We start from the raw sequence: 72,089 nt of genomic DNA, 5'->3' as shown, positions 1-72,089 counted from the left end.
CATCTTCAAAAACAAACCCTCCTTTGATAAATTTGGTCTTGGATATTTCTCTCACAATGATGCTGCCTTTGAAAAGCCATATTTTGATGAAAATGCTTCTTCATCAAGAATCGAACTTGGTACAAAAAATTTTGGTCCAGGCTACTTCACAAACAATGAGGTTGTTTTCAAAAAACCACACTTTGACAAAAGAGCCTCATATTCAAGAAGCCTGTTTGCTTCAAAAAAATTCTAGTTTAAGATATGTTGCAAAAGGAGGTGCTAATGCTAGAAATGGATTTGCCAAAAGAAATACACCCTTTCCAAAAACCAGAAAATTTCAATCTTTTAATCACCATCAGCATCATAACTTCAATCATTTTCAACAACATGCACACAGAAAACTCTGCTTTAATTACAATAAACATGGTCACTCTTCTTCCCAATGCTTTATTGACAAAAGAAGAGTAGGAAACAAAACATATAAGGTTGTTTGTGATTTCAATGCACTTGGACAACCAACATAGATTAACTTCAAAGGATCCAAAATAGTTTGGATACTGATGAGCGGTTAATTTATACGCTTTTTGGCATTATTTTTAGGTAGTTTTTAGTATGATTTAGTTAGTTTTTAATATATAATAATTAGTTTTATGCAAAAATCATATTTCTGGACTTTACTATGAGTTTTTGTATTTTTCTATGATTTCAGGTATTTTCTGGCTAAAATTGAGGGACCTGAGCAAAAATCTGATTCAAAGGCTGAAAAAGGACTACAGATGCTGTTGGATTCTAACCTCCCTGCACTCGAAATAGATTTTCTGAAGCTGCAGAAGCCTAATTGGCGCGCTCTTAATTGCGTTGGAAAGTAGACATCTTGGGCTTTCCAGCAATATATAATAGTTCATACTTTGCCCGAGTTTTGATAACACAAACTGGCGTTTTAACGCCAACTTTCTACCCTTTTCTGGCGTTTGGCATAAAAGCTAGAGTTAAATGCCCAAACTGGCACCAGAGCTGGCGTTTAACTCCAAGAAAAGCCTATGCACATGAAAGCTTCAATGCTCAGCCCAAGCACATACCAAGTGGGCCCCGGAAGTGGATTTCTGCATCATTTACTTATCTTTGTAAACCCTAGGTTACTAGTCATTTTAAATAGGACCTTTTACTATTGTATTTTCATATTGGGAGATCTTTAGATCATTTTTGAGACTATCTTTGTATCACTGATGATCTCTTGATCACGCTTAGGGGGCTGGCCATTCGGCCATGCCTGGACCTTCATCACTTATGTATTTTCAACGGTGGAGTTTCTACACCTCATAGATTAAGGTGTGGAGCTCTGCTTTTCCTCATGAATTAATGCAATTACTGCTATTTTTTATTCAATTCAAGCTTATTCTTGTTCTAAGATATTCATTCGCACTTCAACATGAGGAATGTGATGATCAAGTGACACTCATCACCATTTTCACTTATGAACGCGTATCTGACAACCACTTTCGTTCTACCTGAAAACAAGATTGAATGTATATCTCTTGGCCTCCTGGTCCACAACGCATGGTTGCCTCTCCTCACAACAGAGCCTTCCATTCCATGAGATCAGATTCTCTGTGGTATAAGCTAGAATCAAATGGCAGCATTCTTGAGATTCGGAAAGTCTAAACCTTGTTGTGGTATTCTGAGTAGGATCTGGGATGGGATGACCGTGACGAGCTTCAAACTCGCGAGTGTTGTGCGCAGTGACAGTGCGCAAAAGGATCATTGGATCTTATTCCAACACAAGTGAGAACCGACAGATGATTAGCCCTACGTAACTCATAGCTGGACCATTTTCACTAAGAGGACGGACGGTAGCCATTGATAATGGTGATCCCCCAACATACAGCTTGCCATGGAAAGGAGTACGCATGACTGGATGAAAGCAGTAGGAAAGCAGGGATTCAAAAGGAACAAAACATCTCCATACGTTTATCTGAAATTCCTACCAATGAATTACATAAGTATCTCTATCCTATTTTATGTTTTATCTGTCTTTTAATTATCAAAATCCCATAACAATTTGAATCTGCCTGACTGAGATTTACAAGATGACCATAGCTTGCTTCAAGCCGACAATCTCTGTGAGATCGACCTTTACTCATGTAAGGTATTACTTGGACGACCTAGTGCACTTGCTGGTCAGCTACGCGGAGTTGTGAAGAAAGTGTGTGAGATCACGATTTTGTGTACCAAGTTTTTTGGTGCCATTACCGGGGATTGTTCGAGTTTGGACAACTAACGGTTCATCTTGTTGCTCAAATTAGGTAATTTTCTTCTTGTTTCAACCTTTATTTTATTTTCAAAAAGTTTTCAAAAATCTTTCAAAAAAATTTTTCTCTTCTTTTTCGTTTCTCCATAAAAAAAATAATTTGTGTTTCTTGTTTGAGTCTAGTGTCAATTTTTAAGTTTGGTGTCAATTGCATGTCTTTATTTTTCTTGTATTTTTCGAAAGTGTGCTCTTGTGTTCTTCGTTAATCTTCAAGTTGTTCTTGATGATTTTCTTTGTCTGATCTTTAAATTCTCTTGTTTTGTGTCTTTTGTTATTTCTCATGTGCATTCTCAAATTGTTAGTGTCTCTAGTATGAAAATTTCTAAGTTTGGTGTCTTGCATGTCTTTCTTTTCTTAAAAATTTTCAAAAATATGTTTTTGATGTTCATCATGTTCTTCAAAGTGTTCTTGGTGTTCATCTTGACATTCAAAGTGTTCTTGCATGCATTCCTTGTTTTGATCTTAGTTTTTCATGTTTAATTTTATTTTGTTGTTATTCTCTCTCATCATTAAAAATTCAAAAAATTTCAAAGTTATGTCTTTTCAAGTCAATAATACAGAGAATTGAAGATTCAGAACATACAGCAGAGGAATTACAGAGAAATAGCTAGGCGTTCAAAACGCCCAGTAAGGAAGGATTTCTGGCGTTTAAACGCCAGTCAGGGTACCTGGCTGGGCGTTTAACGCCCAAGAAGGTAGCCAAGAGGGCGTTAAACGCCAGAATGGATACCATTCTGGGCGTTTAACGCCAGGATAGCACCAAGGAGGTAATTTTGTTTTCAATTCAAATTTTTTTCAATTTTTCATGTTTTAAAACTAATTTTTCAAAATCTTATCTTTTTCATGTCCTCTCTTATCAATCACATCTTTTTCAAAATCAAATCTTTTCCATTTTTCTTTTAATATTTTCAAAAATCCTTGCTAACAATTAATGTTGTGATTCAAAAATTTCAAGTTTGTTACTTTCTTGTTAAGAAAGGTTCAATGTTTGAATTTTAGAATCATATTTTTTAATTTCTTGTTAGTCAAGTCATCAATTTTAAAAATAAAATCTTTTTCAATCATATCTTTTCAAACACATCTTTTCTAATCATATCTTTTTAAATCAAATCTTTTTCAAATCATATCTTTTTCAAATTTTAATTTCAAAATCTTTTTCTAACTTCTTATCTTTTCAAAACCTACTATTTCTTACCTTTTTCAAAACCACCTAACTATTTTTTTTTTACTTCTCAATTTTCGAAAACCACTAACAATTTTTTTCAAAAATCTTTTTAATTAACTAATTGTTTTAAACTATAATTTTATTTTATTCCTTTTATAATTTTCGAACACTAACTAATTTTTAAAATAAAAACAAAAATATTTTTCCTTTTTCTTTTATTCGAATTTCTTCTCTCTCCCATCTCTTTCTATTTAATCACTAACACTTATTCTCCTTTGATAATTCGGACCCCATCCCTCTCTATAAGTTCGAATTCCTCTCTTTACATCAACCTTCTATTCTTCTTTTCCTCTGACACATCAAGGAATCTCTATACTGTGACATAGAGGATTCCATACTTTCTTTGTTTTCTTCTCTTTTATATGAGTAGGAACAAAGATAAAGGCATTCTTGTTGAAGCTGATCCTGAACCTGAAAGGACTCTGAAGAGGAAGTTAAGAGAAGCTAAAGCACAACTCTCTAGAGAGGACCTGACAGAAATTTTTGAAAAAGAAGAAGACATGGCAGCCGAAAATAACAATAATGCCAACAATGCAAGGAAGGTACTTGGTGACTTTAATGCACCAACTCTCGACTTCTATGGGAGAAGCATCTCTATTCCTGCTATTGGAGCAAAAAACTTTGAGCTTAAGCCTCAATTATTTTCTCTGATGCAACAGAATTGCAAGTTTCATGGACATCCATTGGAAGATCCTCATCAGTTCTTGGCTAAATTTTTGCAAATCTGTGACACTGTTAAGACCAATGGAGTTGATCTCGAGGTCTACAGACTTATGCTTTTCCCTTTTACTGTAAGAGACAGAGCTAGTATATGGTTGAACTCACAACCTAGAGATAGCCTGAACTCTTGGGTGATGACAAGTCATCTTATGCTAGCTTTTCAAGCATTTTTCACTTGTTTCATTAGGTTTTATGCACTTTCTTGCATTGTAAGTAAGTGGTTTGGAGTGGAATTGCATGGTTTTGTTGAATCAATCAACTATCCTTTATTTGACACTAAATCATAAGGTTTAAACTAAAATTAATTGGGTTTTGAATGATTTACAAACCTTGTGAATTTGGTGATACTTTGATTGGTTGTTTTGATTACTTGTAGGTGAAGAAGAGAAAGAAACAAGGAAAGCATGGCCTAAGGAATAAGAAAAGCGTGCCTATGGAAAAAGGAAAGCGTGGCACATCAAAGGAGAAGCTATCTCTCAAAGAGCTCAGCACTCTCTATGAGAGCCCTTCTCAAGACCAAGGAAGCAAAGCAAGGAATGTTGTGCTCTCCTTATTAACCGAGCATCAAAGAAGCAAGGCAAAAATCACAATGCTCGGTTAACACAATTAACTTTATCGGGCTCCATCCAAATTAAATTCAAGGTGCAATGTTTACTAGTGAAGGCCACAAGGTTCGAACCCATGAGCCAAGGGACCAAGAGAAGCGCTCCTTACAAGGAAAATAAGCAAAAATTGGCTTAAATGCATTCACAGGGGTTCGAACCAAGAAGCTAAGGAGCGCTACCTTGGGTTATTCTCCAAAATTAGACCTGAAGTGCTCCCAGCAAGCCTCAAAGGGAGGCTCCCATCTCAAGCAAAGAGCGCTCAGCTCTCCCCAATCACCGAGTGCTGTTGACACAGACAAGGGGCTGGGAACGCAATAAACTCAGCAATTTGACACGGCCAAAGGAGCTTGGTGCGCAAGACTTGGCAAGGCTTGGATGCTGCGCTCTTGCCATTAACCGAGCACTACCCTGATGCATGTCCAAGGAGCTTGTCACATAGAATTTGAAGGCCAAGGCAAAGGGGATGCTGCGCTCACTCCACCAACCGAGCATTGCCCTAGGAGTGTTACCCATGGTGCAAATTCAACTAAAAATTCAATCTAATTCAATTCTTCACCAAATTAAAAAGCCCACTCCAAATTCTAAAATCCAAAAATAGGAAGTGTATAAATAGAAGTTAGTTTGATTTAGAGAGGATCTTCTTTACCTTTTCTTACCTTTTAGGATTTTTAGACACTTTTCATTTTCATTGGAGAGCTGAATTTGAGATTTGAGCTTTGGGTTTGGGAATTGGAAGAGAGAATTGAGTTCTCTCCTTCTTTGTTTTTACTTCTACACTCTTCATTCTTTGTTTTGAATCTTGGATTGAGAATTGAAGGAATTCTGTTTCATTCTTGATCTGAGATCTCTCTTTGTTTACTTTCTGCATAATTTCAAAGAATTGTGATTTGGATCTAAGTTTCCTTTACTATTTTCATCTCTACTTCTTCTGCAATTGTTCTCTGTTGGATCAAGGAAGGAATTAAGATCTAGACTTGTTCTCTAGTCTCATTCAACCCCTGAGATCTTCAACTTCTCTTTTAGTTATTGCAATTGAACTGAATTTGCCTTCTATTTTACTTCTTCAAGCAATTCTTCTTTTCTGTTTAGATCTGCTGCATTCTAATTCACCCTTCACTTCTCTGTTGATTGTCATTTATTTTCTCTTGTTTAATTTCTGAAATCCCAGCTCCCAAATCCCTTTATGATTCAAGAAATTTACATTTCTTGCACTCTAAGCTTCAGCTATTTACATTTCTTGCAATCTAAGATTCTGTCATTTATATTACTTGCACTTTAAGATTCAGCTTCTTTACTTCCTTTGCCCTTTAATTTACAGTCAATTATCCCTCTCCCTTTAAATTTTATGCAATTTAGCTTCTGTTGGATACAAATCACTCAAATTAACACTTGTTTGCTTGACTAAATCAACCGGCTAACTAAAATTGCTCAATCCTTCAATCTCTGTTGGATCGACCTCACTCATGTGAGTAATTACTACTTGATGTGACCTGGTACACTTGCCGGTGAGTTTTATGTTGGATCGCTTTCCACACATCAAGTTTTTGGCGCCGTTGCCAGGGATTGATTAGATTGACAATGATTAAGTAAAGTGGTGGTCTAGATTAAGCATTTTTTTTACTTCATTTTTTTACTAACACACTAACTATTTGAATATTTGCTGAAGCTAACCATAACCTCACTCTAGCAATAGAGTGCATTGTTACTGGTATTTTGGTTTTGTGTGTTTTTTGTGTTTTGTTTGTATGACAGAGGCAAAAAGAGAGGTTCCCAACTTTGGTGATCCTGACAAAAGAACTTTGAGAAGAATAAGAAGAGAAGCCAGAGGGAAGGGAGTCATTGGTGAAGAAGTTCCTGAGGAAGAATATCAAGAAATGGAAAGGAATTATTCTCATTCTAACCCACCAGAAGGAGTGGCCAATAACAATCCATTTCAGAGAAGTGTTTTGGCTTCCTACACGTTTGCAAATCCAAGACATTATGGGAGTAGCATCCTTACTCCCAATGTTAATGCAAATAACTTTGAATTGAAGCCACAGCTAATCACTTTGGTACAAAACAACTGCTCCTATGGAGGAGGCCCACTTGAAGATCCAAACCAACACTTATCTACTTTTCTAAGGATTTGTGACACTATCAAAACCAATGGTGTTCATCCTGATATTTACAAGCTGTTACTATTCCTATTTTCCCTCAGAGACAAAGCTACTCAATGGTTGGAGTCATTTTCAAGAGATAGCATCAACACTTGGGAAGATCTACTGAACAAGTTCTTAGCCAAATTCTCTCCTCCCCAAAGAATCATCAGGCTCAAAACAGGGGTCCAAACATTCACTCAGATGGATGGAGAGTCATTCTATGAGGCTTGGGAGAGATACAAGACCTTGATCAGAAAGTGCCCTCCTGAAATGTTTAATGAATGGGACATACTTCAGAATTTTTATGAAGGACTAACTCTGAAGGCTCAAGAAGCACTAGATCACTCAGCATGAGGCTCCTTACAATTGATGAAGACTGCAGAGGAGGCCCAAAATATCATTGATATGGTGGCTAACAACCAATATTTCTTTGCTCATCAAAGGCAGCGCCAACCATCACAAAGGAAAGGAGTGCTAGAGTTGGAAGGAGTGGACACAATCCTAGCTCAACACAAAGTGATGTAGCAGCAAATTCAGCAAGAATTTGAGCAAATGGCCAAGAGAATTGATATCCTCCAAGTTGCAGCAGTTAATACAAGCCAACCATCAACCACATGGGAGCAAAGTGAAGAAGCTTGTGAAGATCAACAGAAAGAACAAGTGAACTATATGCACAACCAAAGTTCTGGATCAAATAAAGTTTATGGTGACACTTATAACCCATCCTGGAAGAACCACTCAAACCTTAGATGGGGAGATAGCCACAACCAGAACCAACAACCATGGCAAAGAAATTCAAAGCAAAACAACTCAAGAAACAACCAGAACTACAATCAGCAGAACAATAACCAAAATTCATATAGAAAACCTCAAAACAACTACCCCAATTCCAACCATTATCCATCCAACAACCAAACTACCAACCAAAACAACTATCATCCACCCTCAACAGCTCACAACCAACCACAAATCCCATAAGACCCTCAGAGAATCTCCAACTTGGAGATATTAATGGAAAAAATGATGAAACAGCGAGAACTCACAAACGAGAACAATGAAGCTTCCATAAGAAACATAGAAAGGCAGATTAGACACCTTTCCAAGCAAGCTGTGATTGAAAGGCCATCAAGCTCACTCCCAAGTGACACCATTCCAAATCCTAAAGAAGAATATAAAGCTATACAGCTAAGGAGTGGGAGAACCTTGGTGAATGACAAAGAGGCAACTAAGAAGCCTATAGAAAGCAACAAAAAGTCAACAGAGAAAGAGAAAGCCAGCAACAAAGAAGTGATAACAAGCAAGCAAACCTCAGAGAAGCTCAAAGAGAAGGATAACCAAGAGAAGCCTAAAGAGGGAGAGAAGCAGCCACAAAACTTAAGACAAGAGAAGGAAGCAATAGAAGAACCAACCAAGGAGCAAAGGTAGGGAGTGAAGACTTTCACACCTCCCTCGCCATATCCTCAAAGGTTCAACAAGGAAACCAAGGATCAACACTTCTCCAAATTCCTTGAAGTCTTCAAGAAATTGGAGATTAATAACCCTCTGGCTGAAGCATTAGAGCAGATGCCTCTATATGCCAAGTTTTTGAAGGAGCTCATTAACAAAAAGAGGAGTTGGCATGAGAAGGAAACTATATTGCTTACTGAAGAATGCAGTGCATTAATCCAGAAAGGGCTTCCCCCAAAGCTTGATGACCCTGGAAGCTTTTTCTTACCTTGTACTACTGGCAACATAAGCATCAATAAAGCAATGTGTGACTTATGAGCTAGCATCAATCTAATGCCCTCTTCCCTGATGAAAAGGCTATGCATAGAGAAGGTAAAGCCCATACAGATGTCATTAGAGCTAGTGGACAAGTCTGTGGTGTTTTCCAAAGGTGTGATTGAAAACCTTTTGGTCAAAGTGGATAAGTTTATATTCCCTGCAGACTTTGTGATTCTGGACCTAGATGAGGAAGGAAGCAATTCCATCATACTAGGAAGACCATTCTTGGCTACAACAAGGGCTATTATAGATGTGGAACAAGGAGAATTGACCTTGAGAGTGCATGATGAAAGCATAACTCTAAATGTCTTTCCAGAAACACAACACTCTAATGAAAAGAAAGAATGTATGGGGATCAATGAAGAAGACTTGCAATGGAAGGAAGAAATTAACAAGACACTCATTAATTCCCTTCTAAAGCAAGAATTAAGCAACAAGGCAGAATAGAAGGAGAATGAAACTGTACAGAGTGATGGGGGAAAGCAAGAAGAAAATGAAATGCAGCCCACTATCAAAGGAGAAGGATCACCAAAAAGAAGAAAGAAAAGCAAAAAAAGAGGTCAAAAGGTGTGGAAGAACAAAAAGATCCCAACTGAGGGATTTTCAAAGGGAGATAAAGTACAATTAATCTACCAAGAGTTGGGGACAAACCAACAAGCTGAGGACTACTACACTTTCAGCAGGATACTCTCATTAGAGCATGCAGAAATTGAACATCAAGGCACTGGAAGAAAGCTCACAGTGAGGAGAGACAAGCTGAGACACCTCAGTCATCAACCACCCTGATGAGGGCCCAATGTCAAGCTAATGACAATAAAGAAGCACTTGTTGGGAGGTAACCCAACCTGAGATAGTTTTCATTTCCAACCATTTCAATAAAAAGGTTAATTAGTTTTATCTATAGTGCAAGGAGTTAAGTTTGGTATTACACACCAAAACAATTTAATCTAAGGGAGAATGAAGGATGCTAAGTTTGGTGTTCCACCAAAAATCTCATTTGAAGCATATTCTCATCTTCTGCATAAATGTTTACTAGCTCTAAGCAAGCAGACAAACTATTTAACCATTGCCTGTTTCTGGTTCAGCTTTATAACCTTTAGCAAAGACAAAAGAATTCTCAATGTTGGATATTTCTCGATAAATATTCACAAGGGATACCCAAAGAGGGGTATAATTGTGGTATTCCTGGGTTTCTCTACAGATTGGTCTTTTTTTCCTGGACTCTTTATCCTTATTCCGAGGTGGGTAGGAGAATCCGATTTTTGAGGTTTCTCCTAATCGGGAGTTCTCCTCCATGTTGATGTACTTTTCTGCCCGTTCTTGTACCTCGTTCAGAGATGTTGGATGTTTCTTGGATATGAAGTGGCTAAAGGGTCCTTCTCGTAGGCCGTTGATGTGTCCCATGATGGCTGTTTTTGTAGGTAGATTTTCAATGTCAAGGCATGCTTTATTGAATCTTTCCATGTAGCTGCGAAAGCTTCCCTGATCTCCTTGTTTAATTCCTAGCAGGCTTGGAGCGTGTTTGGCTTTATCCCTCTGAATGGAGAACCTGGCGAGGAACTTTTTGGCAAGATCATCGAAGCTTGTGATCGTTGGAGGCAGGTTATCGAACCACTTTATTGCCGTCTTGGTCAAGGTGGTCGGGAAGGCTTTGCAACTGGTCGCATCCGAGGCATCCGTGAGGTACATCCGGCTCCTAAGTTGCTGAGATGATGACTTGGGTTGGACGTACCATCGTATGGGGTCATGTCAAGGGCTTTGAAGTCTTTTGAAACTTTAGCCTTCATGATTTCCTTCGTGAACGGGTCTTGGTCCTTGTGGGGGCTATCTTCGCAGTTGGACTGAGTGGTTTTAGTTTTGAGGTCGGCTTCGAGCTTTAAGAGCTTGTCTTCCAGCTCTCGACGTCATCTAGTTTCTCTCCAAAGATCTCGCTCGGCTTCTCGCTGCCGTTCAGCTTCTTGTTCGAGCTGTTTGAGGCGATCCTACTGTTCGCAGATGGCATCAAATATTTCCGTGTTCTGAGGTTGCTTGTCCCCCTTGGATTGGTGTATGTCTTTTGATGCGGCATCTGTGTTCTTAAGCGGTGTTCCTTCTTCCAATTCGGAGTTGTGGTCATTGGCAAGGTTTTTTGCGCATGGTGATGGGATGACTTTCAGGTTCCCCAGCAACGGCATCAATGTCTCGAGGGCTACCTGAAACTGAGAGGTCGATCTCGGACGACATCTTCTGAATTGATTAAGGCTGCCGCATCCGACTTGTTGGAGTGAGAGGTGCTGCTAGTCCTCATTCACCGAAGGGGGGTGGTACCTGCAATAGACTCCGATGCCTAAATCAGTCCAGGCTTTAGGCAGGTTTTTTGTGTAGAATTGGAGTATGAGTTATACCTGGGTCCTCCAGTGTATTTATAGTAGTGCTAGGCAACCTTCCTTGAGATAAGTTTGTTATCTTATATTATCTTTTGCGGGTAAGGTCATATCTTTTTGTTAACCACGTCTTAGTAGGCGGTGGTTCTATGTTCTGGGCCTCTTTTGGGCTTTGTGACGATCTTTCGAACTCTTTGTGAAGAGGTCGGTAATGGGCCAACCTTTCAAGAGGTCGGTCCCATTTTCTTCGACCGATCCAGACCTTGTAACTCAGACCGGTGTATGAACAATATTCCTTTGCGTGCATCTTTAGTTTTTCACAACCTTTGTTTGTTTTGAAAAATGCAAAACCATTGTGTCACAATAATGAAAAAGAAAACTACTATACAAAAAGGCACCTGGTGTGCGAAATTAGAACTCGCACAACTGAACCGGTGACGAGAGGATTTTTACCAGTAAAGAATTTTACAAATAAGCTCTCGTTGAAAGTATAGCTTCTAAACCAACAGAAAACCCTTTCGTACAAAAGTTTGGTTGTCACAAGTAACAAAACCCAATAAAATTTATAACCGAAGTATTTAAACTTCGGGTCGTCTCTCAAGAAATTGCAGGGAGGTGTGCTTAGGGTTATGAAATTGTATTTTTTTGGGGGGTTTTGAAATAAGGAACAAGTAATGTAAAATAATAAGGAATTAAAATAATAACTATAAAGCTCTTGGCAGGTTTTGAGAACTGGAAATTCTGTCCTAGTTATCCTTATCACTGGTAATGAGAATTGTTCACTACGCCCACTTAGTTAACCCTTACTAAATAAAAGAAAGTCAAGAGGACTAATTAATTTGATTCCTCAAGTCCTCGTCAACTCCTAAGGAAAGACTAGCTTTAGAGGGATCCAAACCAATCAGCAAATTCCAATTATCAATCACAAAGGAGTTTGATAACTTAAGTGTCACCATTTACTCAACCGAAGCCAAGAGAGAAAAATCCAAATTATTTATATCATAAATAGAAGAAAGCAATCATAAATCTGAAATACCTCAATGTGTATTAAATAAGAAAATCAAATTCAACATAGAGTTTATAAACCATATTGAGAAAATAAACAACTAAAGTAATAGAATAAATAAAAGTAGAAGAGAACATAAATTAAAGGAACATTGAACCTGGAATGAAGAAACAATCCTAAAACTAAGAGAAATCCTAATCCTAAAACCTAAGAGAGAGGAGAGAGCCTCTCTCTCTAGAAAACTACATCTAAACCTAAAATTGTGAATAATGAATGTTGTCCCTATGAATGGATGCATTTTCCCACCTTATAGCCTCTAATATGTATTTTCTGGGCTGAAAACTAGGTCAAAAATAGCCCAGAAATCGCTCCCAGCGATTTCTGTTAATTCTGTAGATCGCGCATGTCACACGTACGGGTCAGTCACGCGTTCGCGTCAAGCACGCGCTCGCGTCATATTGCAGAACTCCAATCCACGCGTACGCATCAGGCATGTGCACGCGTCACTGTAATTTTCTCCATGTCGCAGGTACGCGTGAGCCATGCATGCGCGTCGCTGCTCGCTGGTTATCTCCTTAGTTTATTGTATTCCTTCCACTTTTGCATGCTTCTTTTCCATCCTCTAAGCCATTCCTGCCCTGTAACCACTGAAAACACTTAACACACATATCAAAGCATCGAATGGTAATGAGAGAGGATTAAAATTAGTTAAATTAAGACCAAAGAAACATGTTTTCAATCATTGCACAAAATCAGGAAGGAAAAATGTAAAACATGCGAATTCTATGAATAAGTGTGAGAATAGTGGATGAAATCCACTCAATTAGGCACAGGATGTACCACGAAATAGTGGTACATCAAATCTCCCCGCACATAAACATTAGCATGTCCTCATGCTAAGCTCAAGAGAAGCTATAAGAGTGTAGACAGAATGGTAGAAAGTATGAGATGCAACCTATCTATATGAATGTAACTACATGCAAAATGTTTCTACCCACTTAGTTAAAAATAGATAAACCTTTCAAGAACAAATATGAACTGGATTTCACTAATTCAAATCATAATAATAAAGTACAAATAGACTTGCAGAAGAAAATAGCTCATGAAATCCGGGAACAAAGAATCGAGCATCGAACCCTCACTAGAAGTGTATACACTCTAATCGCTCATGTGTTTAAGGTTTCGATTCTCTCAATTCTCTATTAACCTTGCTTTCTAAGACTTACTCTTCATCTAACAATCAACAAAAATTTAATGCACCAATACACAAATCAAGAGGTCTTTTGAGGGTTGTAATGAGGTCAAGGTCAAAGTAGGATTGTATTTGGTCAAGTGGACTGAAATCTGAATCCTTAATTAACCTAAACTTCTCGCCTAACCTAGGACAATCCATATAATCATAATATAAAATCAATAACTACCCATTAACTGTGTTTGCTATATATTCATGCCTTCCAATTTTGAGTACAGTACATATGCATTGCTATCACCATTTATTTTGGAGCATTTTGTCCCCTTTTTATTTTTTTATTTTTTTATTTTTTGCTCTTTTTCTTTTCTTTTTCTCTTTTTTTTTTCTTTTTATATTTTTCTTTTCTTAATCTATTTTTTCCCTTTTTCAATGCATATGATTAAGGTATTGAATGCATAAACATCTTCTTAACATTTTTCACATTTTCACACAAAGTCTAACATACTCAATTCCCAAACCAAACGTTTCCAAACCCACTTTCTCCACACTTAATTCATGAGCACTTTCACTAGTCTAAGCTAATCAATGATTCAAATTAAAGATATTATTATTTTTCACTTAGAGTTAGTGATGAGCTAAAGTAAATAACAAAGGGGTAAAATAGGCTCAACATTGGTTTGCAAAGGATAATGAAAGGGTAAGGCCATATGGGTATGTAAGCTCAATGAAACAAGGCCTCAATCATATACGTGCATGCATACATCAAATAATGGACATATAGAATTAAGCAAGACAAAGATCACAATTTTAGAGAGAAAAACACACACAAAAATAAAATATTGGTTGATAAAATGCAACCAATCAAATAGACTCAAAATCTCAATGGTTTTGTGTGTTCGAGCTCTAAACCATGTTCCAAATTAAAATTTCTTCAAACAAGTTTTTCAAAAAGTTTAATTCAAATTAGTGAAATGCTATAAAAAGTTTCTTGAAAAAGAAAATATTACTTCAACCAAGTAGTGGTAAAATATGCACAAAATGTAACAAACATGCAATCAAACATGTAAATGCAACAACTAATTTAACAAAGAAAATTTAAACATTGGTATTGAGTCAAAAAGTAGTTACATGCGGAAGTCGGTATCGACCTCCCCACACTTAAAGATTGCACCGTCCTCGGTGTATGCAGAGATGTACAAGTGGACGGGTGACTCCAACTGATGCTTTTATCCAATGATTGTGCAGATGGACTTGTTTGTCTCCCCATTAAGAAGTTTTTCCTTTTTCTTCTCGGTGGCCAACCTGAAAGAAGAGAAAAAAAAGAAAAGTAACCCAGAAACAAAGATAGAAAACAAATAAAATATGGGTGTTAATGCCAAATAATAAAGGTCTCAATTACATGGTAGTTACAACATGCAAGTGAGAAAATAGTAGAAGCAAATGGCATATCAATAGTGCACAAATTGCAATAATGGAGAAGAGATAGTAGATAATGAAAGACAATATAAATTCATGTCAATGAAAAAGGAGTACAGGGATCATAAAAGATTGATATTGACAGAAAAATAATATCACCCAACATTGTAAAACAAGTCACTAAGCACCAAAATAATACCAGAAAAGATATAACAATTGAATAAGAAAATTTAACACCAATGAAAAAATAATAATTTAGAAAAGAAAATAAAAATATGCACGAAATTAAAATGCAATGAATGAAAGTATGCAAATTAAGGAAAATAGAATGAAAGTGGATGAGAAGTTAAAGGGATGAAGAAGAAGAAATTAAGAAAGAATAAAGAAGAAAGAAAGAAGAAGGGAGAAGAGAAAATTAGGATTGGGGAAGAAAAGATAGGAATTCTGGCGCAGGTCTAGTTAAATTGTGCGTCGCATGTGATGCATGCGCGTGGAGCACGCGTTCGCGTGGTTTGCGCTATTTTCAAGTGACGCGTACGCGTGGGTGACGCGCACGTGTGACCTGATTTATGGTATTGGTGCGAGTGCAGCCTCGCGCACGCACAACTCACTGTTTCATACACACATTGCCAAAATTTAGGGTGACGCGCACGCGTGAATGAGCTTATTTTGAAAAATGACGCGTACGCGTGATGGGGTTTGTGCTTCTAGCACCGTTTCAGCCCCACTCCATTATAACTCTCTGCCATATACCTCTTTACGTCGATTTTGCAGGGTCACGCGTGCGCATGGTTGACGCACACGCGTGGAAGGCTGATTTTGTTAATGACGCGGACGCGTCAGGGACGCGTTCGCGTTGGCGTGTTTGTGCCTAAGGCACACCTCCAACCATGCTCCCACGTGACTCTCTACTTTTTTTTTCTTGTTTTGAATGCACAAATGACGTGGACGCGTCAGCGACGCTCACGTGTCGCATACCCCTTTATTTAATGCAGAATGCAAAACGCAAAATGCAGATAACTATGCAGAAATTATGAATGAACACGAATAAAAATAAAATAAAATAAAAATAAGAACAAAAAGGAAAGAATATACCATGGTGGGTTGTCTCCCACCTAGCACTTTAAGTTATAGTCCTTAAGTTGGACATTTGGTGAGCTCCTTGTCATAGAGGCTTGTGCTTGAACTCGTCCAGGAATCTCCACCAATGTTTGTACTTCCAATAGCCTCCGAGAACCCAAACTAGGCGCAGAAAGCCTTCAAGCAAGTTAAAGCAAGTGACAAGGCCCCAAGAGTATTGATTGCTAGACTAAATTCCGGGGTCCCAAATCTTGCTTTTGCACCCGTCTTTGTGTTGATCACCATTGTTCCAACCGGGAGGCTCACAATTTGAATTCTCACAGAGACATCCAAACAACCTTCCAGACCCATTCGATTAAGCTCTACACCAATCCTTGCACTTCAACTTGGAGCATGCAACCATATTGAACCTTGCAGGACAACTCTTACCACTAACCATCTTCCTCTTACTCTTGATGGCACAGAGAGCTCTAAGTTGACCATCCGTCTCCAGTAGCCCATATTCAAGTGGGAAAGTAAAGGTCAAGGATAATAATTTTACCCACTTGAATGTTGTGTTGGACGGTAATGGCCTTGGGAGAGGTATTTCTAATGATCTTGCAAGCTCCACTCCCTTGTTCTCTTCTTTGACAACTTCCACCTCCTTGTAAGCTTCTTCAATTTCAACCTCTTCCTCTTAGTAGCTTTCTTCCAATTCAATCTCCTCTTCACTGCTTTCCAAGGGCATGGGAGGTTGTGCTTCTTCTTCTTTAATCTCCATCTCAAGTCCAATGGGAGAGGATTCAATTGTAGATAAGGATTTATCAATGATTGAGTCCATCTCTTAATCAACCTCTTCAAAGTCTTCAACCAGGCTATGCCTTGGAGGTTGTACACCCTCCTCAACATCAATTTCAAATGTCTTTGAAGGAGGCTCTATGACTGGGCTTTCCCATGGACGTTCTGTATCTCCTAAGTCTTCGACCACTTCTTCCTCTTCAATGATTACGGCTTCCTTCAATTGATCCAATACAAAGACATGCTGCTCACTGTCCACCGGAGTTTCTAGCTTCTCCTTCATGTTGTGTTCTTCAGTAGATTCTCCACATAAAGCCATGGGGGTTCCTTGAGTGTCCAAACATTGGGAAGCTAACTGATTTATCACTTGCTCTAGTAGGAAAAGAGTTGCATGAAATTGATCCGTTGTTTCCTTGAGACGATCCTTTGATTCTTGTTTTGCTTGGGTATCATAAGTAGGACCATAAGGCTCTTGGATTGATGGATATGGATATGGTGTATATGGAGGTGGTGGTCCTTGGGAGTAATTGGGTTGGAATTGGGGTGGTTCTATATATGGTTCATATGGTGGTTGGTGTGGTGGATAAAGGTTATAGAGTCATATGGGGGTGTTTGGTGGTAAGGGGCTTGTGAGTTTGGTGGTTCAAAGGTATGTTGTGGAGGTGGTTCATAAGCGTAGGGTGGGGCTTGTTGGCAACTACAAGGGGGTCCACCGTATCTATCATCTTGGTATGCACCTCAGAATGGCTCTTGACCATAGTAATTTGGTGGTTGTTAGTTGTCATGAGAAGGTCCACCAAAACTATTGTCTTGGCATGCATTGTAAGATGGTCGTTGTCTATGGTATCTTGGAATGTGTTGTTGCCTAAAGGGTTCATCAGATCCTCGTGGCTCCTTCCATCTTTGATTGCTTTGACCTTGATGCATGTTCCAGTTATAGCTTCCATTCCTTACAACAACATTGGAACCAAACTTAAAGCTAGAGGGGTGAGAATTCATAGTAGTTAATAAAAATTAAAAACAAAAACGACAAAAAATAAACAAGCAAAAGCAAATATTTACAATAACCAATAATAAGGCACACGTTTGCAATTCCCCGGCAATGGCGCCATTTTGACGAGAGGATTTTTACCGGTAAAAAATTTTACAAATAAGCTCTTGTTGAAAGTATAACTTCTAACCCAACAGAAAACCCTTTCGTACAAAAGTTTGGTTGTCACAAGTAACAAAACCCAATAAAATTTATAACCAAAGTATTTGAACCTCGGGTCATCTCTCAAGGAATTGCAGGAAGGTGTGCTTAGCATTGGTTATGAAATTTTATCTTTTTTGGGGTTTTTGAAATAAGGAACAAGTAATGTAAAATAACAAGCAAGGAATTAAAATAATAACTAATAAAGCTCTTGGCAGGTTTTGAGAACTGGAAATCCTGTCCTAGTTATCCTTATCACCGGTGATGATAATTGTTCACTGCTCCCACTTAGTTAACCCTTAATAAATAAAGGAATGTCAAGTAGACTAATCAATTTGATTCCTCAAGTCCTAGTCAACTCCTAAGGAAAGACTAGCTTTAGAGGGATCCAAACCAATCAGCAAATTCCAATTATCAATCACAATGGAGTTTGATAACTCAAGTGTCACCATTTACTCAACCGAAGCCAAAAGGGAAAAATCCAAATTATTTATATCATAAATAGAAGAAAGCAATCATAAATCTGAAATACCTCAATGTGTATTAAATAAGAAAATCAAATTCAATATAGACTTCATAAACTTATTGAGAAAATAAACAATTAAAGTAATAGAATAAATAAAAGTAGAAGAGAACATAAATTAAAGGAACATTGAACCTGGAATGAAGAAACAATCCTAAAACTAAGAGAAATCCTAATCCTAAAACCTAAGAGAGAGGAGAGAGCCTCTCTCTCTAGAAAACTACATCTAAACCTAAAATTGTGAATAATGAATGTTGTCTCTATGAATGGATGCATTCCCCCACTTTATAGCCTCTAATTTGTATTTTCTGGGCAAAAAACTGGGTCAAAATAGCCCAGAAATTGCTCCCAGCGATTTCTGTTAATTCTGCAGATCGCACATGTCACACGTACGCGTCAGTCACGTGTTCGTGTCGCTAGTCGTTTTGGCGTGTCACACGTTCGCGTCAAGCACGCGCTCACGTCATATTGTAGAACTCCAATCCACGCGTACGTGTCAGGCATGCGCACGCGTCACTGCAATTTTCTTCATCTCCTTAGTTTCTTGTATTCCTTCCACTTTTGCATGCTTCTTTTCCATCCTCTAAGCCATTCCTGCCCTGTAACCTCTAAAAACACTTAACACACATATCAAGGCATCGAATGGTAATGAGAGAGGATTAAAATTAGTTAAATTTAGACCAAAGAAGCATGTTTTCAATCATAGCACAAAATCAAGAAGGGAAAATGTAAAACATGTGAATTCTATGAATAAGTGTGAGAATAGTGGATGAAATCCACTCAATTAGGCACAGGATGTACCACGAAATAGTGGTGCATCAACCGGCAAGTGCACCGGGTTGTCCAAGTAATACCTCAGGTAAGTGAGGGTTGATTCCACGAGGATTGTCGAATTGAGCAAGCAATAGTTATCTTGCTGAACTTAGTCAGGTGAATAGAAAAGATAGTTGTTGTTGTTGGCACATGAAACAAAATAAGAACGAAAGTAATATTGAATTGACATAGAACCAATGATGAGAAATTAGTTAAGGCCTTGGAGATGCTTGTTCTCCCGGATTAATACTTCTTACTGACTATTTTAACAATGAATGAATCATTCAATGACAATGCTGTAAGTGATTAACGCTGGGGTCAGTGGTCATTAATCTCCTCTTATCCACATCAAACGCCAGGGTCAGTGGTCATTCGATCTGAACAAGGGTGAACCTCACGCAATTCAATCTTTGATGATCCTACTCAAAACGCCACAGACAAGGTCAGATCTTTCAGATCGGAGAATGAAGCTCAGGGTTCTAGCCTTAGCGCCACAGAAACCTCAATCACCCATAACTAATGAGATTTTATGTCACTTTTCCCAATTAGCCCAGATAACTTGTTGGAATCTGTGATGCATTCTCAAGCTGTAGCTCAATACTATCCGATCAGGAACTTGCAAGTACTCATGTAGAATAAAGGGTCACACTTCCATTCCACCCCAGATTCATAAGGATGAAGAACGACAAGGCATCATAGAATAGAATCAAACATATATAAAATAGAAAAGTAATAATTTTATTCCATGGGAATCAGCAGGGCTCCTATCCTTAACTTAGGAGGTTTAGTTGCTCATTGTTTAACGAAAATAATATAGGAAAGTGGGAAGTACCAAACGTCCAGCTCCTTACCAAACGTGATACTTCTATATATATTGATCTAATAATTAAAGATTACAAAAATAAAATAAACTAAGATAAAGAGTGCGAAAATCCATTTCTGGGCCCACTTGGTGAGTGTTTGGGCTGAGCTTGGCATCCAACTTGGATGGGTGGGCATTGAATGCCCATGAGGGGGTGTTCACGCTGCCTTGTACTCCCTTGGTGGCGTTGAACGCCAGTTTGGGCGTTCAACTTGGAGGGTTGGTCCTTCTTGGGCGTTGAACTCCAGAGGTGGGCATTCAACGCCCTCTTTGGGCAGTGATTCTAAAGGAAAAGTATACACTATTATATATTTCTGGAAAGTCCTGAAAGTTAGCTTTCTGACGCCGTTGAGAACGCATCAATTGGACCCATGTATCTCAAAATATACTCATTTGAATGCACGAAGGTTAGGATTTGGCAACATCTGCTATCCTTTCTTTGCCTCTAAATCAGCCTTTGCCATATTTCGCCAATTTCACCCAAAAATCACCTAAAATCATAAGAAAAGTACAAAAATTCAATGTAGCCTCTAAAAGGTGAATTTTGCACTAAAACATATTAAAACTAAATAAAATACTATTGAAAATGCTCTAAAAATGCAATGAAAAAGGGTATAAAATGCTCTATCATCAGAACACCAAACTTAAACTGTTGCTTGTCCTCAAGAAACCAAAAACAAAATAGGACAAATGGAAGAGAAAAATACAATAAATCTCATAGTTGTCAATGAAACTCAGTTCTAAATATTGAATGGGGCCATTAACTTATTATTTCTGAATAGTTTTGGCATCTCACTTTTCTTTGAAACTCAGAAATATTGGCATCCCTTAGAACTAAAATCCGGATGATATTATTGATTCTCTTCTTTTAGTTTTTCTTGATTCTTGAACACATCTTCTTTTTTATGCTTTGCACCCTTGAGCCTAGCCGTGACTCTAAGCGTTTTACTCTCAAGTATTACCACCGGATACATAAACGCCACAGGCACTTAACTGGGGAAACCCTTTGGATTTGAATTTAGCTTTGCTTAAATTCCCAGACAGTGGTGTCCAAAGCTCTTAAGCATACTCTTTAGCTCTGGATTGTGACCTTAACTGCTCAGTCTCAACCTTTTTACTTGACACCTTCACACCACAAGCATTTAATTAGAGATAGCAACTAATTTGAGCTTTTTAGGCCAATTTTGACCCTCCTAACTATTGATACTCAAAGCCTTGGATTCTTGCTCTTTTGAATTTTCTTTTGAGCTTTCTTTTTTTCTTCTCTTTTTATTTTTTTCCTTTTCTATTTTTTGCTGCTTTTTCTTCAAGAATCAATATTTTTTCAGAGAATCAATAATACTTCTCTAAATTTACTGTTCTTCAAGAGCAAACATCCTCAACTTCAAGATCAATTATGCACAATTAATTCATACATTCAGAAATAAAAGCAAGGCCACCATTTTTTGAAATAAAAGGAACGAATTATAATCAACTCAAGACTTCTTGTATTTTTCTGCTTCTTAAATTAAAAAAGGAATTTTATTCAAGTTCAATGGAAGGATAAGTGGAACATCTTAAACTTAACTGACAGAAATAAAAATTAACTACTAAACTTGAAAGTGGAAAATCCTACTAGTGATCATGCAATCTAGAATTGAAAAATAGGAAATAAAGTACTGAAATAGGAACTAGATAGGCGGTGAAACTCAACCACCTTAATCATGGTGGTCACTGCTCTCTCCAGAAGATAATTTCTGGCGCTTCAGCTCTTCTAATTCCGCCCATGCTTCTCTTGCTCTTCAGCCAGCTTATGAAGTATGCGAGACTGGTCCTTTTTCTCCTCTCTTAGTTGGTCCATAGTGGATTTCAACTGCTCAATGGATGTTGCCAATTGAGTCTATCATTCAATTGGAGATATACTATATTCTTGAGGCTGCTCAGGCATCTTTCTCTTAGGAGGGTCAACTGACTGCTGAATCTTATCTGGTGCTAGTCCTCTGGTGTGCTTCGGGCTCTTTTTGGTGATTGGGTAGGTCAGGACCCCTGCCTAATCACATAAGCGAGAGATGAAGTGTGGAAAAGCCAGCTTGGCTTGAGTTGAGGTCTTGCCTGCGAATTTGTACATCTCACAGGGATTACTTGGTGGACTTCCACTTCACTGCCAATCCTTATGCAATGGATCATCACAGCACAACTCACAATAACTTCAGAACAGTTACTAGTAGTAAGTATGGAACGCCCAATGAAGTTCAGCCATCCTCTAGCAACCGGCTTGAGATCCATTCTCCTCAGTTAGTTTGGTTGACCATTCTTGTCATTTATCCACTGAGTTTCAGGCAGACATATGCCCTTAAAGACTTGATCTAGCCTCGGATTAGCTCGTACTCTCCAATTAAAGGAGTTAGGGTCATCCTTTTGTGGGGGTAATTTGAAAATCTCCCTCACTTTATCCATATCAAAATGCAGAGTCTTTCCTTGGACCATGGTGCATCATAGATTGAATCCTGGTCCTTCTTTCTTTTGTTTGTTCGTCTTCCACAGATTTGCATAAAACTCTCGGACTTTTACTATTCCAACATTGGTTGTAGGGTTAGCCAGAATTTTCCAATCCCTTATACGAATTTGCTCTTGAATTTTTGGATATTCATCATCTTTTAATTCAAACTTGACTTTCAGAATTACAGTTTTCTTGCATACCACATTATAGTAGCATTCCTCATGATGCTTAGAATAGAACCTGTAAGGTTTATAGGCAGCTGATGTTGGAGCACTTTCTTTCTTGTTCCTTGAGGTAGATCTTCCACCCTTTGGAGCCATGGAATGTGAATGAGTGAAAGAGCAAAGTGTTCCCAACACCAAACTAAAGGTTTGCTCGTTGGCGTACGAAATTGTGATCACACTTTTCACAACTCCGCACAACTAACCAGCAAGTGCACTGGGTCATCCAAGTAATACCTTACGTGAGTAAGGGTCGATCTCACAGGGATTGTCAACTTGAAGCAAGCTATGGTCATCTTGTAAATCTCAGTCAGGCGGATTCAAATGGTTATGAGATTTTGATAATTAACGGATAAATAAAACATAAAATAAGATAAAGATACTTATGTAATTCATTAGTGGGAATTTCAGATAAGCGTTTGGAGATACTTTGTTGCTTCTAAATCTCTGCTTTCCTGTTGTCTTCTTCCAATCATGCATCCTTGATGAACGGATTTTTGACGGTTTAGAATTTTACAAATGAATTCTCGTTGCAAGTATAGTTTCTAAACCAACAATAATCCTTTCATACAAAAGATTGTTTGTCACAAGTAACAAACCCCTAATTTTATAAACCGAAGTATTCAAACCTCGGGTCGTTCTCCCTAGGAATTACAATAAAGTGCCTTGTTATTGGTTAGAAATGTGTTTTGGGGTTTTGGATAAGAAGCATGAAAAGTAAATGCCAATGAAAATAAACTAACTACTATAAAAGGCTCTTGGCAAGGTATGAAAATTAGAAGTCCTATCCTAGTTATCCTTCTCAATTGTGATGAGAATTGTTCATTGCTACCACTTAGTTAACCCTTACTAAATAAAGGAAAGTCAAGTGGATGAATTGACTTGAGCCACAAGTCCTAGCCAACTCCCAAGGAAAGACTAGCTTTAGTGCACTCCAAACCAATTAGCAACTTCTCCAATTACCAATCAACAAAGAAATTAGATAACGCAAGTGTCACTAATTACTCTACCTAGGCCAAGAGGAACAAAATCTATACTATATCTAGAAGAGGCATTTCAACAAACACATAAAAGGCAATAAAAGTAAACAACATAAATTGCAAGAATTAAAGAGAGATCTAACTACAAATGCAAGAGATCAACAATAGAAAAGCAAAGAAGAACAATTATTATGAATTACCTCTTATTGAATTGAAAGAAAATGGAAGGAACAATACTAGATCTACAACAAAATATAAGAACAACATAAAGGAAATTACAACAAAAGAATAAAAGAAGATGAATGTAGCAACAAAGAATTGAGAAGAGAGAAGTAGAAGAAGATGAATCAAAATCTAGATCTAAGAACTAAACCTAATCCTAATCCTAATCCTAGAGAGAAGTGAGAGCTTCTCTCTCTAGAAACTACTTCTAAAACTAAACTATGGCTAATGGTAACTAACATCTAAAGTGTGAGAGTATGTTCATCCCCCTTCAATCCTTGGCTTAAATAGCATCAGAAATGAGTTGGATTGGGCCCACAAGGCTTCTAAAATCGCTGGCCACATTTTGCTTTAAGTGAACCAGGTGGCAGCAACGGCGCGTGCGCGTACTATGCGCGTGCGCGCCACCATACGTGTAGCAACTATGGCAAATCTTATATCGTTTCGAAGCCCCGGATGTTAGCTTTCTAACCCAACTGGAACCGCATCATTTGGACCTCTGTAGCTCAAGTTATAGTCGTTTAAGTGCGAAGAGGTTGGCTTGACAGCTTTCCGGTTCTTTCATTTCTTCATGAGTTCTCCAACTTTTCATGCTTTCTTTCTTCATTCCCTTGATCCAATCTTTGCCTCCTAAACCTCAAATCACTTAACAAACATATCAAGGCATCTAATGGAATCAAGGTGAATTAGATTTAACTATTTTAAGTCCTAAAAAGCATGTTTTCACTCTTAAGCACAATTAAGGAGACAATCACAAAACTATGCTAATTCAATGGATAAATGAGGGTAAAAGGTATTAAAATCTCTTAAAATCAATACAAGATAAACCGTCAAAATGGGGTTTATCAATCCTCCCTTCCATGGCAAGCTATAAGTGGTGGATCACCGTTGTCAATAGCTACCATCCGTCCTCTCAGTGAAAATGGTCCGGCTACGATTCTCACCACAGGGCTAATTATCTGTCAGTTCTCACTTGTGTCGGAATAAGATCCATTGATCCTTTTGCACATTGTCACTGCACCCAACAATCGCGAGTTTGAAGCTCGTCACAGTCATCCCCTCGCAGATCCTACTCAGAATACCACAGATAAGGTTTAGACTTTTTGGATCTCAGGAATGCTGCCAACTGTTTTTAGCCTATACCACGAAGGTTCTGATCTCACTGATTTGACTGCTCTGTTGTCAGGAGATGCTAGTCAAATGCATGGATCAGAGACCCAAGAGAATATACTCTAGCTGGCATACAATGACTACGTTGAACATCATGTAGACCGCTTTGTGGTTGTCAGGCACGTGGATCTTGGCTAAGCTAGTACGGAAGATAGTGGGTGATTGTCACGGGTCACCGCTTCAGTCTGACTTAATTGAATTAAGTACAAGAGTATATCTTGGAGAAGAAGTATAAGTGAATTGAAAGAAAAATAATAATATTTGCATTAATTCATGAGGAACAGTAGAGCTCCTCACCTTAATCTATGAGGTGTAGAAACTCCACCGTTGAAAATACATAAGAACAAAAGGTCTAGGCATGACCGAATGGCCAGCCTCCCAAATGGCATAACGATTCGAAAATAGGGGAAGAAGACCTGATCAAAGGATCGAAAAGTCATCCAAAGATGAAATACAATAGTCAAAAAGTGCTATTTATACTAAACTAGTAAACTAGGTTTACAGAAAATGAGTAGATAGTGCAGAAATCCACTTCTAGGGCCCACTTGGTGTGTGCTTGGGCTGAGCTTTGAAGCTTTCACATGCAGAGGCCATCCTTGGAGTTAAACTCCAGCTTTGGTGCCAGTTTGGGTGTTTAACTCCAACTTTGGTGCCAGTTCTAGCGTTTTACGCTAGAAAAGGGTCTCTGGTGGGCATTTGGATGCCAGTTTGGGCCATCAAATCTCAGGAAAAGTATGAACTATTATACATTGCTAGAAATCCCAAGATGTCTACTTTCCAACGCAATTGAGAGCGCACCAATTAGGCTTCTGTAGCACCAGAAAATTCACTTCGAGTGCAGGAAGATCAGAATCCAACAGCATCTGCAGTCCTTTCTTAGCCGCTGAATCATATTTTTGCTCAGGTCCCTCAATTTCAACCAGAAAATACCTGAAATCACAGAAAAACACACAAACTCGTAGTAAAGTCCAGAAATGTAATTTTTGCATAAAAACTAACAAAAATATACTAAAAAGTAACTAAAACATACTAGAAACTACCTAAAAACAATGCAAAAAAGCGTATAAATTATCCGCTCGTCACTCGTCCCGAGCAAAAAAAAAGAAGTAGAGGGGGGACGAAGAGCAAAGTGTTCCCAACACCAAACTAAAGGTTTGCTCATCCCAAGCAAAAAGAAGAAGTAGAGGGGGGACGTATGCTAGAGGAATAGGGCCGTGAGAGGGAGAGAGAGATTGAATGTTGATTAAGAGGGAGGGATGGTGGGGATCTTCGAGCCTTAATTTAAAAGGAGAGTGGATAAGATAACAAATTTTAATTTTAAAAGATAAGACTAAAGAGAAAAAGATATGATTGAAAATCTCTTAAATTATGAAAGATTTGAAAAAGATTTGAAATAGATCAGGTGGAAATAAAAGATACTCATGAAAAAGTTTAAAATGAGAAGATATAGAAAAGATTTGATTTGAAAAGATAAGATTGAAAAAGAATTTGTTTAAAAAGATTTAAATTAAATGGGTTTAATTTTGTGAAATATAAATTAAAATAAAAGAAAATATGATATGGAGATATATTTGATGAAAAGATAAGGTTTTGAAAAGATATGGTTTGAAAAATTCAACCCCTTCTTCCTCCCTTGCATATTCGAATATTGCCCTTCCCCCTCCTGGGCGTTCAATGCCCAGGTCTAGCGTTGAACATCAGGGGGGATCTATATTTGTTTTTTTTTTTTTGGTGGGTGGGGCGTTCAACGCCATGAATGGGCGTTGAACACCCATTGTGGGTCAAAAAGATGACCCATGTTGCTCTTACGTGGGTGTTGGATGCCCAGATTGCTCCTTGTATGGCGTTTAACGCCAGTGATGCACTCCTCAATAGGCGTTGAATGCCCAGTTTCCTCCTTGTCTGGTGTTCAATGCTAGCAAGGGGCTCTCTTCAGGGTGTTCTGTTTTCCATCTCAAGCGTCTCTGTCTTTGTTCTAAGTGCTATACATGATCACAAACATTAAAAATCAAGGGAAATTTATGGAAATTAATAGAAAATAAACTAAAAAAAAATTTCAAATGAAAATAAACAAAAGAAAGAAAACACTAGTGCTCTACTCATGGTTGGCTTGCCTCCTAACAAGCACTTTTTTACCATCATTAGCTTGACATCACTGTTGTCATGAAGTTGTCTGCTCAAATAGGGGGTACACAAATACTTCTTCCATAAAAGTTAGGAGTGAGAGCTGTATAAGACCTTATGGTTCTTCTTGGTTGCGCACTCTCAATTGAATATATAGTGAATTCTTCCTGCTCCTGCGTACACAAACAAAAAGCAAAGCAAAGAAAAGGTGGGGGTCTCAATGTCAGAGTATAGAGAGCTCAAAGTGAGATGTCCTAAAAAGAGATGAAATAATTTAAAGTAAAGTTAATAATAAAAGCGAAAATTCTAAAATAGAAATGCAAGAACTAATCTAAAATTTTCGAAATTTAAGACTTAAAAAGGAAAGGAGTTTAAAAAAATATTTTTGAAATTCAAAAAGGAAACAAACTAAAGGGACACCAGACTTAGAAAAATTTTAAAATCAAATCACACTATTTTCGAAATTTTAGGAGACACACCAAAAGACACCAAACTTAAAACTTTTGAAATCAAATAAATGGAAAATTCTAAAAATTCAAAACAATGAGAAAGTAAACAGGAACAAATTTTCAAAAAACCTTGAAGAACAATAATTAAATAAGAACACAAAAAAGTACCTAATCTAAGCAACAAGACAACCGGTAGTTGTCAATCACGAACAATCCTGGGCAACGGCGCCAAAACTTTGGTGTGCGAAATTAGAACTTGCACAACTGAACCAGCAAGTGCACCGAGTCATCCAAGTAATACTTCAGGTGAGTGAGGGTCGATCCCATGAGGATTGTCGGATTGAGCAAGCAATAGTTATCTTGCTGGACTTAGTCAGGCAAATAGAAAAGATAGCTGTTGTTGTAGACGCATGAAACAAAATAAGAACGAAAGTAATACCGAATTGACATAGAACCAATGATGAGAAATCAGTTAAGGCCTTGGAGATGATTGTTCTTCCGGATTAATACTTCTTACTGACTATTTTAAAAATGAACGATTCACTCAATGACAAGGCTGTAAGTGATTAACGCCAGGGTCAATGGTCGTTAATCTCCTCTTATCCACATCAAACGCCAGGGTCAGTGGTCATTCAATCTGAACAAGGGTGAACCTCACGCAATTCAATCTCTGATGATCCTACTCAAAATGCCACAGACAAGGTCAGATCTTCCGGATCAGAGAATGAAGCTCAGGGTTCTAGCCTTAGCGCCACAGAAACCTCAATTACCCATAACTAACGAGATTTTATGTCACTTATCCCAATTAGCTTGGATAACTTGTTGGAATCTGTGATGCATTCTCAAGCTGTAGCTCAATACTATCTGGTCAGGTATTCGCAAGAACTCATTACATGAGGTCATACTTCTGTTCCACCCCAGATTCATAAGGATGAAGAATGACAATGCATCATAGAATAGAATCAAACATATATTAAAATAGAAAAGTAATTATATAAATCCATGGGAATCAGCAGGGCTGCTATCCTTAACTTAGGAGGTTTAGTTGCTCATAGTTTACAGAAAATAGTATGGGAAAGTGGGAAGTACCAAACGTCCAGCCCCTTATCAAAGGTGACACTTCTCCTATATATATACTGATCTAATAATTAAAGATTACAAAAATGAAATAAACTAAGCTAAAAAGTGCAAAAATTTACTTCTGGGCCCACTTAGTGAGTGTTTGGGTTGAAATTGGCGTCTAACTTGGATGGGTGGGCGTTGAACGCCTATGAGGGGGTGTTCACGCTGCCTTGTACTTCCTTGGTGGCGTTGATCGCCAGTTTGGGCGTTCAACTTGGAGGGTTGGTCCTTCTTGGGCATTGAACTCCAAAGGTGGGCGTTCAACGCCTTCTTTAGGCCGTGATTCTGTATAGACCATTATATATTGCTGGAAAGCCCTAAAAGTTAGCTTTCCCAAGCCATTGAGAGCACATCAATTGGACCTATGTAGCTCAAAATATACTCGATGAAATACACGGAGGTCAGGATTTGACAGCATCTGCTATCCTTTCTTTGCCTCTGAATCAGCCTTTGCTAGATTTTGCCAATTTCAACCAAAAATAACCTAAAATTATAAGAAAAATAAAAAAACTCAAAGTAGCCTCCAAAAGGTGAATTTTGCACTAAAATATATTAAACTAAATAAAATACTACTGAAAACGCTCTAAAAATGCTGTGAAAAAGGGTATAAGATGCTCTGTCATCAGCACCCACACTCAGCAACTTCCAAGAATTCCAGAAAAGTCTCGAGCATCATCTCACTCTCGCGATCCCACCTTCACTCCTTCACCTACACCTTCTGTTTCTCTTCCTCAAACCGAACCCATGGCGGGCATGAAGATGACTTCAAGGTATCCTTCTTCGTCTCAGGCAGCGGCGCCATCCAACACACCATCTCGCCCTAGTGCATCAAAGGGAAAATGTCCAGCCACTGAAGATGCTCCTTCTGAACCTTCAAGGCCGAAGCCAAAGTCTGCTCCTCATTGCCCTCAACGAGGTAAACCATATATCCATCTTTGTTCAATGAAGGAAGCCCAAAATGTAGGCCTTATTGCTCATAAATCTCCCTTCATGAACTCTCACTCTAATTACAACTCTCTTTGTTTCTCTTATGTTATGAACTATGAATTTTACAGAGGTGTTATTGCTCACCGCCCTCTGTGCGCTACCTTTTTGGCTGATTTACCCACTTTGAAAAAGAAAGATTTTGTTTTTGTGGAAAGTCTAGAGTTTTTTTACTGGAACTATCTTTTCAAAATTAAAAAGCATGTGTATCCTGAACAGTGAAAACATTAAGTGATGCCCTAGGATATACGGATGTAGGTGTATGTGCTTATACCTCGGATAAATGGGATGAAGGTTTGGGTTTGTCATTTTAAGATTCTTTGGCTTATGTTTGTGAAAATATTTCTCTGGTTGATGGTCTCACTCCAAATCATAAGGCTCTTGACCCTCTGTGTGTTTAACTCCACCTCATTGTGAACCATATCATTCTACCCCAAAGCGGTTCTTATAAAAAAGTTTCATTTTGTGATACATTGGTTTTGTATGCTATCATTACTAAAAATAAGATTTCATTTTCTTATTTAATGATGAGGCATATGCATGATTGCATAAGGAGTGACAAGAATATATCTCTTCCTTACATCATATTTTTAACTTGCATTTTTGAATCATTTGGTGTTGACCTAACCAATGAGACCTTCAAAAATACACACTCTTATCTAAAAGGGGGTGGTGCAGTGAAACAGCAAAAGAAATGACCTACAAGAACTGAAAAAGTTGTCATTGATGATGATGATGATGAACTTGATGACATTCCTTCTCATTCAACTTCTGGAACATCTGCCTCCACTGGTCACAAATCACTCCTGGAGTTGTTAAAGATATTTTGCAAGAGTTTGTGAAACTGTCCAACCATCTCATTTCCACAAGCCAACAAGAAAGAAAGCTTGCGGTAAGAAATGAAAATGCCTTGAGAAAATCAAGAGTTAGAGTTGCCATTCTCCTGAAATATATGGACAATATACATGAGGATCACACCATGGCCACGAATCAAAAAGAACCAGTGGACTCTGAAGAGGATGCCTCGGATGCCTAGGATGGTTTTTTGCTAAAGATTTCTGTTTTATTGCTCTTTGTTTCTTGAAACAACTTAGTTTTAGACATTATTTTATTTTCTGGATAACTGTATGACTTAAAGGCTGTTTTTTTGCACTTTTTTTAGTTCATTTTAATTGGATTTTAAGGATTAACTTCTTTTATGCAAGCCTAATTCTTAACGACTGTTTCCTTTCTTGATAACAAAAGGGGAGTTGTAGTTTTGTAGAAGTATTTGAGTGTGATGATTTTAATTTTTAATTGTTGGAACTGTGATCCTGCTGGTTTGATGATAAATTGCATGCTCTAGTATTTTGATATCTGGTTATTGAATGAGAAATTAGTTTGACATTGAGAATTAATGTGTTTAATTGAATTCTGAACTTGTGTGTTTTAGCTAGTTTGAATGCTTTAGGTTTTAGTAATGTTTAATTGAGTTGGAAAAAAGAAGATGCATGATGTATCCTTTTGTTTGTGTTGCTGATGCTTGCTCAAAATGTTACCAAACAGGATAAGTCTTTGAAATATTTGTTTGTTTGGCATAGATGGGTTGTCTGTGTATATAAACAGGAAATGGTAGATGAGCACACATTAAAGAGGAGCAACCCTTGTAAAAAAAAGGGGGAGAGCACATAAAAAATTACATGGTATCATCAAAGAGAAGTATCTTAAACTTGTCTATGTCAATTCCTTTGATTATCTCCTTAGAAACTATGTTTATCATTAACGGAGAGATTGTTGAGTTTAGAAAAATAAATAACAAATTGATCATGACAAACATGTTGATTTGGGTTGATGACCCAAGTGGGTTTGATGAGGTTGATTTAGTGTGCAGGCCCAAATTGTTTTATTGCAGCCCAAACCTATAAAACCAAATGATCCAAGGCTGCGAAATGGAAATGAAATCAAACCAAGTCCAAACCAAATCAATCCAAAAGGAAAGCAATCCTAAACTTCTGCTAAGTTCACTTCGGGTATTTGTCAGACAAGAGAAAGAAGTTCACTTTTTTATTCAAACACCAAAGAGGAAGAAAGAAAAAGCTAATCAAGGAAGCTAATGTCAAATCAAGTGAATCAAAAGCAAGATAAGTAGAGTTCAGAGAAGTTAAAGATAATTAGTTTCCTTTAACATGCAAGTCAATTACTTCACGTTTTCTCCCTCCCTCTATACCACTATTTTGGACAAAACGAAGAAAGTGGTGACAAGATTTCTCTGCAGTAAATCAATGGTTGAAAGTGTTTCTTGAAGGCAAAGTACAAATCTAAGGGTTTGGACTTTGCTAAGCTCTTGGAAAAAGATTATTGATGTTGTTGCTGTGTCTGCTACAAGGCTGAGCCCTGATTCCAATTCCCTAACTTTTGGGGTTGATTGAAAAAAGAGAAGAAAAGAGTTCAACTAAGCCCAAGAATCAAGAAGCTGACTTTCTGAAGGAAACCCTAGCCGTAGCTCAAAGCAAGATACAAAAAGGAAAATGATTTTCATTTGAGCTCAAAGAGAGAGAACCAAAATCTGAGTTTCATTATGAGCTTCTCTTTGAGAGTTCAACATTTTGGACAGTGTTTCTACATCAAAGAAACATTCTGCCAAGATCGAGAGCTTCATCAGAGAGAGCTAAATTCGGTTCAACTTATAGTGTAAAGGCTGTGAATCATCTCCTTCATGGTTTACTGTTTATATTTCTGTTTTAATGTTGTATCTTTCTTTATATTCATTTAGTGGTAAAAGATAAGAAAGAGAGGCATTGAGAAAAAGTCATTGAGAGAAAAGGCTGAGAGAAACACTTGGAGAGAAAAATCAAGAGTGATTTCGATTTCTTTTGGTTGTATTTATATTTTGTGTCATGTACCTAAAAGGTATCTCTTGCTAAGTTGGGCAAGCACTTAGTGCGTTGAGTCTAGATAGTTACATAGCCAAGTCAAGTTTATGTTGAAGTTGTGTGTTCCAGATAGAATTATGTTAAGTCCTAGAAAATTGGTGTATATGTAATACTTGGAAAGATAGTGAAATTGTACCAATGTTATGGTAGACATTGGATGTAGGTTGCATTGCACTAGGCAACTAAATCAGGATATATGATTGTGTCATCTTCTTCCTCTTTGCGCTAATTCTGTTTTTTGCGATTTATGAGACAAAACAAAATTGTTTCCTGCATAATCATATGCACAGAACAAACAGAAGCTAATTCAAAAGTTTTGGTTTAAGGCTTTGTTAATAAAGTTTTAAAGAAGGTCATAGATTCAACCCCCTTCTCTAGGTCATCAAGAACCTTCATATCATATGCTTTTCTCTCCCAATATCTTGTCAGCAATGATTATTATTTCCAATGAAGGAAAGTGGATTACTTTTGGAATTGAAGTTAGTTTCAGCCATAGCTCTTGATGATAAGCTCCTAGTTAAAGGAAAATGCGTGCATTGGAAACGTGAACTTTCTCTTTTCTAGAGAAGGAAAGGGAACTGCATTCCAAAATTAAAGAACTGGAGGATAAGGTTGAGGAATTCAGTCAGAGCATTGCACTGCAAAAGATATACTGATTATAAACACACAGGAATAATTGAGCAATTAGACAATATTAAAAAAAATTTCAGCCTTAGTTATGAATTATATAGTCGTATCCATAATCTGTCTTAGTAGATGAAAGTTTCTTTACATTGTTGTTTGGTATCTGGATACAGAGCATTAAGCAATCTTAAATATTGAACACTCGTCTGAATTTATGTCATTGTTTTTTAATGGTCTTCTTAAATTAATTGTGAATAGTAATGTGGTATTTTTAAAGGTATATGATTTATGATTTCTCTATTTTACATTTTCTTAGGTTCAGGTGGATGAATCATCTATACCTTCTCGTAAAGATGAAGTAATGGAAGTTGACCATTTTCTTGCAGAAAATAGAAATGAGCATGTCTAAGTAGATGGTATATTGTAATCTATATGAGAATGATGGAAGAAAATGCTTTGATGTTGAAAATGTTTCCTTTGGATCTTAATTGGATTTAAAATTGATTATTAATTCTATATCAATATTGTGGTTTCTTTTTTTAGGACGATGGAAATTTGCTTTCAGGCTTTGTTTGTAATTCCCCAAGTTATTTGTGATGTTCAATCCGATATTAGTGTGTGTACATTCATCAGGTGATTTGGATATTCATACAGCTTTGAATGGAAAGGATGACTTGGAGATGGAGGTAATTGTCTCTATTAACAATTATTACTAGGTGATGTTGAAACTAGTAGTTCAAATATATTACTGCTTGACGATTGAGTATTTGAAATTTGAGCCTATCATGGTATATGTGTATAGTGCCTCATTTAATGTTGAACGGTATATTTTTCCCTCTTCTTATTACAAAAATTTTCCATGCCTGTATTTTGTTAGTATGAACATTGTCTTAATTTTCTTCGGTCCTTGATGGATTTTTGGATGATGTTGAAATCGATGACCTTGAGGGAACTGACATTTTCTCTGGTGCATGCGAGGAGGTTTTTTGGTAAATAATTAACTAATAATATCTTATAATATTGATATGATATTCAAATAGAAAAGAAAAAGAACTAGTCTTTGCCTTGTTATTTTTGTTAAGCTTTTTCTTTTCAAATATTGTATTTTGTAATTTATCTTCCCAATCTACAGACTTTGAATTTGACAGCAAGGTTGGGGTGCTTGGCCCTGGTCCTTGAATGTTGATTATATTACCCCTTGTTTCTTTTCCTTATCTTATATGATCTTGTAAAGTTGTAATTACTTTATTTAATTGAGATAATGAACATAAGGGTAAAGTTGGAAAAGATTAATTAATGCTACATAGATATTCACACATGACAAATTTCAGTCAAAATATTTTTGTTAAGACAGTTAAATATATAGATGGTGGAAGTATAATGATCAGATATTAGTTGAATAACAAAATTTATCATGAACTTGATAATTTTTTCCGATAGTAGATTGAATAAAGAATTTTATTTGGAAAAGTATAGGTAAGTAACAATTTTTTTTAGTTCATAAAAAAATAGAGAAAGACGTAAGACAACAGTATTTAATGCATATACAAATAAAGTAACATACAATATGCATATATGAGAAAGGCATCATAACTTCATACCCGTTGGTAAAAAACCTTGCACCAACAAGTTTCCTGTTACAGCTTGATGAATTGAAGTTGGTTCCAATTTCACACTCACCTTTCCAGCCACTCAGCACCGGTCCGAGTCCGGTGTCGTCCAAGCTCTGCAGCTCCGGCCAAACACCGGTGTCTAGCACTCTAATAACCACCTGACTCTGCTGCTTAGAGGCAGGAAAAAGTGTTGTGGCCTTATCCAATCCAAGAAACTGTGGTGTTCTTGTTGTGTGAAGCTCATATCTAACTTCAGGCATGACATAAAGAATCCCCAGCTGTTTGGAAAGTGTTTCAGCTTCTTGGAAGGTTAGCCTTATGGAGAATTCATGAGCTACATGATTGTATGTGTATAGCATCTCTTCTGAATCTGACACTGATTTCAGTGATGAATCATACCAACTGAGGTGATCACTGAAACTTTTTGGCATGTTGAACTTGTCCATGTGAACTATGTATGTTTTTTTGGCTTCTTGTGTTGTCTTTTCAGCTATGGTGTATCTGCCATAGAAAATCAGCAGCAAAACAAACTGAAGAAATTTCAATATCAGTATCTTCATCTTGTCACTGATTTTTTTATTTGTCAAATGAATCTTGGCTTCTTTTGTTATTGGAGGGTCACAGGATTGCCCTTAAAACAACAAATGAATGTGGACCCAAGTTATAGAAAAAATAATATTAAAAAAAAGTTTGTTAATTATTAATATAAAGATAAATATTATTAAATATGTATAAATAACAAAAATCAAATATTTTTATTAATTTCAATATAATAATTATTTTTATGATTATATGATATTTACTAATATTATTGTTTGAATAAATACATATAATATATAATGATATAATAAAATTAAATTAATTTGTATTATAAAAAAAATACTGAAAATTTATCTAATTATTTAATAACAACCGGATTATAACTTGTTGATTATAATTTGTTGAGACTTGATTGTTATTAAGATATTAGTGAATATATATATTTCAAAAATAAATTTTAATTTTAGGTTTTTGACTATTTTAAATATTTTTATTTATGTGGGACTAGTTCTACGAGTACAACTAATAAATCATCAGTTGAACAAGTAAATCGATAAAAATATAAAAACATATCAATTATATAGTTTTACTAGTTCATACTATTCTATATGCTAATTATTAGTTATAATAAAACTATATAATATATTTTTATTCATAATTGTTAATATAAATATAAATATTATTAAACATGTATAAATAACAAATATCAAATATTTTTATTAATTACAATAATTATTTTTATGATTATATGATATTTGGTAATATTATTTTTTGAATAAATACATATAATATATAATGATATAATATAATTAAATTAATTGTTAGTTATTAAAATAAAAAATAGTTATTTAATGTAAGAATAAAATAAAAATTTTGTATTATTAAAATATTATTGAAAGTTTATCTAATTATTTAATAGCAATCGAATTATAACTTGTTAATTATAATTTGTTGAGATTTGATTGTTATTATAAGATATTAGTGAATATATATTTTAAATTTTAATTTTAGATTTTTAACTATTTTAAATTTTTTATTTACATGAGATTGGTTCTATGAATTCAACTAGTACTCATCGGTTGAACTAGTGAACTAATAAAACTATAAAACATATTAGTTATATAGTTTTACTGGTTCACACTATTCTATATGCTAATTATTAGTTATATAATAAAACTATATAATATATTTTTATTTATAATTGTTAACATAAATTTAAATATTATTAAACATGTATAAATAACAAATATCAAATATTTTTATTATTATAATATAATAATTATTTTTATGAGTGTGATGTGTGTGTGATAGAATCCGTGTAGCACCCAGGAATATGCATGCGTATTTGCTTAATACTAATTAGAACCGGAAGTCGATCTAACTTATGTGTCAGGTAGACGTCAAGTCATTAATAATTCGATACGCTAAGCTGATGAGCTTGTGAACTATGTTTGAGCTTGAAGTTGAGCTCTATATTTTGTATTATATACACATCTATATATATATAATTATTTTAATATATGACTATGATAGATGAGAAAATCTCGAGATAATTTTTGAGCTTTTAGTAAGTCGAACTTGATCTTGATTTGCTTCGCTTAGCTTGACTTACTTATTCTAGTACAACTTTTATTATTAGTCTTTCATGACCAAACAATCGAGTTACCTTATGAGTTTTTAGTGAGTCAATGTTGAATTTGGTCTGGTTTAGCTTAGCTTGAATTACTTTTAACCATAATTATCAAATAAATTTAGACCGGACTCGCCGGTTAGATTAAAAAACTGGTGAACCAAACTCTCAACCGATTTAAATTAAGTGTCTGACCATTTCTAATATTAACCCATAAAAAATGGGTCTAACAACGCAATGAACTGATCAAACTCAGATTGATCCAGACCTGTTAATTCGAGCGTGTCAATGTAACCCGCGTGCCTTCAGGATGCACTATGAATGTGTACAGGAGTCATCTACTAGGCCAGTGATATAAATATTTCATATCATCATTTTTTGAGAAGTTTTAAATATAATCGGTGTTGAAATAAATACAAAGGTACTTGTAAGTATTAAAGAAGTTATAAATAGAAAATTATTAAAAAAGTTTTTAAAAAGTTTAATTTATAAAATATAGATATAATTTTATTTATTATTAATCTATTATAATAATTACAAATTTGGAAAATGAATAAATTACTCTATGTACCCATAAAAGATACAAACGCTGATAAATGTACCCATTAAATAAGAAAAATGACCATTGTACCAATAAAAAATGGGTTTTGTGTGACAGAAATACTCAAACCCTAAAAAACTATTCAAAAACTCCAAATTATCCTTCTCTCCACCACTGCCACCATCTTCTCTCTCTCTCTCTTCCAACTCTTCAGTGAGCATCACAATTCCAAAAATTGAATTTCAAAGCCAAATCATGAAGCATCATCTCTAAATTCACTTAACTCATTGCAACCACCACAAGAACCATTGTGACCATAGTACCAACATCAGGAACCGAATCTTCATCACCACCACCACTCAACAAAAGCTCCTTAAACAGACCACAAATCTCACCAAAAAGTCCATTCTCCGAGCACAAGCATATCGAGTTCCACGAAACCAAATTTCTTCGAGGCATTTTCTCAATCATCTTGAACGCACTCTCCACAAACCCACACTTACCATACATAGCAATAAGCGTATTTTCCATAAAAGAATAAGAGCACAGTCCCAGTTTCAAAGAAAGCGCATGAAGTGCTTCCTTGAGCTCCACTTCCGTGAGACCAGCGTAGGCCTTGACAGCACAAGGTAGCGTAAAATTGTCCAACAGAAGTCTTGCCACAGAGACCAATTAAACAAAGAGCAAAATGATGTAGCGGTAGAGCGCGTAGCTGCTGAAAAGCACATTGTAGAGGAATATGTCCTTCTTATTGAAAGTATTGTGGAACACTCAGCGTGATTCAAAGGGTGAGCCGCATGCGCAGGGTACATGATGATTAAGCAGTGGTACGGGATTTATAACCCACAAATTAACCGGCAAGTGTACCGGATCGTATCAAGTAATACCTCAGGTGAGTGAGGGTCAATCCCACGAGAATTGATAGATCAAGCAACAATGGTTGAGTGATTTATTTAGTCAGACAAGCAGAAAATAGTGTTGAGAGTTCAATAGCATTAAACAGTAAATTTAGAAAATTAAAGGCAAACAACAAATTGATGAAAAGAATATGGGAGAAAACATTTAAGGTTTCAGAGTTGTTTATCTTCCGGATTTCTATTTCTTACCAACTATTTTAATCATGCAAGATTCAATTCATGGCAAACTATATTTGACTAAATCCTAATTTCTTAGTAATTTAGTCTCCTCTAACCTAGTTAACTGCCAATTTGTTGGTTAGATAATGTCAATTAGAGGTTTAAGTCTAATTCTAGTTTATTAGACACAAAAACCATGATTACCCAAAGCTAACAGGATTATATGTCACGTATCCCAATTAGTTCATGTAATTAGCAATTTAGGAGGAATGTACTTTCAAGCTATGTTCAGGTGAGAGGCCTCTTATAAGGGTCACAAGAACGCATCTAGAATAAGGTTCATACTTCCGTTCCACCCAAATTCATAAAATTAAGTACGAAAGTAATCCTTGAAACTGAATCAATCCATTAATTAAAATAGAAAAGTAATAATTTTAATCTATAGAAATAAACAGAGCTCCTAACCTTAACAATGGAGGTTTAGTTGCTCATAGAGAAAATAAACCCTAGCAGAGAGAAAGTGCAAAAGTGCAAAAGCAAGAAGCTCCTAAGGGCTGAATCTTTTCCCTTTTATATCTAATTCTAATTAATGTAAAATATATTTTCTAAAACTAAATAATGTCTTTTCCTATTGTAAAATAAAATAAAGATTAATCTAAATACATTGAAGATCTTCGTTGCTGGCTGCAGAGACGTGAGGAACACTGACTTTCCCAAAGCTGGCGCCAAACTTGGGCTGGGCCAAGTTTAGCTCCACTCCACCTGTGTCCAATAATCAATAATTCTTCATCCTGGCACCAAACTTGGAGAATCCCAAGTTTCTCCAACTTTGGCGCCATCAACGCCATGTGGTTTGGAATAAAAATGTATATTATTATATATAGTTGGAAAGCTCCAGATGTTAGCTTTCCAATGCCACTAAAACTGCATCAATAAAACCTTTGTAGCTCAAGTTATGCCCATTGGAGTGTAAGGAGGTCAAGGTTGACAGCATCATCCACTTTCTTCCTTTTTTTCTACACAAACCGTGCCAAATCCATCCGAATGCTACCTAAAATAAACCAAATTTCACATGACTCAAAGTACCATTATAGTGGCTCAAAAATACTTAAATCTTGATTAAATTTAACAAATTCAAATGCAAATTCACTAGGAAAAGATAGGAAAGATGCTCACGCATCACAATACCAAACTTGAGTTGTTGCTTGTCCTCAAGCAACCAAAACTAATATCCGCTTAAAATGTGAATTTGCATGAGAAGTGAGTCTTCAATCAAGCTCCTATCTATCTCAAAGTGGGGTTTATAACACTGAAACTCTGAATAGTTTTGGCATCTCACTATCCTTTGAGTCTGAGGAATGTCACTATCATTTGGAATTAGAATCCGGATAATATTATGAATTCTCTGACCTTTTTACTTCGAATTAATCCTTGAACATAGCAACTTTTCTTTCATTCTCTTTTCTTTAGTGCTTTGAACCTTGAGCCTAGCCATGACTTTAAATATTTTGTCTCAAACTTTAGTTGACACAAAAATACCACAAGCACTTAACTGAGGAACTCTCTTTGAGTTCTGATTTTCTTTTAATTACTCCCAGACAGTGGTGCTCAAAGACTTTGGCATACTCTGTTAGTTGCACTTGATCTCGACTCTTAGTGCTCTGTTTCAAGGGTTACTTGACACATTCACACCACAAGCATATGGCTAGGAAAATAACTTTTTAAGCTTTTTAATTATATTTGACCTTACTAGCCATTGATGCTCAGAGTCTTGGACCTTTCTTTTCTTTAATTTCTTTTTGTTGTTTCCTTTGCTTTAAGGATTAAGCTTTTGTTTAATTCAAAGAATTCATAATAGTTCTCTAAACTCCTATTCCTCATGCACCAACATCCTTTGATTCAAATTCAAATATGCAATGTTCATATTATGCATTCAAAATCACAAGAAATACCACCACATTTAAGTAAAATAAGACTACTGTTAAACATAGACTCAATTTCTCATTGCAATACATCACTGCTTTTCTTTTTCTTTTTGGATTCAAGTTCAGTGAGCGGTACATGAAACAAAATTTTCAAACTAAAAACAAACAACAGAATGAAACTAAAACCTAAGAATTGAAAATACTAAAGATCAGGAAAACACTCAAAGCAAAGCAGCAAAAAACAGAAGATAACTAATTAAGAGCTGAAGGGGAAATAGAATGAAAGAAACTCAACTGCCTCAATTATCCTGGTGGCCATCTTATTTCTCAGGCTATGCTCTTCTGTGAAGATAATTCACCTCCCTTTGGTGTCATTGATGATAAGATAAACAGAGAGCGCGCTCCACAACACCAAACTTAAAAGTTTGCTTGTCCCCAAGCAAAGAAAAACTAAAACCAGGGAGGGACATAAAAAATACACGAATGAGTAAAAAAAATATTGCAAAAGAAGAAGAAAATGATATAAGGACAAGAAAAATTATTATTATTATTTTACTTTATATATATATATATATATATATATATATATATATATTCAGGAAATTTGGAGCCAAACTTGGTAAAGTTGAAGTTTGACTCCGTTGATCCTGAATGAATGCAACCTCCTGGTGCCAAACTTGGGGGGACCAAGTTTGGCGCTACCATTGATTTTTTTTTGTGGCTAGAGAGAATGGCGCCAAACTCCAGGGGGACTAAGTTTGGCGCCACCCTGGAGTGAAAATTGGCCTTGTTTTATTAACAGTGGCGCCAAACTTCTAGAAATCTAAGTTTGGCGCCACCCCTTCCACAATTTCTTTACAAGTTACGTCAACTGTGGCGCCAAACTTGGAAATCCCATGTTTGGTGCCACCCTGACCGTATCTCACTCCTCCGAAGTGTCCGAAATTCCTTCTGATTGTTCTTGTTCCTATTTTTAACATTCTGCATGACTAAAACACATGTAAAACAAAAGAAAATTACATAATTATCATTAAGAGATAAATATAAATGATTAAATAACAAAAATAAACTGAGCTTGAAATTAAAGGATACTATGGTTGAGTTGCCTCCCAATAAGCACTTTTTTACCGTCATTAGCTTGACGGTCAGTTCTGCTAAGGTGGAGGTTGATCATAGTGCTTCAACTCCTACCCTCTCACTGTGAATCGTCTCCCTGTGTTCCCATGAAGTAGCTCAATATGCTCAAAAGAGAGGATTCTATTCACTGTATAAGGTAACACTGGATTACTAGTCAACACCACCTTCATCCCTGGGGAGAAACCTTCAATGGGGATCTTTTTGTTTTTTCAACCTCTGGGTACTTTTTTTTTTGGAACTTCGTCCTTGATGGATGATGTATTTCCAATACCAAACTTAGGTTTGATGTCAGGGAAAATTTTGTTGATTGTCACCAAAGGAGGCTTGACCTGTAAACCTTGTTGTGCATTATTAGGAGGTTCTTAAAGGGTTAGAACAATAAGCTCAGTTTACATGCACTTTTCCTCTTCACCTGATGAATGTATATTTTTGAAGACATGAAAGACCAGTTGCTCATCTTGCACTTTAAGTATTAATTCACCCACTTCTACATGAATTAAAGCTCTCCCCGTGGCTAGGAATGGCCTTCCTAAGATTATGGAGGCATTTTCATCCTCTCCCATGTCAAGAATCACAAAATCTGCTGGGAGGAAGAACTTACCCACCTTGACCAAGATGTTCTCCACTATTCCATGTGCATTGGTGCACGAAATTGTGATCATCAATGGCGCCATCAACATGGTACACTCAATTGCAATCTCAACTCTTTATCACAACTTCGCACAACTAACCAGCAAGTGCACTGGGTCGTCCAAGTAATAAACCTTACGCGAGTAAGGGTCGATCCCACAGAGATTGTTGGTATAAAACAAGCTATGGTCATCTTGTAAATCTCAGTCAGGAAGACTCAAATGGTTATGGAGGATAACATAAAACATAAAGTAAAGATAGAGATACTTATGTAATTCATTCGTGAGAATTTCAGATAAGCGTATGGAGATGCTTTGTCCCTTCCGTCTCTCTGCTTTCCTACTGTCTTCATTCAATCCTTCTTACTCCTTTCCAAGGCAAGCTGTATGATGGGCATCACCGTTGTCAATGGCTACAGTCCCGTCCTCTCAGTGAAAATGTTCAACGCGCTCTGTCATAGTACGGCTATTCAGCTGTCGGTTCTCGATCATGTCGGAAGAGAATCCAGTGATTCTTTTGCGTCTGTCACTAACGCCCCACAATCGCGAGTTTGAAGCTCGTCACAATCATTCAATCCTTGAATCCTACTCAGAATACCATAGACAAGGTTTAGACCTTCCGGATTCTCTTGAATGCCGCCATCAATTCTAGCTTATACCACGAAGATTCCGATTAAGGAGTCCAAGAGATAAATATTCAAGCCTTGTTTGCTTGTAGAATGGAAGTGGTTGTCAGGCACACGTTCATAAGTGAGAATGATGATGAGAGTCACATAATCATCACATTCATCATGTTCTTGGGTGCGAATGAATATCTTAGAACAAGAACTAGCTGAATTGAATAGAAGAACAATAGTAATTGCATTAATACTCGAGGTACAGCAGAGCTCCACACCTTAATCTATGGTGTGTAGAAACTCCACCGTTGAAAATACATAAGAACAAGGTCTAGGCATGGCCGAGAGGCCAGCCCCCATGATCTAAGATAGCATAAGACTACTCAAAGATAGCTACCAAGATGTCTAATACAATAACAAAAGGTCCTATTTGTAGAGGACTAGTAGCTTAGGGTTTACAAAGATGAGTAAATAACATAAAAATTCACTTTCGGGCCCACTTGGTGTGTGCTTGGGCTGAGCATTGAAGCATTTTCATGTAGAGACTCTTCTTGGAGTTAAACGCCAGCTTTTGTGCCAGTTTGGGCGTTTAACTCTCATTCTTGTGCCAGTTTCGGCGTTTTACGCTAGAATTCTTGAGCTGACTTGGAATGCCTATTTGGGCCATCAAATCTCGGGCAAAGTATGGACTATTATACATTTCTGGAAAGCCCGGGATGTCTACTTTCCAACGCAGTTGAGAGCGCGCCAATTGGGTTTCTATAGCTCCAGAAAATTCACTTCGAGTGCAGGGAGGTCAGAATCCAACAGCATCTGCAGTCCTTTTCAGCCTCTAAATCAGATTTTTGCTCAGGTCCCTCAATTTCAGCCAGAAAATACCTGAAATCACAGAAAAACACACAAACTCATAGTAAATTCCAGAAAAGTGAATTTTAACTAAAAACTAATAAAAATATAATAAAAACTAACTAAAACATACTAAAAACATACTAAAAACAATGCCAAAAAGCGTACAAATTATCCGCTCATCATGGATGCTTCAAAAATTTATCTGCCATTTGTAATGCTATCCTTATTGGTTGTTCTTCTTAGATTTGTAGCTTCTTCATTACAGACAAGGGCATTAAATTTATGCTTGCACCCAGATCACATAGGGCTTTCTAAAAGATAGTGTTCTCAATGGTACATGAAATTTGAAAGCTCCTTGGATCTGGTATCTTCCTTGGCAAATTATTCTGAATTACGGCACTACATTCCTTAGTAAGGACCACTGTCTCATCTCCCTTTAAAGGCTTTTTCTTTGAAAATAACTCCTTCATGAATTTAACATAGAGAGGCATTTGCTCCAAAACCTCAGCAAAGGAATATTGATTTGTAACTTTATGAAAACTTCCAAGAACTATGAAAACTGCTTGTCCTTGGTCTCCTTTTGAAGTCTTTGAGGATATGGCATCTTAGACTTGTACTCAGGAGCCTTAGGTAATGTCGGATGTGTGTCAAGAGTGACTGGAAAAGGATTATCCGCATGCCTAGTTGGGATGTGTTCGACCTCCTCCTTTTTCTCCTCCGGAGCTTCCTTTTCAACTGGCTCCTCAGTAACTTGTGCTTTCGTACTAGCCACTTGTCCACTTATCAAGGTGACAGCCTTGTAATCCTCTCTTGGATTTGGAATTGTGTTACTAGGAAGGGAATTGGTGGACCTCTGATCAATTTCAGCAACTTTTGTGGCTATTTAACCCATCTGAACCTCCAAGTTCCTAAGTGAAGCTCTAGTTTTCTGTATAAAACTTGCAACTAGTGATTCCAAGTCAGTGATCTTCTAAGACTGAGAAGTTGCTTGCTGAGGTTGTTGTGGCTAAGATGACTGAAACCGACGGTTATTAAAATTATTCTAATTAAAATCACTCTGTGAATTATTAAATTCTGTGGCCTTTAAGGTTGCTCTCTCTACCCAAAGTTTGGGTGATTTCTCCACCCTTGATTAAAGGTCTTGACATATAGATCATTGTTGGGGTTTCTAGGAGCATTCCTCATAAAGTTGACATGTTCAGGATAAATTTGAGCATATTCATAATTCTCACCTTGAGTGAAGCCACCATTCATGTCATATGGAGTCTCTTGAGGGGCATTCTGAGCGCTAACAGTTGAAACTTGCATCCCACTCAAGTGTTGTGTAAGTACACTAATTTAGATATTTGAATATCACACAATTTAATATTATGTATATCAATTAATTGAATATAATTGTTAGTATATAATTAGGATCAATTAGATCAATTAGCATTATTCAACATATCTGAATATTTATTATAGAATATTACGTCTTTATTATTTCGATTCTCTTATCACCTATAAATACCCTTCTATATTGTATTATTCTACACAACTTGAATACTCACAAACATTTTTTCTATTGCTCTCTCTCCCCTTTCTAACATGGTATGAGAGTCATGGTATCCTCCTTGGGAGGATAAGTTGATTTTCTTCTGGTCAAATCTCCATACTTTTCATACTATTCTTCCGTGCCATTTTTTTCCTTCTCTTTTGTCAATGCTTTGATGCTTTTCTGACCCTCACCGATTAGTTTATCCACTACTTACTTATTCCCATGGAGAAACCATATATTTTTCGTCACCTTCCAACAGTTTGTCATCTCTTTGCACTTTGTCACTTTTCAACAGTTTTCCGGCAGTTAGCCATCTTTTTAGCAGTTTTTTGGCAATTGGCCACACTTGCGGCAGTTCCATCTGCATTCTCTTCCGACTATTCTGTCTGCATTTTCGTCTGCACTTCCTTATCCGGTAGTTTCGTCTGTATTTTCTTGTGGCAGTTCTGTATGTATTTCCTTGTGGCAATTCCGTCTGCATTTTTTTGTGGCAGTTCCATCTGTGCTTTCTTCCAGTAGTTCTATCTGCGCTTCCTTCCGGTAGTTTTGTATGCGCTTCCTCCTGACAGTTTTGTCTGTGCTTTCTTCAGGCAGTTCTGTCTGCATCCGTTCTATCAGTTTATGTATTTTTTTATCCGTTCTTTCTGCATCCGTTCTATCAGTTCTGTCTACGCTTTCTTGAGGAGGGATGTTAGAGTATAATTAAGATCAATTAGATCAATTAGCATTATTTAACATATCTGAATATTTATTATAGGATATTAGTCTTTATTATTTCGATTCTGTTAGCACTTATAAATTACTTTTTATATTGTATCATTATACACAACTTGAATACACACAAATATTTTCTCTACTGCCCTTTCTCTTACCCTTTCTAATAATAATAAATATAATTTAATTTAGTTAGAAGTTCATTGTTTTATAGTCTTCTATATATATATATATATATATATATATATATATATATATATATATATATATATATATATATATATATATATATATATAAACATGACAAAATAAAATTGTAAAAATAATCTTTTTATCACTTTAGATATTTTAACTCTTTTTTTCTCTTTACGTGTAATTTGTTTTGCATTAACTTTGTTTATTTAATGATGAAATATACTCATGTTAATTCTATCATATAATAGTTTGTTTTTCTTCTATGTATTTTGATTTGTATAGTTACTATTGATCTTTTTGTTTTTGTTTTCTTGAATTGTTCTTTATTTTTTTATGACATATAATTTAAATAAAAAAGTAAAGAAAGAAAAAAACGATGGCCAAAGGTAGAGGCTAGAAGCCTAAAACAGCAACATCATTTCTTAGCATTATTCTTATTAATACGAACTTTATTATTTCTTTTCTAACATTCTTTAATATGAGCTTCATTTCTTTTTTTATTATTATTAATACTTTTATTTTTTTCTCTAATTATAAATCTCCTTATAATAATTTTTTGATAGAATATTTTTTTGGTCTAATAGATGTTTTTCCCTATTTTTTGTCGAAAATAATTTATATTAGGAAAAAAAGAAGATACAAATTAAATTTTAACATTCAAATTTAAATAAGATGTGCAAAGGGTAACTATTGAATATCATTTGGTAGATATTTTTTATCTTATTGTTCTTAAATTATACATTATATCGTGTATTTGAAAAGTTTTATCTCTTTTAAAATAAGTGTAACGTTATATACTTTTTTGGATACAAATGGATAATGAAGTTGAAGTAAGTAACAAAATTGATTATATAATAAGATACAAATTTTTAGAATTTCTAGTACAATTGACAAATTTTTAGTTTTAAAATAAATTTTTACTCTATTTTTATCTTTTATTTGATTTTTTTATTATTTTTTTATTTTTTTAATTAATTATAATTGTAATAATTCATCACAAATTTCATTTATTTTTATTCATTGGTGATCTTTAATTGTCTATTTTAAATAAAAATTTGAATAGATTAAATTAATTTTTTTCAAATTAGTAATATAATCATTGTGACATTTGCTTTGCTCAGTAATATTTTTTAATTTATTTAATTTGATTAATAAACTCTTTCTTATTTTATGATAATTTAACTAATCAAAATTAATAAATTTTAGTTTTTTTAATTTTTGCAACTTTTGATTCTAATAATGTATTTCAATTAATGCATGAATACAATTTTAATATTAATATGTTATTAATATTAATAATCTTATTTTAAAGTGCCGTTTTATTCCATATATATATATATATATATATATATATATATATATATATATATATTACTTTATAGGATTAGATTAGACTTATTTATATTCAATTTATTTGATTACTTAATTAAAATTAATTATATTAAAAGATTAAATTAATATTATAGTAGATTAATTATATTGTTATTAATTAATTATATTAAAAGATTTAGATTATCATTATTTTATTATTTTTTATTTTGATATTAATTCAGATATTCAATTTATTTTTATTATTATTTTTATTCTCTTATTCTATGTATTTATTTTCATAAATCTTGTTAAATTAAACAAGGTACTGTATATCTTTTTTTTGTTCCTTTTTTATATACACATAAAATTTATTAAATTATTTCTCTTCCATCTAATAATTCTGTTTCTCTTCTATTTATATTTCTTTTCTTCAATATTTTATTGGTTCTTATTTTTCTAAATTTTAGTTTAATTTATGTATTTGTTCATATTACACCTAATATTTTTTATTTATATGTAATATACATTCATATATATGTTATAAAGATATGATTTGATTCTATTAACTTGCCAAATTTTTTTAAAAAAATCTAAAGCTAAGGCACAAAAATATATTATTGATATTTTACCTTTTTAACTAAAAAATATAATATTTTTTTTCATATTTGTTGAAATCCTAAGTTAAAAAAATGAATATTGATTTTTGAAATAGAATAAATATATTTTAAATTTTTGATATCTAAAAATAATATTCTATCAATGTTAGAATTATTTAGATAGATAATTAATAGTGAATATAGAATTATTTAGGATGGATAGAACTAAGTATATCTTTTTTATTGAAAATATGAATTTAAAAATATTATATTCAATTCTCAATAGTCAACCTCTCATTGAACCATTGTATGTTCAAAATTTTTTTGAAGAAATGAAATAATTTTAGGTATATAATTTTTTATAAAAACTTAATTAATTCAAGATATTTATTGTCGTTTATTAAAAAAATAAATTGAAATGACAATTTAATATTTTTATACTCTTAAAATATTATTTATTTATTTTCTATCATTCTTTATCATCCAATGATCATATTAATATAATTTAACTCAATAAAATTATTTATCATCATTTGATTGAATAAAAATTCTATTTTATCTGAAAATTTGAAGTTTTCTCAACCTCAAGATCATCCACGTTAAATTATTAAAAAATATAATTGAGAATGCGAAAGCGTCCCTTCATTCAAGAGCATGATTGAGATCAGAGAGCTTGGCTCTTGTGGTTCTTTGATCTTCGTCCCAAAATCTTCTGTATCCCTGAATCACAACTCCACTGTGAGAAAAGAGCTACAGAGATGAGTTTGATGTGTTGGAGACCAAAATTCTAAAGTCATTATTTTGTTTGAGTGTAACACTCATTAAATCCTAAAACTCAAATAAAATAGTATGTATGATTTTAATCTCAGTTTTATCCAAATTAAAAGTAATAATAACTTATTTAATTCAATATTTATGAAAATAAATGAGATCACCGTTATATAAGTCATTTAATATGAAATTACTTAATTTGTAATTATAATTAATATATGTATTGTCCATAAATATATTAAGAAATAATAATTTCCTAACAATCTTTCACTTGGGCTATACATATATATCTTCCTGAGATAATCACATTTTATAAATTTATGCGCACATCTGAATGTTATTTTCCTGATTACTTTAATAATCTGGTCTGTCTTATATATTAGTTATGAAATTACCGTAATTTTTATCACATTAGTGTCGCAAAGAAACCACAATGATCGCCATCCTAAAATACTCAACCACATAGATCAATTTTGGAAGAGAAAATTCAGAAATTACATGCAAAAATGATATCATCCATGCCTATTTATAACTGGTCCAACTTGAATAAAAAATTTATTTTATTCGGTGACAGACTCATATAAAACTACAACGGCAATACCCAGACTCATAGCAAGGGCGACTAAGTGATGAGTCTGTGAAAGAAGAAGAGAAGAACTTAACAGACTAACAATGAGAGAGAGGGAGGGTGGGGGAATTCACCTAGAGAAAAAGGACTCAGCAGGAGAAAGGTGGCGACGGGCTCAATAACAACGGTAACGGGATAAGAAGCGATGGCGACATGAGCTGTGAAGGAAGATGGGAGCTGTGAAAGGGTAGGCGACGATGGGCTCAGCAAGAATGATGACGGGAGCAGCTATGAGATTTTTTGTGAACAAGTCGAAAAGAAAAAGACTCTGACTGAGGATATGACTGGGTTTTTCTTGCATGGCTATAGAGTACAGACTAAAGCTATGAATTACTGAATCTATGATGTGAGACAAATCTTGATTCCTAAAAAGTGTTTATATGTATATATCCGGGGCGGATATACCCTAAACCTGACCATACCCTGTCTTAAGCAAAATTTGCCCCGACTCGAGTCAAGTTATTACCCTCCCCAACTGGGTATGGACGGGTAGGGTACCCGTGTATTCGGATACTCTTGGCAAGTCTAACCACATATTGATACTCCATGTATTAAGGATTTACCGCTAGCCAATGGATTGCTACACACACAAGGCGAGATTCTAACTCCTAATAGTTATTTTAGCGGACGAATGAGATGATCACTCAACAAACTCAACTTTATTAAGATAAATACTAATTATTTTTAACATTTTAATATTAAAAATCCTGAGAGTTTGATTTTAATTATAATTTTTGTAAAATATTTATAATAATAATTATTATATATATTTTATTTAATTTTTTAATAAAATTTTTTATATAATTTTATGTATTATTTTATATAGGGTATGAAAATATACACTAGTATATTATAGAAATTCAGACTCTCAAAATAATATATATATATATATATATATAGAGAGAGAGAGAGAGAGAAATCCAAGCTCTCAAAGTAAAGCTAGATACTCCTATTTAATATGAATCTTTGATTTAGGAAAAAGAACAAACACTTGATGTGCAAAAATTGAAAAGAAAAAAAATGAAAGATTAGAAGTCAAATTAGATAAAACATAAAATGAATAGAACTCTAAAACAGAATAAATAGTAAAATTACATCACCAAGTCACAGTTATCTTTCTCTCATTTTTTTATTATGAATAAAAAAATAGAAAAATCAAACGAAAAAGTGCAAATTACCGAATATGTAGAATAGATTTATACAAATTACCAAATTAGATATGAGAAACAAATTCAAAAGCAATTAGGTACGACGAACAAATAAAAAACTATAAATTATAGAACAGATCAATAAAAAGCCAAATCAGAAAATATAAATTAGGGAATAGATCTGAGAATATGAATACTTACCTTAATACATATCAGTAATAAGGAGCTTGAATATAAAAATTTTAAAATCTGAAGCATCAAAACAAAAATTAAATCAGATTTATGAAAGAATAAAAATTCTTGAGAGAGGAAAAAAATACCTAACAAGACGAAGTTAATTTTGGAGTTGAAGAATGAGACGTAATCTTAAAACTGAAGTTATAGTAATTTATGTACGTTAACATGCATGTCTATGCTTTCTCATTATATTGGAGCTGAAGAATGATTGAGAGCAGTGTGATCCTAAATTTGACGAAGCTAAGGGAAGAAGAAGAATAGTGGAATAAGTTGAGGATCGTCAAAATTGAGGAGTAATTTTCTACAGTCAAATTGTTCATCAAAAAATAGAAAATTTGATATTTATAATATTTATCAAAAATATATATTAATTTTTACACTTAATTATGACTGTTAAAAAATGTTGAAATAACTCTTTTTTCTTGTAGTGAAAGCTCTTACCTGCCTCTGCTCCAAAATTTTGTTAATATTAGTGGCTTTAGTTGGGGATCCACTTGTCTGACCCATTTGTATCAAGTATTATGTCGGACATCACATTATAATTGCAAAGATATAGATAGCCCTTTGACCTTGCTATGTGTTTAGACTTGGAAACAGTTACCGTTCCTAACACCAGTGCAATTACAGCAAAACTAAAACTTGCATACAAGTAAAATGACTTAATATAATATTTTAGTATATATTGTTTAATATGTACAGATTAAATATATACTTTAAATATATTGGTTTCAACTAGATTGATTAGTGATTGCAATTTCAAAAATATAAAAGGTAGACCATCTCTTATATCACTGAGTTACTAGATGATATTCTCATAGACAAGATATGTTTTTCATTCTATTTACTAGTGTTCTTATTATTATTGAACTATGTTTTGTATTTATATTTATACGTTTATTTTGTTATGTTTTTGCAGGTTGTATAGAATCTATACAGTCATGATCATATAGAAAATGTTATAGTTTCAAATGACATACATTTTGCAGCATTGTTTAGTATAGAACACAACCGTGCCAATAATATCTTTTGAGTGCATTGAATAACATACATTAGATAGGATAATGAGGTAGTTCAGTATGCAACAAGAAGGCCTTGGACGACTTGCTCATCTTACAGAAGCTCACAATGTGGTTACTGGTCCTAACTAGACCAAAGAATAAAGATTAGAGAGTTGAGGATTCTTTATACATTACGAGGTGAACAAATCGTTGGACCTCTATTATGGTTGGTGATCCTGTACTGCACTATCAAACATCTAATCGATATATGCAATGATATACTAAGGCATATGGGGTCACCTACGATTAACTTGTTATGTTCCATAGCCACAATCACAGTTACAATCACAGCTGCAGCCACAGCTTTTTATGCATCCATACCAGTACCCGTACACACAACTATGCACTAAGTCTGGACCCTCATTCTTTACGCAGTTATTCCCTGGCCACATATACTACACATGCAGCCCTACCAAGCATATTATCAACTCTCTATCTCACAGTAGAGCAATCTTCAATCTATCATCTGTATCGGTGAGAGCTTAAAACAGACACGTCATAATAGGTAAATGATTTGTTTTTTGACCATTCGCATCCTAGTCGCAACCTCCTGAAGTTAATGAGCAGGTGTCACAGTCTAGTTGGCAATCATCTTGAATTGCTCCGAATTAGTCGTCTATGGATTAAAAACACGATATGAAGTGATTCAATTCAGAGTGTTACTAGAGGGATTGGTCGTAAATTACGGACGGATTTATACACGTTGTAGTAGGGGCAAGTGCCTTCACTATAATTTGAAATTTTTTTAAGTAGTATATGATAATCATATTTATTTGCCCCCATTAAATTATTAAATTTGATCTCACAATGATTTTTTACTTAACTTTTGGTACTTAATAGTCAATTTAAGAATTTCATATTAGATGTTTATTAGAATGATCAATTCTCAATTTAAATGAGATTGGTGTTCTTTCTTAGAAATGAACTCAAAAGATATTATTTATCTTTTTTAAAATTAGTTTTAGTTTTTCCTGTAGTAACCATATTAATTAAAAAAATTTTCCAACTATGAATATCACTGAGAGTTGGCTTTTGATTGTGTGAGAAGTGAATTTTTAAATAATTTTTTAGTGATATATATAAAAAAAAGAGACATTTTGATTGTATTGTTAAAAAAAAGATTACTCAATTTTTAAAAAAATATCAAACCTAAAAAATAGAATTATAAATTATATATTATTATTATTTTAGTATTTTAATTTGTAAATTATATATTTTGAAGATTAATCATATTTTACAATAACAAAATTTAATTATAACAATAATTATGCTATATATACATAAAAAGTAATTATCTGTATAAAATACATATTGAAAATGAATTAAATAATAAATATATTTATAAACAAATATATAATGGTTAATGAATAATTTTATAGATAATTTTTATGCAATATAGTATTTTTATTATAAAAATTATTAAAATTTATTTATCTTGTGTCCTAAAGACACATATTAAGATTACAAATTGAGAATATTTTTAATAGAAATAAAAAAATTTAAACTTTTAATATATTTATTTTACAATTATTAAATAAAAATTTTAAAGCTTTCACTAATAATAAGCTTGTCATGTGTTCTTAAAACACATATTAGCTAAACTCAAATTATTATTATGTTATATATATTTTGTCTTTACTGTCAAAATTTTTTAGATTCATCAACGTAACCATACAATTGATTTTTCTCAAGTGTAAGCACCAACAACTGAAATTGACAATGACACTGAGGACAGTGACAATGAGAGCGATGATGAGGATGACGATACAAGTAGTAGTAGTGTATTAGTATATTTATTATTGCTTATTATTAATGTTCGTTTTACTGGAGTAGTGTATTTATTATTGGTGAATTCTATGATGTAGAAAAAAAGATTATTCTACATGTGTATGTTTGTGTTGTCAAAAGGATAGTGTGACAAGTGTTTAGAAAGAGAGTAATTGAAGAGACTAGATTTGACATGTTGCAAGTAAAATATAGTATATTTTGTCTTATGTAACATGTAAATAATATATTAATTAAATAGACTAATTATATTATGTTAATTAATTATTAAAGATAATATTGGACTTTGTATGATTTTTTTATTTTTGGACTTTTTAAATGTACGCTCTCTTTCCAAAAATATTAACTTTACACACAAAAATTTATTAATATTTATTTATTTTAATATATTCCTTTTTTTTTTATAACTTAGATATATTCAGTTTCACAAATATAAAAATGTATTTACATATTTTAACCAACAAAAAACATATAACTTTACGTATTTACATACATTTAAATTAACAGTAATATTTATATATATTTAATTTAAATATTATATCAATATATCTGTCAATATTATTCTCGGTACATATAGATATTTATAAAAAAATATTATTCAAACACCACATATTCTTGACATCTTATAAAAATAGTTTGTTATTAATTATTTTTATATTTAAATTTTTTAATTAATAAAAAAATTATATTTAATTATTTAAAAAATATTGATAGCAAAATAGCATTTGTAATATTGCCATTTTTATTGTGCAGAAAGAGAGAATATATATTTTGAGAGAATTGATTTTTTTTTAAAATGAAAATTGTAATAAGAAATTTTTCTTTTTGTTATAAAGAGAAATTAAAAATAAATTTAATTTTAATGTAGTATTAGTATAAAATAATTTTATATTTACATCTAATGACGTAACACTACATTAACAAAAATAATTATTTTTTATAGACGGTGTGAATTGTCATCCAAAAGACCAAATATAATTACACGACTGTGTAAAACACATTTTACCCGGTCAATACATCAAAATTAAACTCACTAAAAATATATGCACCCAAAATTTGTATAACACCAGACATATAGAAAAATATGGTAGACACCAAAAAAATATAAGAAAACATAGTTATTTTTTGGTATTATATAGACGATATCTTGTTATTTTGTTTGCATTAAAATATCTATTTACAGTTGTTTATAAAAAATAATTAAAAGAAAATTTCAAATACTAAAAAAAAATCTTTTAATAATTAATATTTCAAAAAAAATTGTCTAAAAAGATTAAATATTTCAAGTTATTATTGGATTATTTTAGATGCAACCTATTATTTATAATTAAATTATTAATTTTTTACAATGAATAAACTATGTTATTGAGTGAATATTTAATATTTATTATTTTATTAAATGAAAAAGGTATATCTGAATAGATTTAACAAAATTATATGATTAGTTTTTCTTTGAAGGCATATAAGTGTGTTGAAGAAAGATGATAACTTTTCTAATATATATTATACATTCATTAATTTAATTTAAAAAAAATATTAATAAATTTTTGTGTGTAAAAATTAATTTTTTAGATGATATTTATTATATAAATAAAAATAATTAATTGAATTCTCTTTTTCAAGTAACATGAGTTGGAAGAAAAATTATTAACTTAGATAAAAAATTAATGAAAAAGAAAAATTCAATTAATTATTTTTGTGAAACTGAATATATCTAAGTCATCAAAAAAAAAAAAGTTATATATTAAAATAAATAAATATTAATAAATTTTTGTGTGCAAAATTAATATTTTTGGAGAGAGAGAGCGTACATTCAAAAAATCTAAAAATAAAAAAATCATACAAGATCCAATATTATCTTTAATAATTAATTAACATAAATATAATTAGCCTATTTAATTAATACATTATTTAGTCATCAAAAAAAAATCAATACATTATTTTTATGTTACATAAGATAAAATACACTATATTTTATTTACAACATGTCAAATCTTATCTCTTTAATTATTCTCTTTTTAAACACTTGTCACACTATCCTTTTGACAACATAAACATACATATATAAAAGAATCTTTCTTTTTACATCATAAAATTCACCTTTATTATTATGATTGTTGATGTTATATAAGTGGTACGGAAGATGCAAATAGATCAGAAAGTGTGAAAAGTTTTCATATTCCATATGTGCATAATAAATAATATAACTTAAACCCACTCGTAGAACCGTAAGTAGACATATTTTTTTCACAATAAAAAAATTTGTTAAAAAATATACTAAATATGTGAAAAAGATACTTAGTAACTAAATTTTATAATTGTTGTTTACTTATTATTGTAAGGTTGCTTTTGTAATTTTTATAAACACCAAATTTACTAAGAACTTTCAAATTCTATGCCCTTAAGAATTTGGTTAACAGAGTCAGAACCTTAACTTATTTACATACGTGCAATCTACAATTTTTTTAATAACTCAAGTCATCATTTGCAACTTAATCATTAACTTAATGTTGTGTTAAGATAAACAAATATAAAATAAATATTATTCAGTTATATTTTTTTAACAAAAAAATACAATACACTTTTCGTGTATTGTATATTTAATATTAAAATATACAATACATTTTCTATATGTTGTTTTTTTTAAATATTAAATGTATAATATGCCTCATGTATATTGTATTTTGATATATTTAGAAAAGAGTAAAGGATAAATCCGTCCTTGACCTTTTTTTCCGCGGACATTTTCGTTCCCAAGGTTTGGAAAATACTTTAATGTCCCTGACCCTCCGAAAAAGTGGACATATTTACCTTTCCGTTAGAGTCGCTCCGTTTGCCCTAACGAAAAATGGTGACATGGCTCCTGTGGCGCTGACCTGGCCGTTACGGGCTGCCACGTGGGATGGACTTTTAAAAAGAGGACGTATTAGTCATTTCACACCAAAACGTGTAGCTTTTTAAAACAGGACATATTAGTCCTCTCACCCCAAAACGACGCCGTTTCTCCCCACCCCTCCAAACACACTTTAATCCCCTTCTGCATTTCCAATCAACAATATTTCACCAAATCCAGAAGCAGCAAATTAAGCACTTCCAGTTCTGCAATTCTAGAATCATCAGCAATGCATCCAAAACACATAAACAAGGAATCAACAGAGTAACAAATCGCATCAACATCAGCGAAATTTCAAGAAAAATGAGAGGCTGGAGTCTAAGCAAATTCAGATTCAACAAGTAATTTAGCGACATATTCACCAACAACAGAGCACAAATTCAATTTCACACTCAGTTCACAATTCAACCTGTCCAAATTGTGCAATTTATGAAGAACATGTAAGAACTCCTTATAATTCTGAAAAAATTGCTACACTCTCAAATAGAATCAGCAAGTTACCAGAAATTGCATATGGAGAAAACGGATCTGAGAGAATAAGAAAAATTATGCAAACAGCACCTGAGAGCTTGAAGGAGTGTGATCAGATAAACTCTCCGAGCTTAAAGGAGTGTGATCAGATAAACTCTCCGGTGCATCGATTACATGCCACCGAACACTGAAGCTCCATTTTTCGTCAAAATTTTCGTCTGGAAGCAGTCTAGAGATATGACCAATAGCAACATGAAGATTTCGGCCCACGACATAAATATGGCAATCGCAAGCATTGACAGTAAAAGACTTGCATATTTGCTCAGGCAAAGGGGGGCCATCTATGGCATCCCAGGAGTCTGTTTCCGTGTCATGGACCTTTAGCTTCATTCTTTCGAGCTCAGAGACAACAAACAAGTGACCATAAACAACGACACTTGAACTGGTCCAGCCTTCTCTAAGTCCAACAGACATGTTTTTCCAATTATTTGTTCTGGGATCATAGACTTGTCCCCTTGGAGAGACATAAAAGGGCCATAACCAGCTTTCCTTGACGAGAAGATTCCCGTTGAGAACTGCTGCATCATAAGATGCCATATTGGTTCCTATGCTGGTGATAGAGCGCCAATTTCCAGTGAGAGGATCCAATACCTTTCTCATCTAAATACACACCTCACCTGAACCCCTCCCTTTCACAACTAAACTTGATTTTATTCCCCCCAAAATCCAAATCCTCTTCAACAAACACAAAATTTCCTGACTTTATGAAAGCAATTTCACCACAAAGTCAGTAACTTTACCATCATCTGGAAAGAATTTAACTTTGGAGCACAGAGATACCAATTTACAAAAAGACAAAAGCTTAGAAGCAGCACATAGAAAAAATCTCAGCTTTATCTGAAATAGCAATCACTAAGGACCCCACGCCGACCCACGGAGACGTCATCGTCCTTGGCGAAAGCGTCGTCGTCAGTGCGTATGCACTTGCCGAGTATGAAGGGAGTGAGAGCGAGCAAGGGCTTGTGGTCGAGCGAAGACGATGCGGAGGTTGAGGAAGGAGAAGAGAGAGAGGCAGCACCGCCGCGTACGGAGACGGAAACGGAGGAGAAGCTGGCGGGAGTGGTTCCGCTTCCGGTGGCGGCGATGATTGAGGGCTCGGCCTGGCAGAGGAGCCACTCGATGGTCTGGCCGTCAGACTTCTGGCCGAGCTCCGTCGGACTTCTAGCCGAGCTCCGTCGAATGCCATGGGTCGGAATGCTCCCTTTCTTCCTTCACCCGCTTCACCTTCACACTGAATTCGAAGGATTAGGGCTCAAGGATTTCATGGATTGGGGGTGGGGGAGAAACGGCATCGTTTTGGGGTGAGAGGACTAATATGTCCTGTTTTAAAAAGTTACACGTTTTGGTGTGAAAGGACTAATACGTCCTCTTTTCAAAAGTCTATCCCACGTGGCAGCTCGTAACGGCCAAGTCAGCGCCACGGAAGCCACGTCACCGTTTTTCGTCAGGGCAAACGGAGCGACTCTAACGGAGGAGTAAATATGTCCACTTTTTTGTAAGGTCAGAGACATTAAAGTATTTTCCAAAACTCAGGGACGAAAATGTCCGCGAAAAAAAAGGTCAGGAACAGATTTGTCATTTATTCTTTAGAAAATATAATACGCTGAGCGTATTGCTAAAGATAAATTAAAAAAAAAATCTGCTACTGCAACTTGTCCTCTGCGAATTATTCTGTTTCTAAAATTTTAAGAAATTCCATAAAATTCAATAATAAAATATTACACCAAAGTTAAGTCAATATTTTAAAAAACTAGCCTACCATGGCACGGAACCATATGGGTTAAGCTCGGTTAGTACTTAACAGCAAAAGCTATAGACATACATATCGTCTTGACAAACAGAAAAACTAATTCAACTAGATTAGATCATTCAAATATGGATCAACAATATAGCCAGCATATCAAAATAGAAAAGAACAAACAAACAAACAAGTACATTTATTAGAAAAGAAGAGAGCCACCGATCAATCATATAAAATTTAAAGAAAAAGCTTTAGAAAAGACCCAATTTAAGAGAACTTGATTTACATCACAACAACTTTCTTTTCACTATTAAAATATAATACAGCCGACAAACAACAAATAAAAAAAATACGTAAAAATAAGAAAGGGGCAATCAACTAAATACTTTTTAATTTTGATATTCGATTCATAATACTGTTTTTTAACAAATGTGTAAAATTTAGTGTGTTTTTTTTTTATATGAAGATTATAAATTTAACCCTCTAATTGATAAAGTTTAACTTTTTTTTTTAATTTTTAAAATACAAAATCGATTATCCGATTGGTGAAGTTACACAAATCTGATTCTCTAATTTGTGAACTTTAATTTTTTAAAATTTTTAAAATACAAAACCGATCCTCTAATTTGTGAACTTATACAAAATCGATTTTTCGATTTGTAAACTTATACAAATCTGATCCTCCAATTTATAAACTTTAATTTTTTAAAATTTTTAAAACACAAATCAAATTCTCCAATTTGTTATTACCTCCATACTAAATTAAAACATCCTACTTTTTTATAACAAAAAATAATACAATAATTTTCATATAAAAAAAAATCAGCCATCAACTAAGTCATCAATTAGATCACATAAAGTGATTATTCTATTCTGATGATGAGGGAATCCATCTTTGCACCCACTTCCCTTTTGTTTGAATTGAGGAGTAAGGGAATATCTCATGCCTTTAGACAAAGCTTTAACAAGAAAAAGTTGTTCTAAGTAATGATGACACTATTGGATGTGGAGAATCCCTAGCAATGACGTGATCATCTTTGATTATTATGGTCAAAGGGATTTTTATTTTATCTTTTTTTAAAAAGAAACTAAAAACAACATAATTGGGACACACTGAGCTGGGTTTTGTACTTCATAGGACCAACAATGCTGAAACTAATGATGATGAATGGTGTCCCCCTCGCATATTGATATTGCCTCAATCATTTCATGTTTTCTTAATCATAACTTTTTTTATTAACCTTCTCATCCTTCTTTTACCAATGAGTATTCATTATATTTGCGCATAGATTTTTGGAATTTCACTGAGAATCAGAATTCATGTGTTACAGTGTTAGTGTTACATTGCATGAATATGAATTGCTCACTTCCTTGCACAAAAATCTTCATCTATACCCGAGTAACTTTCTACAAATTTCTATATGGATCAATAATTTTATCATGCCTCAAACATATTCACTATGATAATCTAGTAATATAGATTTGAATATGATGTTATATTGAAATTCTGTTAGGGACTTGGGTATTATGGGGTGTTCAAAGTTTCACATCGAATAGACAAAGAGAGTGATTCTTCCCCTTAACAGCTAGCTTTTAAGGTGTGATTTCCCACTTTTCTTAGGTACTTAACAATGGTATTAGAGCGTGGTTGTAGACCGTTGCGTCAGTGTCAATAGAGTGCTAGCTTTTAAGGTGTGTTATAATATGCATTAATTTAAACTTGGTAAATTTAAGTCACTCTTATCTAATCAATGCATTATGAATGTACTAAAAACTGGGACACAAGGGTCATAAGGATATGAAAATTTTGGAATTTTTTACTAGTGAAATGCTGAAATGCAAAAGACTTGAAAATAAACCGCCAATTTCTTTTCACCTAGACCACCAACAACCCCTTCATGTACTATTGTTCATGATTCACTAATAATAATAATTAAAAAAAGGAAGCTTGAAATTTCACTTAACAGGTAATTAATTAAATGAAGGGGAAGAGTATGTCTAAGCATCTGTCCAAGCGGCAAAAACGGGCATCTGAGGCAAAGAAAGCACCGGAATAGTTGCCGCGGCTGCCAATAGCTTGGTAGAAGCTACTCCTCCGGCAGAGAGCATTGGCAAGCTTGTCCTGTTTTCAGGGCTACCTTCTCTTGAGCTGTTCAAGCTCGTTGCCAGCGAAGAAGGATCCGATGCATGCGCATTATGCAAATGCGCATAAATCTTGCTCGGATCCTCCACTTCTTGAAAAAACACATTGTCTATTGCCTCCAGTCTTGGCTGGCTCTGGCTGATTTGCATTAGAATCGATTCTTGGCTTTGGTTATCAAGGTTGTTACTAAACTCGCCGGCTCTGCCAACGAGAACCTCTTTGTTCCGCCGTGCTAGCTCACTGCTTAGAAGGTTGTTGCTTGCCATGATTTTTTCGACATCATATCTTGTTATGTCAAAGTTTGTTACGGCATTAACCCCTCTGAATTTTATGGCTGCAATGTCATAAGCTTCTGCTGCTTCCTCTTGTGTGCCTAAGAAGTTTTCATTTCAAATAAGAGCAATGATTATTAGCATTTTCTACTATCATTGAAACATGTTTCTTTCTTTTATTCTTTTTTTTTTTCTTTTATGTTTTTTCCATCTTTGGTCAGAAACACTGTATCATGATATTTTCAGTGAACATTGCAGATTCTATGTTATGATTGTCCTCCATCCGTACAACTAACAGCCTTAGACAAAAGCTGTTTCCATGAATAAAAGTACTTTACAATATTAGATTTCCTCATGGATCACAATCACAATCAGAGGCTAATAATAAGTTTTTAAATTCATGTAAAACACTTAAAAAAAATCAATAAAATAAACCAATAATTAGTGGTATATTAAGAAACTATAAAAATTACTCACTGAAGGTTCCAAGATATAGATCTTTGTTTCCAGCTACCCTTCCAATTCGAGCTTGCCACCTTCCATGTTGGTGATGCCTGCTACGTAATAATTGAACAATGAGGGAAACCAAATTTAGAACATATTGAACTTCTTTTGTGAAAATATTATGTAAACAAAGTATAATCTAATCTGTCATCTCTAACTATGAAATTTTAAAAGGCTAACAAATTTAACTATAAATAAACGAAACTAATTTGTATTAACGAAAGATAGTTTTTATATGACAAAAGTATCCAAAGACGGAGTTAGATTAACTTTCAGAAAGGGGCCAAAAAGAAAAATTTACAATTAACAAAGAATAAAATAAAAATTTTAGAAGAGACTAAACTAAAATTTATACACAACTTGTAAAGAAAAATTTGATGGTTGGAGGAGGCTATTGTCCTCCCTTGTGTTGTATGAAGCTCCACCTCTCAAAGTACCCAAGATTAATTTTATTCATTTGTATATTGGTCAATATTTCGAACTTTCATGTGTAAATTTTCATCTTTCATGAGTATAAAGTTAGTTTCATTTATTCATGGGTAAATTTGTTAACATTATGAATTTTTATGGATAAAAATAGTAGTTTAATCTATAATATATGCTATGTAATTATTTTAGCCTATGATCAGACCTAGTTACTCCTCTGTACATTGAAGCTCCCCTTGAGAATCCGCTGCTTTTTCTGATTCCACAAAGTTGAGTCATAATAAACATTAGTAATTGAATTAGTCAAACAAGTAATACTAACATGGGTTGTTCACAAATTTACTATAACATAATAATGAAACAGTAGCAAGGATTTTACCTTCTTAAATGAGCAACATATTCTTGTCTGGTCATGTTCTTCATTTCCTCAAGTTGATTTTGATAATTTTCCAACTGTCAAATAAAGAACATGGCCAAAAAAGAGAAACAATTATAATAGGATCAATGGATCATCATATCATCAATCACTTTATTGGACTAGGACTGTCCAATGAAATTGATTAGAAAATATAATTTGAAGAGAAAAGAAAAAGCAAATTGAACTAATTAATTAATTAATCAATTATAAGTATATTACAGGGAAGTTAATGTGCGTGGAGGGTCCCCAGTACTTGAGTGCCGCCATATCATAAGCTCTCGCAGCTTTTTCTTCCATATCATAACCCCCTAAGAAATGAAAATTTTGTAATCACTTGAATAAAACGTTAATTTTGCTCTCTTTTGTTAACATCATAAGCAAAATATTAAATGATATCTTAAACTTGTAGTTAAATAATTTAGACATGAATTTGTGATAATGATGTATTAGTTTATACGTGGGAGGATTTCAAAACGTTCTGTAATATGGATAATTGGATACTTGAAGTCACAATTTTGCGAATTTAACAAAATAAAATAAGCCAAGTATTGGCCCTATAAAACACTCGGCAACTTTGTTTGAAGTAACACTGTTGCGACTTCAAAATTTGTCCGCAGCAAAAATTGAAATAATTTGTAATCAGTACTTATTCAATTTTTTTAATTTAATAATTTAATAACATATTTTATCTCATACTTTTAAATATTAATAGCTAACTAATGACTAAAAATAATAATCCTTTTTGGCCTTCTAACATTCCTTGTTACAAAAACTAATATCTCTTGCGTCATTTTCATTTTTCAACTCAAGATATTAACGTCTCTAAACTGTCCATATATTTAATCTAAGAGAATTTAATACAGCAAAAATTAAAACACTAATATTTGAAATCAGTCTCAAAAAATTTGTAGTCACGTAATTTAATCTTCAACAAATTTTAATTACTAAATCATTTTCTAAATTTTTATTTTGTTAGATATATCAATTCTTATCTTAAATTTTGATAAAAAAAATTAGACAAATTAATTTTTATTATTATTTAATAAAAGACATAATAGACTTAACATTTTTAAATCTCATATTAGTCTTTAGTGATTAAAATTTATTAAAGATTAAAATATCGGAGTAAAAAATTTTTAAAGACTAATATGAGATATTACGGATAAAAAAAATAAGGATACATATGTAGGTATTGTGAGAGCTTACCTAGATAAACTGAGATTTATGGAGCATTAGAGTTGAATTCCCCGGCAAGAGAAAAACACAAAAACAAAAAACAAAAAAACAGCAGTGAGAGATGACTGAAAAAATTGCAGATGTTACCAAAGCAGAACATAATGGAGCTGAATAGATATGTTTGACCAAAAATAAACAGAGGGAAAAATAAATAAATAAATAAATAAGAAAAGGAAAAAGTGAATGGGAACATTGTCCCTTTTTTCTCACCTTGCCTTCCTTTCCTACTTTGGCCTTCTTTCTTGCAGCTATTGTCCCATAGATGTGCTTCATATCTACCAGTCCATCTATGCCTTAACAAACAAACAAACAAACAACCTTTACACATTGAAAAAATAAATAAATAAATAACGAAAAATAAGAAGCTATTGATTGGCATATCAGTGATGAACCATATCATAGCAATGATGTTTTGCATATATCACCGACTTGGCCTTCTTTCTGAATAAACATTGCTAAAACGGAAATAAAACCAAGATAATGCTTGAAAAAATTTGTCCGAATCGTAGTTCATTACTAATTAATATACACGGTAAAGAAAATGTTGCCACGGAAATTTAGAGATGGATATTTTTTTTTGTTTTTGCTTTTAGTAATTACAAAAAGATGAAAAATTTTCTTTAGAAAAAGTAGAGTAAAATATAGTTTTAATTTTTAATATTTAGATTAAATTTTAATTTTATTTTTAATATTTAAAATGTTTTTATCTTATAAGTTTAATTTCATTCTATTTTAATTTTCTGTCAAAATTAATTTTTTTCAAAAATACTTTTTTTATTATTCTATTATTTTTACTGTCAAATTATTATAATTATAATTTTTATTGCTGTCTAAAAAATTATAATAAAAATAAGATACTTTTAAAAAAAATTAATTTTAGTTAAAAGTCTAAAATAAAATAAAATAAAATATTTCAAACATTATCAACTTAGACCCAAAAATAAAAATAACAATAATTGTGTATCTGTATGAAACAAGTTATAGTATCTGGAGAAGATTAGAATGGAAGGATGAGTAAACTAAGTAACAAACCTTGTTACACCTCTATACTGTGAGGTTCTTTGGCCAAACGTGTCAATGGATTTTCTATGAACAATATGCTTGTGTTGAACCTTTTCAGAACCCCTCTTCTTTGTTGCATCCATGCTGCCAACAACACTCACACGCTGCTGCGAACTCGTGACGCAGCTCGATTGCGAGCTCGGACTCATTGACAAGCTCAAAGACTGCAACTCCCCCCCATAACTCATTGTTCCAATTGAAGAAGCTCCTAATAATTCACCACCTCCATTATTATTCACCTCAATCACCCCCCAGTTCTTGAGATTGTCTGAAGCTTGCGTACTTTGCTTGTTGGAACCTTCTAGAAGCCCCTGGTAGTATGACAAGTGTGGTTGGTGGTTGTTGTTTCTGTGAAAAATGGTGTCCAGGCTGAGAGGCATTGCTTCCGCTACACCTACACTACATTCATAGTGATGATGAGGTGTCTCCATCAAATCGCCGCCACCTAACAAATTCTCCAGTTTTGGCGTTGAACTTGAACCAATCACTTCAAACCACAAAACATTTTTAGTTAATAGTATTGATACCTTTATTCACGGGCACAAAAAGAATATACAATCAGATTCACAAAACTTTCTTGTTTTTATTTATTTATTTATTTTTTGGAGGGAGCTAACCTTGTTGTGGGTGTGACCTGTTGATGAGAGGCTCCATTCCGTAGAGGGTGCCATCAGATTTATGGGGCATAACTGGAAAACCAGAATACAGGCTAACGTTACTATTATTGTTGTCAGGTTCAATTCCGTAGTAGAATCCATAGCTGCTAAGATGAGAAGCATGGTGGTTCATGTAGAAGCTTGTTGGAGGAACAGAAGCAGCAGAAGAGGAAGAAGAAGAATCAACATGATGGTGTGGAGAGAGTGAAAACCCCAACCAGTTGTTTTCATTATTAAGCTCAACACCGCCATCATCATTTTCCACTATACTCTTCATTCTCTCTCTCTCTCTAACACAAACAAAAATTGAGTTCTGTCTTAAGGGGAAAAGATATGTATACTAAAAAGCAACTCAATCATTAGAAAACAAATAAATAAGTAAGTAATTATTATAGTACTCAATAGTGTTGTTCCAAGTAGTTCCAACCCCCAGCGTTTGGGAAGAACAAGTGTAATTTGATTCTGTATTGTGTGTATGTGTGTCTTATGTGTGTGAATATATAAAACAAAAAGAATGGAATGTGGTTACAGGAAGGAGCAAGGGAATGGTTACTTATTGATCGTTCCCGCATTCCATGGGGATCTGTGTCTGAGAAAGACCTTCGCTTTTGCTTTATTCTTATTCTACGCTCCTCTTCCCCACCCACCCTTTTCCCTTTCTCTTTGCCTTACTACTCTCACTACCTCTCTGGATTATACAATTTACTCTCATTCAAAATCAATTTAAATGTTCTTGTTATCCATTAACAAGCCCCATCTTGCACCTTATTGCACAAAACACGTACATCTCTTTCTTTTTCTTTTTCAAGTAATACTTGGAAACGCTAATCTTAGGGAGAAATAAAAAAATTATTTTATTTAAGATTTATTAATTTTAATAAATATTAATTAAGATAAAAATTTTACTATTTTTTGTTATTTTTTTTGTTATCAAATATTTTTGTATTTTAAATAAGTATATAATAATTTTTTTACTTTAGTTAACGCGTGTGTTAATGTTACTAATTTAAAAAAAATTAATTTTTTGACGGATAATAATAATAACCTTAACATATATTCTAAGCTAAATACTAAAATTTTAGTCAAATAATTTAATTGATAATAAATTTTAATTATAAAACCAATTATCAACTTTTTACCTATTAGACAAATTAATTTTTATATCAAATTATTCTCTTAAAAATTAACAAATTTAATCAATTTTGTATTCATTATCATTTATAAAATATTACAATTTTATATTAGTCTCTCCATGTCTACTTAAGTGAATTTTGTTAGCTTTTAATAGAAAAATTTGATGTGTAACAAAATAAAAATAAATGAATGATTAATTATTTAATAGTTAAAATTTGTTAAAATTAAAATATTTGATTAAACATTCACTAAACTAATTTAAAATATCTTTTAAGGCAACTTTGGAGTTTGTTCTCAAATTATGCCATTATATATATTGTACTACATTACATATTCTTGCAAATATAAGTAAAATAATTATAGGACAAAATTCTTAATAATGGATTTTTTCTTTAATTTGTTAATTTATAAAGATATCAAAATAAACTAACCTAGATTAATCAAATAATTAATTTATTAATTTATTTAAATAAATATTAAAAATTCAAATTTTATAACAAATTAATTTTTGATGTATCAAATTAAAAAAAGAGACTCACTCACATAAAGACATTTAAAACATATTTTTTTATAGATATTTTTTAGCCACTAAAATTTAATACATATGCATGTAATGAATTAAATCGTATTAGTTTTGTTAAAATTAGTTTGGACAAATTAATTTGACTAAAAAATTAGTAAACCAAATTTTGAACCAGTCTATATTAATATATTTTTATAACAAAATGACTATAATATTCCTATCGAAAATGACTAAAATACTTTTATTATATATATATATATATTAATTTTGAAAATTCTAAATTCTAATATTTCTCTTCTCTCTATCCCGTTATGATTAGAATTTAAGATTTTTAAAATATATATATAATAAGAATATTTTAATTATTTTTTATAATAAAAATATTGTAATTTTATAAAAAAAATATTAATTTAGATTAATTTAAAATTTAATTTATTAATTTTTTAATTAAATCATTTTGTCTGATCTAATTTTAATAAAAATAATATAATTTAATTAATTATATATATTAAATTTTAATTAATAAAAAATATCTTTAAAAAAAAATATTTTAAACATGTTTATTTAAATAACTTCTATTAAAAAATACTGTGAACAAACAAGCACGATGCCGACGTCTAGATCCAAGTCAATGGGGGGTGTGTGTAATAAAGAAGAGAAGAGATAAATGGGGCTTGCTTGTTGCATCTGATCATGTAATTAATGTGATGAGTACATACGTAGAGGAGGTTGAATTAGATATTGTGATTACAGTTTGAGTAGACAAAGTATGTCCCTCCCCATCAAGTCACTTCAAAACAGTTTTACAGATCCGTGCTATGTTATGTGCTCTCTGGACCCCTACAAATACACTTTGCAACTACATAGAGTATAGGTATCTGCCACCAATGCATAGTTTTATAGCCTCATGGAGCTGCTGCTGCTGCTATTGCTGCTCCATGCATTGCGACGTCGTTTCCATCCTCAGCTCTGTTGTCCACTTCTCCTAATACCTCCCTCGCTGCATACAAACAAATAACCCATCCTCTCAGATTAGTCTCCTCCCTCTGCCATAAGTCATTTGCACTGGAAATATATTATTTTTTAAAAATTTAATTAATATTATTAAATATAATTTTTTATCTTATAATAAAATTAAAAATATTTATACAAACAGAATATTGTATAAGATAAAATTTAACTATATTAAATATAAAATACATATTAAAAATAAATTAAATTATATATATTTATACAAAAATATATAGTAATTTTTTTTTGTGTGTACGTAATATTTTTTTTATAAAGTTACACTTATTAATATTAATTTAAAGAACTGTCAAAAACAAATTAAAATATTAATCCAAAGAAAATTTGAAAAGATTCATTTTTTATTTATTTGAGCATAGCATACAATTACCAATAGGGTTAAACCACTATTTCTGATTTTCAATCTGAGTGATCTGCTCATCTTTTCTTTTTCTTTTCCTTTCCCTTTTTAATTCGGTGGGTATCTCAAGGAAGCCATACTATGAAGGAATCATATGATACTTCCTATTTTTTTTTCCTCTCGGGTCAAATTCGATAATTTTAGTCCAATAGATACTTATTTTCTAGTTAAATTCGTCACTAGATTAGGAACTTAGAAAAATGCTTCATGGTTTTATAACAGTTTTTATATATATGACTTATGGAAATTTAACTCGGTAGATATAAACCGAGTTTAAGGTTTTATCCGTAACATAAGTTTAAATTTAAATTTTTTCCTTGAAAGATCGTATCATTTATAAAAGGTAAATGCTATTATGTTCTCTTTAAAATAAAAGATAAATTACTTTGTAATATATATAATGTCTATAATTATAATTAGAGAAAATTCTACTCTTTTTTTCTGTAAGATGCTACAATGACACTTTCCTTCCTTCAATTTTATAAATATACATTCTCTTTCTTTCTAACTTTTAAAAAATCTCATCTTTAATCCATTTTAAACTTTTTATGTTAATTAATATTAACTTTATCTATTTTTTAAGAAAAAAATTATTTTTAAAAAAAATACCAATTTGCAAAAATTTTATTTTTTATCATTATGCTTACCAAAATATTCTTTAATAAATTATTTTTTTATTAATTAAATGGTATTTTTACCAAAATATTTTAAAAAAATTAATAATTAAATTATTTTTTCTAAAATACCTAGCCTTTAATAATTTTTTAATTATTAAATTTTGATTTTACTAAAATTTTTGTTAATAATTATTTTTATATTTATTATTAATTTTTTATATCAATATATATTATTTTAACATTAAATAAAAAAATATTACCACCGTTAATATGTATAACAATTAATATATATTGATATTGAGAAATAATCTTACTAATTTTTTTTAATGTTAAAATAATATATATAGATATCAAAAAATTAATAGTAAAATATAAAAAAAAATTTAACAAAAATTTTGATAAAATTATAATTTAATAATTAAAAAATTATTAAAGGATATTTTAAAAAAAATAATATAAATATTAAATTTTTAAAAAAATTCAATTTAATTAAAGAATACTTTATTAAAAGATATTTTAATAAGTAAAATTTAATGATGAAAAATAAAATTTTTGTTATTGGATATTTTTTTAGAAAATAATTTTTTTCTTTAAAAATAGATAAAGTTAACATTAGTTAACTTAAAAAGTTTAAAATGGATTAAAGATGAGGCTTTTTAAAAGTTAGAAGGGAGGCGGGGAATACACATTTATAAAATAGAGGGGAGAAGAGTGTCATTTTAACATCTGACATGGGAGGAGAGTGGAATTTTCTCTTATAATTAAGTTGAATGTTAACCATAATAATTAAGTATATGTTTTCTACTTTTCTTTCTCTTTTTTTGTGATTATTTAAATAGCTTAACACCACCAGTCTATGGTAGTGGTGGCGGCTGTCACCGCTAGAAAAAATTTTTTGCAGTAAACTCACAAACCCATCAGTAAGGTGCAAGTACGTATTTTGCTCGTTACACGTGGTAACATTTGTGCTACTGAAGTACAGAGAAAATCTCTGCTACATAGGCGCAACTCCTTTTCAACCTCAGCGTACATCCACTATGCCTCCTCCACCCTCTTTTGTATGGTGATAACATCCTCGGAGTTCACTATCCACAAAACTTTTGTCCCATAAAAGTTATTAAAAATCTTGTGCATAATTGTCATCTCATCTTGCAAATCCTATTGATCTCCACCTCATCGACAACAATGTCTTTAATCTCATGAGATTTTGAATCTACCATCCCTTGAAATTTGTATTTGGCATCAAACAACAATGTCTATAACTATGTTTATGACACGAAAATCTAAAGAATCTTTATTTTCAAATGTCGTTATGACTTCTATCATCACAGATCATAAGTTCTCCTCTACCTTTAAGTGCATCAATTGCATTCGTAAAGATCTCTTTCACGTTATAAAACTCACTTTCAATATATATATTACAAAAGATAATTTACCATATTATATGTATGTAAAATTAATTATTAAACTAATTATTATATATTATTTTATATATTTTTAATATATATCTTATATTTTTAAAATATATTCTATATAAATGAATAATTTGATAAATAATTTTTTTAGTATAAGTTGCATTATTTATTAGTCTAAATTTTAAAAACAAAAAAATTTATATTTTTTGCCGTCGAAAAAACGCAAAAATTACATTTCTTATTACTTGCATATGTTAATTAGAAATATAAAGGTACGGTGTTAGAATTTTTGAATTCTTTAAATTTACGATGTCCATATCAAATCATTAAAAAATATACTAGAGTTATATATCTGAATATATGAATATGATTAAAAGACTTTAATTTTTTATCTTAACATAATTTTTAATTATTTTTAAATTATTATACTCTTATTTTTAATGTGTTGGTTTTTTATCTTTCTCGAATAAAGCATGTTAGAATCTTTTTAAAACTAAATAACAACTCTCTCATGGGCAAGTATTATATGAATATTTTAGTATATATTGGAGACTAAAATTTTGATCTCTATTTATATTTAACTTTTAATTTTTATTAGACTCTAAAAGCCTAAGTAAAAATAGAACTATTGATTTTTTTTCTATTAAAATTCAAACTGGTAAATAATCTTGACCATTTTTTAGTATAAAATATAAAATAATTAATATAATTCTATTTTTATATGTATATAGCCCACAAAATATACTAAATTTAGAATTAAAATTAACAATAGTTAATGATCATAAGCATTAGTTGAGCTATGAATTAATAGCCTAAATTGTTAATTTGTTAGTGTGGCTTTATGTTTATGTTTAAGGGTTGCATGCCAAAGAATTAACAAGTGAAAAGTCCAAAACAAAATCGGGACAAAATTATTTTCCGTTTCACTGCACCATGCTAAGGAACCTTGGAATGTTAGGTTGTTGCTATTTAGAACTATAGAAAAGAAATAATAATGACAACATCTTAGTACAAATAAGAATTAAAGACATGGAAAACATCACAACATCACACTTGGCAAAATCACATAGGAGCAAGGACAATATACGAGAACTATGGCAAATGGCATACAAATGCAAATTTTACTTTTCTGAATTTTTCATTCACCTATATATTTTGCATATTTAGAATTGAATAGCTGGAAAAGAGAAAAGAGATTCACGTATCCAGCAACATTCTTCTTCTTCGAAGCATTCTTTTTTCCGTTTTCATTCTTACATAGAAATATTTTTTTATTTTTCTTTGATTAGAAAATATTAT

General features: G+C 33.3%; 2 protein-coding genes across 2 annotated transcripts; both read right to left on the bottom strand.

The window, feature by feature from the left end:
• Nucleotides 1-57,001: 57,001 nt before the first annotated feature.
• On the bottom strand, nucleotides 57,002-57,751 carry LOC112706065 (F-box/kelch-repeat protein At1g30090-like). Its single transcript, XM_025757199.1, has 2 exons — nucleotides 57,240-57,751; nucleotides 57,002-57,092 (listed from the first exon to the last, which is right to left on the bottom strand). The coding sequence occupies exons 1-2, from the start codon at nucleotides 57,749-57,751 to the stop codon at nucleotides 57,002-57,004; spliced, it is 603 nt and encodes a 200-aa protein (XP_025612984.1).
• A 2,995-nt stretch (nucleotides 57,752-60,746) lies between these two features.
• LOC112800755 (AP2-like ethylene-responsive transcription factor ANT) lies at nucleotides 60,747-66,313 on the bottom strand. Its single transcript, XM_025843147.3, has 10 exons — nucleotides 66,071-66,313; nucleotides 65,634-65,962; nucleotides 64,987-65,503; nucleotides 64,165-64,247; nucleotides 63,925-63,933; nucleotides 62,938-63,026; nucleotides 62,680-62,753; nucleotides 62,506-62,556; nucleotides 61,848-61,924; nucleotides 60,747-61,471 (listed from the first exon to the last, which is right to left on the bottom strand). Exons 2-10 carry the CDS (start codon nucleotides 65,947-65,949, stop codon nucleotides 60,954-60,956), a joined length of 1,734 nt encoding a protein of 577 aa, XP_025698932.1. The 5' UTR covers nucleotides 65,950-65,962; nucleotides 66,071-66,313; the 3' UTR covers nucleotides 60,747-60,953.
• Nucleotides 66,314-72,089: the final 5,776 nt, after the last annotated feature.

The sequence above is a fragment of the Arachis hypogaea genome, chromosome 1 (genome assembly GCF_003086295.3).
Source record: "Arachis hypogaea cultivar Tifrunner chromosome 1, arahy.Tifrunner.gnm2.J5K5, whole genome shotgun sequence".
NCBI classification, from domain to species: domain Eukaryota; kingdom Viridiplantae; phylum Streptophyta; class Magnoliopsida; order Fabales; family Fabaceae; genus Arachis; species Arachis hypogaea.
The sequence above is the reverse complement of the archived record's forward strand: the minus strand, read 5'-3'. Positions and strand labels throughout refer to the sequence as shown.

Coding starts and splice junctions, on each gene's coding strand:
- LOC112706065 (XM_025757199.1), bottom strand. CDS start 57,751: ATGGCATCTTATGATGCAGCAGTTCTCAACGGGAATCTTCTCGTCAAG. Junction 57,093..57,239: donor CCTTCAAGCTCTCAGGTGCT/GTTTGCATAATT, acceptor CAATTTGGACAG/GTTGAATTGTGAACTGAGTG.
- LOC112800755 (XM_025843147.3), bottom strand. CDS start 65,949: ATGAAGAGTATAGTGGAAAATGATGATGGCGGTGTTGAGCTTAATAAT. Junction 64,248..64,986: donor CAGTATAGAGGTGTAACAAG/GTTTGTTACTTA, acceptor TTGTTTGTTAAG/GCATAGATGGACTGGTAGAT. Junction 61,925..62,505: donor ATGTACAGAGGAGTAACTAG/GTCTGATCATAG, acceptor ATTACGTAGCAG/GCATCACCAACATGGAAGGT.